At 40.2% G+C, this 59,058-nt stretch overlaps 6 protein-coding genes and 1 long non-coding RNA gene across 14 annotated transcripts; 4 read left to right on the plus strand and 3 right to left on the minus strand.

Annotated features, from left to right (window-relative positions):
• Positions 1–4,464: 4,464 nt before the first annotated feature.
• ecm1b (extracellular matrix protein 1b) lies at positions 4,465–9,925 on the plus strand. Its single transcript, XM_034102724.2, has 9 exons — positions 4,465–4,710; positions 5,886–5,942; positions 6,127–6,192; positions 6,288–6,568; positions 7,330–7,535; positions 8,249–8,522; positions 8,611–8,810; positions 9,096–9,183; positions 9,369–9,925. The coding sequence occupies exons 1-9, from the start codon at positions 4,641–4,643 to the stop codon at positions 9,540–9,542; spliced, it is 1,416 nt and encodes a 471-aa protein (XP_033958615.1). The 5' UTR covers positions 4,465–4,640; the 3' UTR covers positions 9,543–9,925.
• Positions 9,926–10,850: 925 nt separating this feature from the next.
• Positions 10,851–29,773, plus strand: pip5k1ab (phosphatidylinositol-4-phosphate 5-kinase, type I, alpha, b). 7 transcript variants are annotated; one of them, XR_004553653.1, is made up of 17 exons: positions 10,853–10,929; positions 14,040–14,078; positions 15,642–15,676; positions 15,854–15,937; positions 16,141–16,271; positions 16,712–16,829; positions 17,403–17,555; positions 17,720–18,019; positions 24,277–24,512; positions 24,610–24,693; positions 24,971–25,019; positions 25,271–25,355; positions 25,453–25,623; positions 26,264–26,396; positions 26,491–26,536; positions 26,620–26,719; positions 26,833–29,773. XR_004553653.1 is itself a non-coding variant. In XM_034102334.1 (17 exons), the coding sequence occupies exons 1-17, from the start codon at positions 10,884–10,886 to the stop codon at positions 26,833–26,835; spliced, it is 1,821 nt and encodes a 606-aa protein (XP_033958225.1). In that variant the 5' UTR covers positions 10,853–10,883; the 3' UTR covers positions 26,836–29,773. The 7 variants fall into 7 exon arrangements, 5 of the variants coding, with proteins under 5 accessions (XP_033958226.1, XP_033958225.1, XP_033958224.1 ...); XR_004553654.1 differs by having other exon boundaries at positions 26,836–29,773; XM_034102334.1 differs by having other exon boundaries at positions 26,483–26,536.
• Positions 29,774–29,853: 80 nt separating this feature from the next.
• Positions 29,854–31,181, minus strand: LOC117461283 (serum amyloid P-component-like). The gene is made up of 4 exons (XM_034103100.2): positions 31,077–31,181; positions 30,801–30,858; positions 30,542–30,644; positions 29,854–30,448 (listed from the first exon to the last, which is right to left on the minus strand). Exons 2-4 carry the CDS (start codon positions 30,856–30,858, stop codon positions 29,938–29,940), a joined length of 672 nt encoding a protein of 223 aa, XP_033958991.1. The 5' UTR covers positions 31,077–31,181; the 3' UTR covers positions 29,854–29,937.
• Positions 31,182–32,186: 1,005 nt separating this feature from the next.
• Positions 32,187–36,463, plus strand: LOC117460917 (26S proteasome non-ATPase regulatory subunit 4-like). Of its 2 annotated transcripts, XM_034102541.1 has the most exons (10): positions 32,187–32,254; positions 33,291–33,431; positions 33,521–33,635; positions 33,848–33,934; positions 34,050–34,118; positions 34,239–34,454; positions 34,665–34,773; positions 34,868–35,005; positions 35,869–35,924; positions 36,016–36,463. In XM_034102541.1, the coding sequence occupies exons 1-10, from the start codon at positions 32,229–32,231 to the stop codon at positions 36,184–36,186; spliced, it is 1,128 nt and encodes a 375-aa protein (XP_033958432.1). In that variant the 5' UTR covers positions 32,187–32,228; the 3' UTR covers positions 36,187–36,463. The 2 variants fall into 2 exon arrangements, with proteins under 2 accessions (XP_033958432.1, XP_033958433.1); XM_034102542.1 differs by lacking the exon at positions 33,848–33,934.
• Positions 36,464–37,043: 580 nt separating this feature from the next.
• Positions 37,044–44,532, plus strand: znf687a (zinc finger protein 687a). The gene is made up of 11 exons (XM_034102495.1): positions 37,044–37,129; positions 37,753–39,711; positions 40,305–40,557; positions 40,647–40,831; positions 40,943–41,127; positions 41,314–41,490; positions 41,583–41,745; positions 41,855–42,088; positions 42,179–42,291; positions 42,577–42,679; positions 42,767–44,532. The coding sequence occupies exons 2-11, from the start codon at positions 37,774–37,776 to the stop codon at positions 43,391–43,393; spliced, it is 3,978 nt and encodes a 1,325-aa protein (XP_033958386.1). The 5' UTR covers positions 37,044–37,129; positions 37,753–37,773; the 3' UTR covers positions 43,394–44,532.
• A 65-nt stretch (positions 44,533–44,597) lies between these two features.
• On the minus strand, positions 44,598–47,591 carry otoa (otoancorin). Its single transcript, XM_034102496.1, has 7 exons — positions 47,469–47,591; positions 46,892–47,035; positions 46,670–46,812; positions 46,198–46,334; positions 45,801–45,898; positions 45,109–45,262; positions 44,598–44,997 (listed from the first exon to the last, which is right to left on the minus strand). Exons 1-7 carry the CDS (start codon positions 47,565–47,567, stop codon positions 44,915–44,917), a joined length of 858 nt encoding a protein of 285 aa, XP_033958387.1. The 5' UTR covers positions 47,568–47,591; the 3' UTR covers positions 44,598–44,914.
• A 156-nt stretch (positions 47,592–47,747) lies between these two features.
• Positions 47,748–48,191, minus strand: LOC139435496 (uncharacterized). The gene is made up of 3 exons (XR_011644739.1): positions 48,129–48,191; positions 47,959–48,049; positions 47,748–47,858 (listed from the first exon to the last, which is right to left on the minus strand). It is a non-coding gene; the product is annotated as an uncharacterized lncRNA (long non-coding RNA).
• Positions 48,192–59,058: the final 10,867 nt, after the last annotated feature.

Genomic DNA, 59,058 nt, shown 5'->3' on the forward strand with positions numbered 1-59,058 from the left:
TGGGTTGTCATAGACAAAAAACAGTTGCTAACGAAGTTGAAAGGAGGTGAATTAAAAGACTCTGAGTCAATTGAATGTCGTAATTATGACATTTTTCTTCAAAAAGTCAAAAACATTTCTTTGTCAAATGTACCTATTGTCACATTTTAAAGCTGCTGTTATCTTGTGTGTGTATGCTAAAATAGATAATTACTACAGCAACATGCAATGATTTTTGTTTTTATATTTCAGTTTGAAAAGACTGAGTAAGCAATTCTTATTGAGATATTCTCATTTTGAATAGAGGACAAGACCAGCACAAACTTTTTTTGATTTAATCTCGTGTGGATTCTAACATACTTGGCTTGTGCTGTTCTGGACCTGTAAAGTATAATTGAGCAATTCAAATAAACTATCTTATTTACTCCTCAAAGTGAAGGAAAATAGCCTACAAACTTTCAAACAGAAACAGTTTTCAGCAGCCTTAAATAAAGTTACATTTGTTGGATACAATTGCCTCAATACCACATGTTTCTTTTTCCAGTGTGAGAGAGACAGTATTGCAGCCCTGTGTGAGTCTGTTTTTGCTCTCTGACTTCTCAAGGGAATTTCGACTCGGGACAAATACTTCTGTACAGTTTCCGGCTCCCGTCCCTCAACGGCACCCTCCAAAATGTTGTGATATCTGCTGTTTATGGTGGGAAAGATCTGCTACCAGAGCAGCAAAGGCAAGATAATCTTTCCAGTTCAAGCTGTGACCTGTAGAGAGTAAACTGTGGAAACTCATTAAAGGACAGCTGCAGAGGAGGTTGTTCTAATTTGTTTAGTTTTTTGTTGTTGACGAGAACATAGCGGGAGGGACTGCGTAGAGCTCAGCCAGTCTTCCTGACTGGAATCTGTAATGTACGGTGGCCCTGAAGTGCAAGACACCACAGTATTTCAGAAAACACCACAGCATTTCAGAAAACACCACACCATTTCAGAAAACACCACACCATTTCAGAAAACACCACAGCATTTCAGAAAACACCACAGTATTTCAGAAAACACCACACCATTTCAGAAAACACCACAGTATTTCAGAAAACACCACAGTATTTCAGAAAACACCACAGTATTTCAGAAAACACCACACCATTTCAGAAAACACCACAGTATTTCAGAAAACACCACAGTATTTCAGAAAACACAACAGCATTTCAGAAAACACCACACCATTTCAGAAAACACCACAGCATTTCACATTGGACGGAAAGGGTATTCCCTTAAGCCCCTGTCACACTGTCCCGAAGTTGACACCCGATGGACACACGAATATGGAATTGTGAATTTCGCACGAAGATGGCGCCGAACCACACACGAAGGCAACATTTACATTACATTTAAGACATATAACTGCAACGAAAGTACCACAAACAATTATGTTACAGTACTATGATACTGTACTGATATCTTCAGACTTTTTTCTTTACTTTATATGTAGAAAATATTACGTTTTCTCCGTATGTTGTTTCCATAGCAACAACAACTTCCTGTCAACTCTCCTTCAAAATAATATATTATATCCTTTTCAGTTTCACAGAACACAAATTGGGTTATTTACATAATATGTTTACATGATTTTGTTGTGCAATAAAACAACTAGATGGACACACGATAAAGGAAATGTTCAAATTCGGCTCTGATCGTAGCAACATCGGGCTATTCGTGAGGGCATCTGAAGCCTTCGTATGACCGCCGGTGGAGTTTCTCAGGCTCCGGCAGCAACTTCGTGAGCGGAGGGAAAATCTTTGGCATGCCAAAAAATTGCCGAAGGACCTTGCGAAGGTTCATTTTCGTGTTGAATTCGTGTGTCAATGTTGCCCTTCGTAAGGCCATCGTGAGGGCATGTTGTTATCATCGGTGTCATCGGGCATTCGCCCCGATCGGAGTGAGGGCGAATACCCGATGGCACCGATGATAACACGAAGATGACACGATTCGACAAGATGCCCTCACGAGTGCCTTACGAAGTTGCCGCTCACGAAGTTGCTGCCGGAGCCTGAGAAACTCCACAGACGGTCATACGATGGCTTAAGATGCCCTCACGAATGGAGCGATGTTGTTACGATCAGAGCCGAATTTGAACATTTCCTTTATCGTGTGTCCATCGGGTGTCAATTTCGGGACAGTGTGACAGGGGCTTTAGGGAGAACACTTCTTGTTTGTGATTGGACAGAGCCAGCCAGAGAAGCACTACTGTGATTGGTTGTTTTTGCTGCCAGTCAAGAAATGACGCTTCGTGATTGGTCAACACCCGACAGCGAAATATGTCCCAACCAGAGCCCTAGAGATACTAATCTACTATAAATACTAAGAGATACTTATCTCTCTAGGGCTCTGGTCCCAACCAAGCGGAAAACTCTGGGGAAGAGCCGGGACGCTAATACGGAAGTGTCTCAAACTGCAGTTATATGTTTAACTTTTGTCCAGTTTCTGAACAGATATGAGTAGCTGTGAGCTCTGAGTGTGTGCTAACAGCTAACAGCTGATGTGTTGGGCCAATCACGAAGTGTCATTTCTTGACTGGCAGCAACAACAACCAATCACAGCAGTGCTGGCTGGCTCTGTCCATTCACAAACAAGAAGTGTTCTCCCTAAGGAATACCCTTTCCGTCCAATGTGAAATGCTGTGGCGTTTTCTGAAATGCTGTGGCGTTTTGTGAAATGCTGTGGCGTTTTGTGAAATGCTGTTGTGTTTTCTGAAATGCTGTGGTGTCTTGCACTTCAGGGCCACCGTAGTAAGGTCACAATAACCCTGGACTCAAACTCTGTGTGAGTGAGAAAGAAGAGTTTAAGGCCTTTGATATCTCTCTCTCAAAAAGCAAACAATGACTCAAAAACAGGGTTGGTGGGATGGACAAAATACAGCCCTAGCTATACATTATTAAATGCTTTTAAATCGTATCCTTTATTCATCCTGTTGAATATTTTGACATTCGCAAAATAAATATGGATTTTATGTCTAAAGTTTGAGGTGGAAGATTGTAATTGTTACAACATGAAAAGCCTGTGTTACAATCATTAGGTGTAGAGTTTAAAAGACATACATTTTTGAATTGTGGAAAATGTAGGCTCCTGTTTTTTTTCTTCCGTGGCCTTTGTTGGGGAAATATTTTACAAGGCCCATAACTTTGACCCATGTCATACTGTCCTGACTGAGCACACACACCTGTAACCTTGGCTGATGTGCTCTCAGTGTTTTGTCTCCCTGTTCCTGCCTGTTGGTGTCAGCTGATAGAGGTGTTATGATTCTATCTTGTTATGCACAATGTTCTCTCTGGACTAAATACATGGGTCTAGGCCGGGTCTAGTTCTTCAGAATTGACGTGGCAACTCTGCCGTGAAGTCAGAACCTCTGACTCTTTGATTTGTTTTGTGAATTCTCCGGCCGAAGCTCCAAATAAACCCATCAGCGTTTGCCATCAAAGCTCCAGCTCTTCCCGTGTCTCCTTTGAGTCTGTGACTCCTCCTGCATTGCTACACAGAAGTTCCCCCCGCAGCCTTTACTTGAATTATTATTTAAGGATTTGAGGCTTTGATTATAATTATATTTTTTAATCTTACTGTGCAATTAAAAAATGCCAACACACCCTTTAAGGTATCGCACTCAGACAGAAAATGGTGATCTAAAGTACTCCCTACAATGTAGGGAGTACTTTTATACTTTTATGGCCTACAATCATTGAATATTTCTGATATTTCTATAAAATAAAAAAATAATATAAAATATTAGAATTAGTTCATTCATTGTCAATAGCCTGAGGATAATTAGCTGGGCCTTATGGCAGGGCAATACGTCTTACACATTGGCTAACAGCCAGTGTTAAAAAAAATCATTAACACAGTGCTCATCAGAGTTTGGAGAAGTACTTAAAATAAAAGTACCAGAGTGTAGGAATAGTCTGTTAAAAGTAAGTCCTGGTCCTGCAATCAAAATCAAAAAGCAAATAAGTATTAGCATCAAAATATACTTAACGTAGTAGCCTACTAAAAAGTACTCATCATGCTGATTGGCCCATTTCAGAAGAATATATTACATGTTTTTATTATAATAATGCATTGATGTGTTCATCAAAGCTGCAGCTATATTAAATAAATGTATACTGCAGGGTATGTGAATTTACTCCAGGTGTAATTAAAGTCTGATTTAAGAGTTGATTACATTTCACATCATTAATCCAAACCTGCAAAGTAACTAAAGTTATTAAATACATGTAGTGGAGTAGCTACACCATTTACCTCTACATCGTAGTTGGGTAGAGTACAAAGTAGCAACAAATACTCAAGTTAAGTAGGCCTCCAAATTAGTTCATGTTACTTCACATCACGTCCAACAAGACGTACCCATGATTTGAACGGAGCACCTATGAGTCATGTTGTAAAAACTTCCTTCCTTCCCTCTTTTCTTCCTCACCCGTCTCGCCCCCCTGAAACCCCACAACTATAACATCTGTTTGCACGGTTGCGCGTTTACGGTCTGACAGACAGCAGGGCAGTCTCTGTTCAACCAATTACCGGCCGGTGTGTGTGTGTCTCTGGGCGGCCTTACTCTCTCTCTGCGCGAGGACAGAAAAACAGTATCTGCGGGACAAACCGTTCACGACACTATACTCTGCGCCATGGGGTCTCCTGCGGCTCTAGCCTGCTGCACAGCATTGGTCTTGGTGTTACTGAGCTCAGCATCCGAGGGTTGGTAGCCTACTGTTATTTTCCCGTTTCTTCTTCTTCTTCTTCTTCTTCTTCTTCTTCTTCTTCTTCTTCTTCTTCTTCTTCTTCTTCTTCTTCTTCTTCTTCTTCTTCTTCTTCTTCTTCTTCTTCTTCTTCTTCTTTTTGTTGTTGTTATTGTTTTCATGACAGAAATTGCTTCTTGACTCCATTTTTGTTCGTCTAAACTGCTCTGCGTTCATTTCGCAGACCAGCTGACATTAATCCTCCTGTCGCAATAAGGACTTGTATATCACAGTAGCCTACACGCAGAGGTGGGAAAAGTACTCAGACCTTGTACTTGAGTGAAAGTACCAGTGTGTAGGAATACTCGGTTATAGTCAAAGTCCTGCAATCAAACATATTATTAAAGTAAAATAATGCAAACGTTTTTTAGCATAAAAATATACTTAAAGTACCAAAAGTAAAATAAGCCATTATGCAGATTGGTCCATTTCAGAATAATATTGTATGTTTTGATAATTATTGATGCATTAAACTGTTATAAAAGCTTGTAAAGGTGCAGCTATAGTTTTAATGACTGTGCATACTGCAGGGTAGTTTGTGAATTTACTCCAGGTGTAATAAAGTCTAATTTAAGTGTTGATTATATTTCACATCATTAATCAAAATCTGTAAAGTATAACTCCTATTAAATAAATGTAGTGGAGTAAAAGTACACCATTTAACTCTGAGTCTTAGTGGAGTATAAGTACAAAGTAGCATACAATGGAAATACTCAAGTAAAGTACAAGTACCTAAAAATTGTACTTAAGTACAGTACTTGAGTAAATGTACTTACTTCCCACCAGTAAAACTTAGGCCAAGCACTTTAGTGCAATTTGAATATTATAAATGGTAATCCTTCTTTATTCAGTGTCAATATTAAATGATGAGTCACTGACTAAATAAAGTGTTGTAATTAACATTACTCATCACATTGTCAATGATTGAGTACATTTCTCTGATGTTACATACAAAAGTTTACTTTAGTAACATTTGAAAGACTTGAAAGACCATTGAATATAATGGTCACCACTGGTTCTCAGTATAATTTGTGCAATAACGGTTGCATAACTTTTAATGGCTTTCTGCCTCTTTCTCTTTCCCTCTCTCCCTTTCCCTCTTTCTCTCCTTCTCTTTGTGTTTACAATTTCCAGAAGGGAAAGCCGTCGAGCAACGCGAGGTCACCTTCGACATTGACGAATTCATGCAAGGTGCGAGTTCACAATACTAGTGCAGTATCTAATCAAAATAATCTTAGATGTTCAGAGCGGGATTTTAAAACATAAATTATATACCACATCATTATTTCTGTCCCCCTGGTGCCCTAATATGGGTTGACACTGGCAAATATATATATTTTGTAAATCCTTGTTTTAAAATCGTGTTGTCTTTCAGAAATGCAACGACCCCATTCCGGAAATACCTGGAAGGTCCAGGAGCTAGGCTTGACATCTAGAGGAGGTTCGTATTTATTTTCCTCCCTTAACTTTTAATTGAATTCACCTGTCGCTGTATTTGTATCAAATAACAGTATGATTCCTGTCTTTTCCTCTAAGGTCGACCAAGTTTTGGGCCCCGTTCCGCTGGTGGCCCTCCACGGCTGGAATATCCTGTTGACTTCCCCCTCGGCCAACCGACTTTCGACAATATCCAAGCCATCTGTATCAATGGAGACCATCGTCCCCGCTACCCAGACTCGTACTTTCCTGTCGGTGGTTATGGGAAGTTGAAGCGAATGGCCAGTTCTGTCAACGAGTTAGAGTACCTCTTAAATGCATGCTGCGGGAGCAACCACACGTGGGGGACAGAGGTGACGCTGTGTTGCACCTCAATGGCGGTGAGTCACCTACAGCAAATTCAGCAATTTCTTCAACTCAGTATAAAAGTGACATTATAGGATATCCTGCATCTTTTAACTTTAAGTGTGCTACAATTTTTGTACTCCACCTTGTTGATAATGTTTTTGCATTATCTTGTCATTAGACTCAAGATATTGGGATCAACCGAAGCTTGATCCCAATTCGTGTTAATTTATAATTAAAAAACAAGATCATTTTAATGTTATCCACTTAATACTTTATGTTGAGGAATGCTCTCATAAATATGATCTTAATTGCCAACTTCAGTAACTTTATATTTATATTACCTTAGTTCCTGAAGCTTTGTTTTATCATTTCTATAGCGTATGGTACTCCAAACACATTTTTGTGCGTGTTTTTGTTCTACCCTGGACATAAAAAGGGCAAAACACATTCTTCACATTGCTGAGATGATGATACTTGCTTTTTGGAACAAAGATAAAGGCCTTAGGTGTTATATGCAGCCCAGCCTGGCATAACAGACAGGCCTTGGCATGAGAACCAGAGGATCGGTCTGAAGGCCAAGCAACAAACATGCTTCCAATTCTTTAGTGAAAAAAGCCTTTTCTTAATCTTTTCGCCTAATATTTGTTTTTGAGATTTGTGTAATTGTGTCTTAAAAGATACTCTATATATTGCAGCTGGCCCATTCACTTAAAATACAGTCGCATGCAGACTTCATGTCACTATTAAAAGACAAATGCAGAACGAACTGTCTGTGGTTTTGTTCCAACTACAGTGGAAGTTCGCAATCAATTCCTACTGTGAGGAGGACTCAAGCATAAAGGATCGTCAATCTGAATGCTGCAAGCCGAGGGGCAGCGACAGGCTAAACTGCTTCCATAACGAAGCTCCGAACCCAAACTACACGGCGACACAGGAGCTGCCGGTGCCACAGATTCCCTCCACTGAAACCTTTGACTTTACCCCCACGGATTGTCCGCGGTATGAATTGAATTTGATAAAATAACCACCAGTAAACAGTTGATTTTGAATGTTAACAAGTTAAACCTTCTTAAAGATCATTTATGCTTCTATGCATAGGATCAAATCAGAAATCAGTTTCAGCTTTTACAATGTTGTGAAAACATTTCTCAATATTTTCTAAATAATTTATATCCCATGAAAAGACACACATTTTGACACATTTCTGTCTATTAAACTATTTAAATAACTTTTACTAAATAGGCTTTTTATATGCCAAAACACATCAAATTGTTTTATAATAGGCCTACTATGAGGATGGATTTTACTGCTCTGTAAAGTTATGTTTACGGCAATCATTTTACATTGTACACTTGCCGGTATAGTTCATTGACCAATGCAGGGCTTTGTCCGAGAATGCTTCATTGTGATCTAGCAGTTGAGCTAGGTTTTATTGTTTTTGCTGAACAAGCCTCTGTCTATTTAGCCTGAGCCATCTGTATAAAACCCAAGCTGCATCAGTGGACTGGTCCCATTCTTATGAATGACAGGGTGGCTATTTTACTACAAGGCTTAACTCACTCTGAAAGCAGTTTTGTTTGAGTCTTTTTATGGAATTTCAATACAAATGAATTGTTACATTGCAAAACACACTTAGTTTGGATAAATAGATCCTAGAGGTACAGTAGAAGGAAGTCAGGTTTCACTCTGACCATATGCCTCATACTTTACAGGAAAATACAGAGTCCGTACGTTCCCAGAGGACAAAGAAATGTTATACAATCTCCTAAAAAAGACTTCTACTTTCCTCCCGGACGACCCTCTGCTGACAACATTGAATCACTGTGTCGCGACCAGAAGCTACGCCCACTTTACAAAGTCAATTGCCTTCGAAATTCAGGCTATGAATTGATGTCCCATCAGGCAAAGACCATTAATCGTGTAGAGAAGGGATTCAAACAGTGCTGCAAAAAGAAGCAGGGTGTGCTCGAGTGTGCTGACCAGAAGGTAAACCAAAAAACCTACAAACATAAATATTTTCCTTAATTTAGTAATGTTCCTGCCTTCTCATGACCTTTCTCTATTTGTGTTTAAGTGGCGTGAGGAGCTTAGCAAGTTTTGCTTGAACAAGAACGGTGAACCAGTGGATTTCGAGTGTTGTTTTGACAACGTGGAAGATAGCCGATACACCTGTTTCAAAAACCTTTCTCCTGACCCATATTATAATCTGACCTCCGCTGCTAAAGAGCTCTCCCTTCACAACATCTGTGACACTCACAAGATCATCAAGAAGAAGTAAGAACATACTTCCTACATCTGGCCTTGGATCTGATATTATCTTTGTCTTCTTTATCATCCTCTTTCATGGTGCTTTTTTTTGGTGGCAATGGTAGTTCCTTTCTTTCCGTTTCTTTTGATGCTTTTGGTCATTTCTTGTCAAAGAAAATACATTTGTACCAAGCAGCCTCATATGCTAAAATATATTTTATGTTGAAATGTGCTAATACCACCTATCTACAGTATGTTTTGGTGTGTCTGCATTATGTACAGAAACAAAATAATAGCTTCATTGTGTTTTAGGTTCCCTGTTGGTTTTCCTCTCGAGAGCTTTGTGAACCAATGCTGCCCCCTTTCTGAAGAAGAGAGGGTCCTTTGTTTTGCGCAGGAGGTGAGTCAAACAAGGAAGGGTGTCGGTACAAAATCTAGCAACAAAAAAATCAGATGACAAAGCCTGAGCAGTGAAAATGTAAATAAAACATTTGAAAACAAAAGTTTAGGAGCTATTAAACAAAATGTCAGATTTTCAATTGGCTTTTTCTCATTTGTCTGATCTTGTACTCTCCATCAAAACAGCTCATCGCAGTATCAAAGCAATGTTGGAATTCTCCTCCATCTCTCCATGACTGTTGCAGCATGTCTTCACACGAGCGGCCGCAGTGTATCTCCAAAATTATTGTGAATGCCATCACCAAAGCAACCAAAGCCTCCAGTGAAAAGAAAAAGTGCCCTCTCCCCTATATACTCTGATGACCTTTGGCTGCTGATCCTATGGCACTGGGCCATTCAGGGAAACATCAAGCTAGCAGCAGAGATGACCTCTGATCATAAACAGGAAATATTTGAGGTCTGTAAGGGAATGTGGACCACATTCTAGCTTCTGCCAGTTTTCTTTTCATCTTTTTATCTGAGTTCAAATTAGAAGCTTTGTTATCACAAGAATACATTTAAAAAGAAACATACAACAGTGTTTAATTCTTGTTTTACTGTACAACTATTTTCTATGGCTACGCTTTACATATTTGATTATGGATGCATTTTATTGATTGATTTGGAACTGCAAAATCAGTTCTCATCCTTGTTTTGTGAAGATCATATCTACAACAGTTCTAATAAAAACGTATTGAAATGTACCATTTGTGTGGTCTACTGTCTTCTTACATGCAAGGTTAGGTTGTGTGAGTCCTTCGTCTTGCCTTACTTGTAAATGTCTGCCTGGCTACACTAGATTTAAATTGGCAGTAATGACAACCCTTGTCAATTTAATAGTTTGAACTGCTGTTCACCTGTTACAAACCCCTGTAAAAGTAATCTAGTTATGTTTAGTTCAATTATATTTTACTTTGTCACTAATGACACACACAAACATAAGAGAAGAACTTGAAAAGACTTAAGATATAAAGAAACAAACATTAAATAACATGTGACTCAAAGAAGGTGTTGAGGCATGATAAACACAAAATCAGCCCTTTATGAATGTAACAAATATTTCAACAACATTGCACATATTTAGTTAATTTGGAAACTATGTCTGATATACTCTCAGTAGTTGAATTATACTAAAGTACCAAGAGTAAACGTAGCTACTCATTATGAAGATGACCCATTTGGCCCATTTCAGAATATGTTTTGTTGATAATTATTGAGGTATTGATCAAGCTAGGTAGATATTGTTTAAACTAATTGTGAGTTTAAATCAGGTAGCCTATGTCTAAAGTATTGAGTGTTAATCCTATTGTTTAACATTTATCTCGACTTGCAAAGTAACTAAAGGTACTGCATAAATGTAGTGGAGTACAATATTTACCTCTGAATTGTATAGTGGAATAGAAGTAGCATAAATGGAAATATTCGAGTAAAGTACCTCAAAATTGCTGTCAAGTACAGTACTTGAGAGTAAATGTACTTAGTTAGTGAACCCCAAGGTTATTCTAAACTTTTAAACTTGAGGTACATGAATATGAAGTAGAGTAAAAGTGAAAGTGAAGCGGTTCCTCTTTGGTCAGCTGGCGGCGCTGTGGCGCAGCTGCGAGCCGAGCATCAGAGCCCTCTGTCGGCTCTACAGTCTGGGATGAGAACAGGCAGACCGTAATGGCGACTGCTGGGACGGCAGACTCGGGATCAACAGCCCCGACAGGTATCTAATGTATAAATACTTCTCCTTTTGTCGTCTTCAAACGAACATAAAAACATAACCGTGTGTCATTTTATAGCGATATTAACCGTGGGACTCGGGGGACTGTGGCTTTCTCACGTCCCGGTTAGCCACTTAGCCAGTTAGCATCGAGGCTCTCACCCTAACAAATGAAACAAGCAATGTGTAGCCTGTTAAACTGCCTTGTAGATAAACCCCAGTCTGGTGCTAATAAGCTTTAACCAGCGAGCGGATAGTATTTATATAGAATTGTCTATTAGGATGCATTACAAAATAATTCCCTGGACCACGTTGGCTCAAGTGGTCTGTTTTGTTATCAAGTCGGTGATTTGTTAACGCTGTTTGAATGCTAATGAGTTAGCTGGAGGCAGGAGGATAATTGCGAGGTTTATTACATTTATTTTGTAAATGTGTGAGAAGCTGCACATTTGAATAGGGTCTGTCCATCCATGGGAAACTACCCTATTATAGCCCGTTACACCCCTCCCTTTCCTCTGTCTGTCCGGGTCTGTGATATACAGATAATTGATCCCAAATTGGGAAATCCTTTTGTTATAGCAGCAGTATGTTCAGGCATTCACATATACAAATATTCAAAAGGTGGATTAAACTACAAACATGATAAAATAAACAGCAAATATTAACATATCTACAGTAGAAAATATATTTATCACAAATGATACACAATATAACATTTCTGGATACATTTAAATGTTCTATACAAGGCCAACAATACTGCAGCAACAGAAATATAGATGTTTACTACAGGAGCAGAGTAGCAACAGATCCATTTGTCATTTAGTTCACTCAACACCAGCCCCCTGTCAGTTAGCGTTAGTGTCCAAAGATTCACAGTGATATATTATCGAAAAAATAAATATTGATCTTATTGATTTCCTACAAGTTTGTCATGCTAACCCAGATAATGAACAGTCATGTCCCTGTTAAGTGTATGAAATGTTTGTCCATCTCTCTTGATTTCAGATTTTTGTATGATGAATCGCTCATGAATTGGTCTTTTTCAGTGACCACAAAGAAACAGATGGGTCTTATTCTCTAGACAGGACAGATGATGAGGAGGTTGCATCTTGCTAATCCATTTAGTTTAGTGTGTCACTTATTAGCTTTCCTGTCTAGAGAGGAGTTGCTTTTGCTGTGGTAACCACCCAGTCTGAATCAGTGAATAAAAATAGTGCCTTCAAATTGCTCTTGTGGCTCCCACATGGCTGAGAGCATAGACATTCACAAATACAAGACACAGCAATCTGTGAAATACACACTCGCAGATATTTTTGAGTGACAGTAACATAATGTAATATCCAGTGCATGAGCCTTGATTTGCCTTGTTTCCTCATCAGGGCAAGATCCTGTAGATTCATGTTGCTATGATAAGAAGACAATTATGTTAGAAAACTGTGCGTGTCCCATATTATTGCTTTGTGTATGCTGCGGGCTACATGTGAACAAGGCTGGCAGGGAGTTCTTTAGTATACAGAGAGGAACAGATGGTTTGCCTATTGTCGTAAGGCCTGTAACTGAAGAGCTAAAGACATTCTTAAGTAATTGGGTTGAGTTGGGGTGGGTAATTACTAGCCTGAATCTTATGCTCAGTGTCGGTTTTTATCAGTGTCTGACTGCAACTAAAATGTATTTTCATTAATGTAATGATTATAATCTAGTTTAATTGTTTCTTTGGTATATCAAAAAACAAAACAAACATGTGTTAAATGTCCATCACTAGGGATGCTCCGATCACCAATTTCGGGGCCGATCGCCGGAATCAGTATCGGCCGATACCGATCACCGATCCGATCAAGTGGGCGGGGCCTAAATGGAAGATTTAAACATCACTTTAAATCTTCCATTTAAAGTGATGTTTAAAACTCAGTTAATGGGCTCATTCACTGGAGCTTCCACAAACAACAATCAACTTAATTATTACATTCAAACGATGTACATTATTCAAGTTTACATTCACTTTGGATAATAACAAGGGAGAAATGAGCGGAAGCGCTCTCTTTTCCTCTCTCCCCCCTCTCTCCCCCTCTCTCTCTCCTGACAGCCTGTCAGTATCTCATGCAGCTCACTGATCCAGTAATGAGTGACCCGACAGTGAAGAATAAATATATTTATAATAACTAGTTTAGCTTGTTCCAGAGGTAGATACAATAGCTAATTATCTAACTCTTGTGTGTTTCGCTCCGCTCACCGGTCCGTCTCAGCGGGCGGAGCTGCAGGATTTCGGCTTCACACACGTTGCATTCCGCTATTTTACTGTCTTTTTCGGACACCTTGAAATACTGCCAGACCGGTGAAGCCATTTTGGCGAGCTTGTTTTGTCGCGCACAGAGAAAAGTGTCATGTATTTTACGTCATGCGATCGGCATGTTTAGAGAGAACCGATCGATCAGTGGAGAGTGAGTATCGGCCGATCTCGATCGGTGACCGATCGATCGGAGCATCCCTATCCATCACAGTTTTGAAAAAGGCCAACTGGTTTATATAAAGAGCCCATTCTGTTAAATATAAGGTAATGCAGAAAAATGTAGGGCATGTTCATATTTTAGAGGCTGAAAACAGTACTTCTTTTTACATATAAAGGTACTTTTACAATGAATTTGTTATAAAAGAGTTGGTTATTATTTTTCTATTGATCTACTAATTGATTACTGCAGTGTGTGTTATTACCAGGGCCAGTTTCATATTAACTCTTGAAAACATTGCAATGTGATAAAGTTAGGATAGTTGATGGTTATGTATATTCCTAATACATTTTGCTGCTAATTATTCTAAATGAATGAATCAATAAGCTATTCTGTGTAAAAGATGGGTGGAAAAATAATTGAAATACTCATTATGATTTTCCATATCATTTTCCAACTATTAGTCCAATACCCAAATATATTACTTATCAAATTGAAGACAAATAAAACCAGAAGGTTTCGGGCACTAATATTCGTATTAAATTGAGTAATCATTCCAGCTTTACATGGTACATTTCCTCGTACCTAAACACAGTCAGTACATGTGTTGTTCAGTGCAGCTCCTTTTCTGGGTTAAGCTTTTAAGGCTGCCTCTGTCCTGCTCCACAGATATTAGGACTCAGTTCTGGAGGAGAGCATTTCAGCGAGGTACTCGCGGCATGGGTGTGCGTGATCAGAAACTGCACGAGTAGTGATGAAGATATAGTGTGTTGTTGTGTTACATAATGAGAGTTGGGAATGTGTGCAGAATGATGCTCATTGTTTCCCGGTGCATTGCAGTGTGTCCCTCCTCGTTAACTGAGAAGACGTGCATGGCATTCAATGAGTGCCTTATTATTAACACACCCACCTTTCCTGGGTTGTAGTGTCCACTTACTGTGCATCTCCTGGATTGATGCTGGGTGTAGATGCATTTTCACACACAGGAAAGGTTGTTTAATCTACCCAACATCCTCTGTATATATTGACCTGTGGCACTGCAGCATTGAAGTACATGTTGCCATTGGTTACAGGCTAGAGGTGCTTGCAGAGTGGGTGAGAAGTAGGTTTAGACGGCAAGTTTACGTAAGGACATAGGAAATCATGTATTTCTTTGTTACTACTGGGCATATCTTACAAAACTGATATGTGCTGTGATTGTTACCATGCTTACCCAGGAGGATAGGTTTATTTGTTTGGGGCATGTTTTAATTTAACTTCCTATCTTTGGTAATCAAATCCTTACATTTTGCTTCTTGATGTCTATAACTCTCAATATGTGTGTATACTGTACCTTAAAGATACTAATCCTCTGCTAATGCTTATCAGTACGCTCAATGGCTCAATTCAACAAACAATAGTTACGACGGCATTAATCAAAATAAGAAATGCAAAGTTAAAGTCAGAAGCAAAGTAGGCTGTTGCAGAAAGAGCTAGGAATGGCAGATGTTTTGAAAGGAGGCTGTGACTGTAGATATACCTCTTCAGGGAGCAGATGAATCTGGAGCAGCCAGCTCAGGGGAGAAGTAGTTCCAGTTAACAGAGCGGAGGTATCGAGGGCAGCAGTTAGTGACTGCTTCCACATTTAGGCCTGGGCTCATCATTGGCCTCAATTAGTCAGCAGAGGATTTCTTAAAACAGTCTTTAACAAACTCTTTTTAAAAAGGTGCCAACTCAACCTTTGACAATTATTTCACGCATCACATTTACGCTGACCATTGTGGTTGGCATTTACAAGAGTTTCGATAAAGAGATAGTTAGCAACCTTCAAGAAAAGCAACTCCAATGTTCTGCACTTTAAAATAAAATGTCAGGAGTCTGAGTTTGAAGAAAGCATAGATAACTGCTTCAGTTCACTGTCGGAAAGGACTGGAGAGGTAATGTAGGACTGGAGAGGTAATGTAAAGAGGTATAAAAGAGCATCAAATAAAAAGGTGGCAAAGTAACGTTTTACTTCTTCCTGTGTCCACAGCAGTACAGTGCTTTGCTTCTGTGCGTCATTCTGATTCTCCAAACTGGGGGCGTGCAAACCTCCATTTACTCTAGATGATACACTGACTATGGACTGAGTATTTCATACAACCCCACAAAACAACCTAACTTTCCCTTTAGGTTGAGTCTAAACAAGGGGACTAGCCGCCCCTAAAGGTTTTACTGCGTTTTCACATTTTGTTCTCAAGTGTTTGTGTCTTTGTCCCATTGTAACTCCTAATTGAACCTTTTTGTCCTTAGGGACCAGTGGCTTCCGAAAAATGGCCCCTTCAGAGGTATGGATGTCAAAGAATGTGTTAATAATTTGCGTCTCTATTATGTACCAATCCGAAGTCAAGTAAATGTTGATCCAGCAAACCCATCTACATATTAGATTCAGCTCGATCTTCTGTGTTCACTAACACACTCACCAGACTATATTTAAATGTTTTCCTCTCTGCCCCTCTCATCAGTTGCCTGGCACAACTCAGAGTATGAAGAAGACCATCGGACACCGGGGGGTGGAGACCACCACCGGAGAGACCACCTATAAAAAGGTCAGAACAGGGTGGGGGTTGGTCACACCAGTGGGTTGTTTTTTTACATGTAGCAGAGTTGAAAAGTGTAAAAGGTGGTCATACTTTAAAATTAGTTTGGGACTTTCTCTCATTAGATGTACCAAGAATAGTGACGAGTGAGTCATGGTGGAACATTTAGTTTGTTCGGGGGTTTACTATCTTTTCCTCTCTGACCGCTCTAGACTACGTCATCTGCCCTGAAAGGTGCCATCCAGTTGGGCATCACTCACACCGTTGGCAGCTTAAGCCAGAAGGCGGAGAGGGACGTTCTCATGCAGGACTTTGTGGTGGTCGAAAGCATCTTCTTCCCCAGGTTGATAACAGAAGTTGTTGTTGAATAACCTTTGACATTAACAGTGAACAATTAGATGTTAATAATGAGTATTGATGTGGTAATATCATGTTTATTGACTTTAAAATCATCACTTAAATTACATTTTGTAAACTTTTGTAAAGTTATTGTTACGGACTCCGTCTCCTACTCCGTGCACCCATATTTTAAGTGAAGTTTATTTCCAAAAGAGAGCATCTTTCAGTTGAAATCCAGTATAATCTAAGATAAAGATACATTTAATTTAGCTTTACTTGTATTTGTTTGTATTAAAAAGCTTTACTAGTGTTTGTTTGTATTTAAAATGTTCTATTGTTATTATATCATTATTTTGGCGGGGAAAATCATTCACTGAATATTTTGTGAATGTTTCATTGTGAATGTGTGTTTAATGGCTCTCTCCCTCTTTGATGTGTTTTCAGTGAAGGCAGTAACCTGACTCCTGCTCATCACTACAGTGACTTTCGCTTTAAGACCTATGCTCCAATTGCCTTTCGTTATTTCAGGGAACTCTTTGGCATTCGACCAGATGACTACCTGGTCAGTACTTGCACAAACACACACTTCCAAGTTTACAGGAACTGCCCTCCTGATAGCTTTAGTCACTGTCCTTGTATTCAGTGGTTTTAACCTGTGCCCCTTGTTGAAGACAAATTATGAGACTCTGTTCCAATGAGAGATAATAAACCTTAACATATCTTTTCAAAGCTGAATGTTTTAACCAATCAAAAACAAGACAACCAAAAACTGCAGACTGTTTCTACAATCATTTGTGTGTGGACACTGTGGTCACTTTTATTTTAATCATATTTCGTGCTTTCATGTTTTTGTCACAACTAAATAATTTTTCTACTAGCTGTTTTTTTATATAAACAATTTAACACACAATCAATTTATGGCCCTGTAGTTGAACAATTACCTTGGAAACCTGTGAGAGGTCTATCGTACTGTAGTTTATATCAAGTCCCCTGTTGTTTTATAAAATACTTTTCTCTTGGTGACTCCCCATTTGGTTCAGAAAACCACTGTTTTAGTTAGATAAGATTTTTGGAAATGCCAACGTGTTTGCCTTGTTTCAATTGGACACTGATGCAGACTCCTCTTCCTCTGTAGTATTCTCTGTGTAATGATGGTCTGATCGAGCTGTCTAACCCCGGAGCCAGCGGATCCCTCTTCTATGTCTCCAGTGATGACGAGTTCATCATCAAGACTGTTCAACACAAAGAGGCAGAGTTCCTACAGAAACTCCTGCCTGGATACTTCATGGTGAGCCTGACGAATGCATACAACAGGAAGTGGGAGGCTGTTCCATATGAGAGATTTCAGTAACTGTGAGAGTATGAGGCTTAAATGAGAGCAAGCGCTAATGATGTCTCTCTAAAATATAAGTGTGCCATATATCTATTTTTCATTATCCTCTTTCCTTACAGAACATTAACCAAAACAAGCGCACCTTGCTACCCAAGTTCTACGGGCTGTATTGCGTTCAGGCAGGAGGGAAAAACATTCGTATTGTTGTGATGAACAATCTTCTTCCTCGGATCATCCCCATGCACCTTAAATACGACCTGAAGGGCTCCACCTATAAGAGGCGAGCGTCCCCTAAAGAGAGGGAGAAGGCCGTTCCCATTCACAAAGACCTGGACTTCATCCAGGACTTGCCGGACGGGCTAATGCTGGAAGCCGACAATTTCAATGCCATGTGCAAGACTATACAGAGGGACTGCCTGGTGAGTCACAGACTGGTTTTTAATTGGTCGATTCATTTTTCTCAAGCTTTTAAGCCTACATGGGAGTACAGGACACATCTGTTACATTATAACAGTGATGCCCCCCCGCTTTTTTAACGCTGATTTGGGTGACTTGTGTAATTCGTGGAAACCGAAGAGTTTTCGTTTTTGTCCTTCAGTCTGACTGACGGACAACTTCTCACTTCAAAAAAGAAGAAGAAATCTAGACTGCAAAATAATTAAACAAGCGAGCGCCTGTTTGTCCTGGCCAAGGACAGGTTCATTGAACACAACACGAGCGTAACGTGTCTTCACGTGGTACAGTTGCAAGAAAAAGTATGTGAACCCTTTGGAATTACCTGGATTTCTGCATAAGTTGGTCATAACATGTGTTCTGATCTTCATCTAAGTCACAACAATAGACAAACACAGTCTGCTTAAACTAATACCACACAAACAATTATATGTTTTCATGTTTTTATTGAACACACCATGTAAACATTCACAGTGCAGGGTGGAACCCCTAGGCTAAAGACTTCTTCAAGAGCTAATTGGAGTCAGGAGTCAGCCAACCTGGAGTCCAATCAATGAGACGAGATTGGAGGTGTTGGTTGAAGCTGCCCTGCCCTATAAAAAATACACACCAGTTTTGAATTTGCTATTCTTAAGAAGCATTCCCAGATGTGAACCATGCCTCGCACAAAAGAGCTCTCAGAAGACCTACGATTAAGAATTGTTGACTTGCATACATCTGGAAAGGGTTACAAAAGTATCTCTGAAAGCCTTGATGTTCATCGGTAAGACAAGTTGTCTATAAATGGAGAAAGTTCAGCACTGTTGCTACTCTCCCTAGGAGTGGCCGTCCTGTAAAGATGACTGCAAGAGCACAGCGCAGAATGCTCAATGAGGGGAAGAAGAATCCTAGAGTGTCAGCTAGAGACTTAAAGAAATCTCTGGCACATGCTAATGCTAACATCTCTGTTGACGAATCTACGATACGTAAAACACTGAACAAGAATGGAGTTCATGGGAGGACACCACGGAGGAAGCCACTGCTGTCCAGAGAAAACATTGCTGCACGTTTGAAGTTTGCAAAAGAGCACCTGGATGTTCCACAGCACTACTGGCAAAATATTCTGTGGACAGATGAAACCAAAGCTGAGTTGTTTGGAAGGAACACACAACGCTATGTGTGGAGAATCCAAAGGGTTCACTTGCAACTGTATATGTCTCGTCTGAAAGGAGTGCTGACGGAGAGCACCTGAACGTCGCTGCAGCTCTTCAAATATTGCAGTACCCATAAGGAGCCGGACACACCGCAGTGTTTGCGTGGCTGTGTCTTTAGTTGTAAGCACAGTGGCGATCCAGGGCCGTGGGAAGTAGGGGTGCTGAGGGTGCTGCAGCACCCCTTGGTGGACGGGTGCTGCAACATTGTAACAACATTCATAATTAAGTAAAGATAACACCCTTTTCACCCCGGTTACATTTCCCCCCCCCCCCCCCCCGTACGATGGGCGCTGTAAGTGATGAAAGTGGGGGATGTTAGCTTATCTGGCGCCCGCAGCTCAGAGAGAGAGAGAACCGGCGGGGAATGTTGTTAGCTTCTGCTGCGCTAACGGATATAAGAAGCTGTTTCTACAATAACGTGGAGGGAGAGCTCTCCTGTCAGACTGAGAGGCTCAGTGAGGTAAAGGACTCTTGAGTGTTTAGATAGTTCACTTTAGTCTAAGTTGTCTCAGTGGGTCTCAAATGTTTTGATCACAATTTATGTAAACAAATATTTCCAAGGCACTCCTTTATAATTATTAGGATAAATAAAAACAGGTTTGAAATCATTCCAATGTATACTATAGGACAGTAAACCAAAAATATCATTTAAAACTGGAGAGATTTAAAAATATGTAAAATAAATAAATGTTAACTGATAAAATAAGATCTAAATGATCCACAAAAATAAAACAAGTTAGCCTACATGTATTTGTTATTGGCTATGGTAGGTTATCGGTTATGTTCACATACTTATTTGATTATTAAAATGCAAACCGATCTTTTTCATATGGGTGTTTTTAGAGTTGTATCCAGTAATTGTGCGCTCAAAGTGCACCAGATTGAAGCATTTTACTTTAAAATGTTAAAATAAATCTTCCCGGGGGGGCACCCCCGGACCCCCCTAGAGGATGTGAAGTCCACCCCCCAATTAAAACATGTTCATGCAATACTAAATACATTTGAAGCCTTTTTATATAAGCTGTCCACCATGTCAATACGTTTCTCTGTTTGTAGTGTAGTGGTCTTTTGTAGAGGTTTTTCATTGCCAGCTAAAATCTTGCAAATTGGTCAAAACCGGCCCTGGTGTCATCCCCACAGCACCCCCCATTTGAAACATGTTCCCACGGCTATGTGGCGATCTGCTGTTATTAGCATCTGGTTAGCTAGCTATGCTAACGAATATAAAGAGCTTTTCTACAACCAGTTGGAAGAGAGGCTCAAATAACCTCAGCTCAGTGAGGTTAAGGCACACCTTGATATAATCATTATTCTAGTTATTAATGAGACATTAGAGACTAAATGAAAAACAGGTATAAAATACTATATGACAGTAACAAAAAAGTTGTTAAAAATAACAAGACTAGAGTTTGAAAGGGAGTGATTTGTAAAATATCCAAAAAGAAAAATCATCTTACAGTCCTGTTTCATGAAAGATGCATCCATAGATCTCCTCATTTTGCTCTCAAAGTGCACCAGATTGATGCTTTTAACTTCAATATTTAAAAAAATATGTGTCCATATCTTTCTGTTTTGGTGGTCATGCCACACCGTGCACGTGCGTGCATGCATGCGCGAGTCATGGTGAGATATCTGGATTGGTTGCTTTTTCTTTGCACAGCATGAAAGAAAGGCGAAATGAATGGGCTGTGATTTTATTTTTTTTAAGCAGAGGTTGAGTTCAATAATTTTTACGGCCCTCGGAGGATGTTGTAAAAATTGAAAGGAAAAAGGTTCCCCACCCCTGCTGTAAAAAATAATAAAAACCCTTGATTTATAACTTAACATCTCTGTCTCCTATTGATCTGAGTATATGATAAAGAATAGCCAGTAGGGATGCTCCGATCGCCAATTTTGGGGCCGGAATCAGTATCGGCCGATACCGTTCGCCGATCTGATCGAGTGGGCGGGGTCTAAATGGAAGATTTAAACATCACTTTAAATCTTCCTTTTAAAGTGATGTTTAAAACTCAGTAAATAGGGCTCATTCACTGGAGCTTCCACAAACAACAGTCAACTTAATTATTACATTCAAATGAAGTACATTATTCAAGTTTACATTAACTTTGGATAATAACACGGGAGAAATGAGCGGAAGCGCTCTCTTTTCCTCTCTCCCCCTCTCTCTCTTATGGGATCAGAACAGTCTCATAATACACACATGCACACAGAAGGATTCACACTTGTGTTTTTCAATGCACACACAAATGTGTTCCGTTTCATATACATGTAAATAAAATCCAAATACAGAAAAAAGTTTTACATATGTACTTTTGATCCTCACATATTTTTTTCCGTTTAAAACCTCTGAACCTGCAAACACAAATCGCTTTCTGTGCACGGATCGCTGTGCATTCGTGTGTGGGTTTTTTTAGACTCCCCTGACGGTCAGCCGATTCGTACTTGTAATTGTTTCTATCTATAGCCAATCAGATGTCTCCTTCGTTCTACGCCAATCACATGAGCCCCACGAGGGTAGATTTCTTGCGACCCGACAGTGAAGAATAAATATATGTATAACTAGTTTAGCTAGTTCCAGAGGTAGATAAAATGGCTAAGTGTGTAAGGTCTAACTCTTAGTGTGTGTGCTGATCCGCTCACTGGTCCGTCACAGCGGGCGGAGCTGCAGGATTTCTGCTTCACACACGTTGCATACCGCTATTTTACTGTCTTTTTCGGACACCTTAAAATACTGCCAGACCGGTGAAGCCATTTTGGCGAGCTCGTTTTGTCGCACACAGAGAAAAGTGTAGTGTATTTTACGTCATGCGATCGGCTCTCGTGATCGGCATGTTTAGAGAGCACCGATCGATCGGTAGAGAGTGAGTATCAGCCGATCTCGATCTGTGACCGATCGATCGGAACATCCCTAATAGCCAGTTAATTGAAGCATTATAGCGCAGGCCTTTGTCAGATGGTATATTACGCTGTTTTTTTTCTGCTTCGAATAGTTCTCTCTTTTTTCACCATACCTGTGTTTGCATCACTGTTATAAGTTTATTAAAGTACCTAATCAAACTCATGATATATACGCCAGCTGAATACATTATCATCTTGCCCTTACATAAACCATACTGCATTTTCTTCAAAATACCTGCATTTAATATGACTTAAAAATCCTAGTTTTAATTATCTTTTCAAAAATATTGAGATTTAAAACCAAAGTTAAAGGGGACCTATCATGCAAAATGCACTCGTTGATGTCTTTTATATATAAATATGTGTCCTCGGTATGTCAGGGAACTCACGCAGCATCAGAAAATAAAACCCTCTCTATTTTCCTCCGTACCCAAATCTCAAAAAACGGGGCTACAACGGAGCGGATCCAGATTTGACGTAATATCAGAAATGTAGGCTGGCTTTACACCCACGGCACGGTCCTATCAGAAAGTTGCTATCAGAAACAATGCCCGACTGTTTTGGACGTGATATGGTCGGTGCATTTTTACATTAGCATCGCTAACACTCAGAGCTAACCTGTACTGGAGAGCATGTGTGTGAAGAAGCAGGAAATAAAAAGGAACTCACCTTGTGGTATAACCGGCAAGAGAGAAAGCCTTTGAGCTCCATACTGTTTCAGAAATAATCCTTGTTAATCCATGATATGGCGTTTCATCACCGCAGTATCTGCCGGTAGCATCTCCCGCATGAGCTCAGCCCCCTCCTTTTTTTTTTTATCAATTTTTTTTTATTTTAAAGCTTTATACCCAAAATCAGCACTTTTGAAACAGGAAGTGATATAGATATATGAGGCATGGCTAGAATGGGTGATCTGTTTGGTATTTTGGGCAAAACACTTCATTGACATGTTTTTTATATTTTTTTATATATCTGAGACCTATGCCATTGCCTACAAATAGCATGATAGGTGACCATTAATTTGGGAATCAGATTTTTTATTTAAGTATATATATATTATTTTTTTTATTAATAATTTAGTGGTTATTTTTTGTTCTGTGAGGCACCAACAAGTAGAATGATTACATTTCTGTGATTTTCTAGACACAATAAGCAGCATGTTCAATAGAACATTTGTTTTTTTATGTTCAACTCAATGTTATTTACAGAGACATCTATACTTTCTCTCAAGGCAGTCATTCAGTCTCTTAGTGTCGAGCCCCTCCACCGCTGACATCCCCAACAGTCTAGTGTTGCAAAAATGACTCAAGCTTGCATGACATTGCAATCCAATACTTTGTTTACTTTGAGGGACGATTCCTTTTTAAAAGATGAAAGAGACAGGTGGCATTATTGTTCCAGATAATACAGGATGTCATTTTGTGATGTATAATGTGGGCTTGTCCGACTTGAGAAAGCCAAACAAGTTATAAAACAAAGGCTCATATCATTTATTCATCAAAATAACTTCCCATTAGAGCTTAATCTGTTTCTGTGGTTGCTTTGTGGTCACGGCTACTTAGCTTCTCATGCCCACTTAAATGTGTGTACCAGTGGTAGAAATCGCCTTCTCACTACACATTTATTGTTTACGATGGTTTCTCAATCGCCATGACCATATCTTTCAATTGGTTATTTTCATTGTGTGTACACTGCTGTGTTTATTGTTGCCGTTGGATTTGCTGTTAATGCTGTATGTTACTCACCTTAAGTTTGTTGTATAAATTGTTGTTCAAGTACATTTTTATTTTGTTCCAGCAATTTATACAGTACTTTATACATAAATTCTGACTGCTATTTTTCCTTTTTTCCCCTCTAATCTTATCAATATGGTTTACAGAAAACTAAAATAAAAAAAGGTATAAAAACATAACGCATTAATAAGTGATAGTAAAACTGGTTAAAAAAAACAAATATAAAAAGGATTAAGTTGCATTTTTTTCATAATAACGATGATTTGATTACGTCCAGCCCCAATAACTGCAGGGTTGACATGAGCATGTGGAGCGTTGCCTATGAGAGTGCACGTGTGAACATGAAAACAGCAGGACTGATTGATGGTCATGTTAATTGTATTTCTCTCTGTCTTGAAGCTCTTGCAGAGTTTCAAGATCATGGATTACAGTCTGTTGATGGGCATCCACAACATGGACCAGGCCAGTCGGGACCGGGAGCGTAGCGGGGGCAACTCTGGTGACAGTGGGGGGTCGGAGGGAGCAGTGACCCCAGATCAGCGCCGGCCACAAATTCAGAAAAGTCTTTACTGTACGGCCATGGAGTCCATTCAGGGGGAGGCCCGAGGGAAGGGTGCTTTGGATTCAGAGGACCAGTGAGTCTTATTGCTCAATGTGAACATATGTTTGATTATCATTTAATCTGTGACTGGGACATGACAATGATATGTTGTTGTTACTCTGTCTCTCCAGTATGGGCGGTATTCCATCTCGTAATAGTAAAGGAGAGAGGTTGCTGATCTACATCGGCATCATCGACATTCTGCAGTCCTACAGGTTTGTTCAGCAGCAAACAACTGTTTGCCTTGAAACCATACATTTGAGTAATCTCATCCTGATCATAGAATACAGTCCGTTTTCCTCTTTGTGTTTTGTTTGGGTAGCTGGGACAACCAACCAGGCAGTTTAGTGCTTATTAGTCCTGTGTGTGGCCTGGGAGACAATCCCTATGCTCTGAGTCCTGCACTGAAAGCTTTGAATTCATGAGAAAGCTTCATTCCTACATAACTCATTTAACTTCCAGTACATTGTTTAATTATGTCTTATTATTTAGGTTTATTAAGAAGTTGGAGCATTCCTGGAAGGCCTTGGTCCATGATGGGGTAAGAGCTTACACACTGAATGTTCTGGAGAGCTAAACAAAGCCTCATCTGGAACTGGAGCGGACACAGTTTTTATAATAGAAAATTGAGAAAACCAGACCCTTTTATAGATGTTATCTTGGGCTCAAAAAAAATTTGATTTCACTAATTTAATTGATTACTAAATGCCAGATTTATAGATAGTTGTTAATAAATGGATAATTCTGAACAGAAAGTATTAAATGGCTCTGCTTTTGTTTTTGATACTTTAGGACACAGTTTCAGTTCACAGACCTGGCTTCTATGCAGATCGTTTCCAGCAATTCATGTGCAACACAGTGTTCAAGAAAATTCCACGTAAGCATGAATATGCATGTATTCTGAAATCCCATGGGTGAATTGTCTTGGTTCCCTTAGTGACCATATGCTCTTTTATATCCTCCATCTTTACCAGTAAAACTTTCACCTTCTAAGAAGAGTCGTGGTGGGGGTCAGGGCGGCCTCCGGAGGGCCCCCACCCTGGGCGCTCCCCCCCTGCTCTCCAACGCTACGGGACAGTCAGCAGTCGACTCCAGACTGGTCTACCACAGCCACTTCAAGAGCACAGACTCAGAGGCTGACAGCGGTGAGACTGACACCTCACGAGCAGTGTGGACATTAGACATTATTCTACAACCGCTCTTACAAACAGCTCTCTTCTTAAACACACTTACAGTTTGAATAATGTTTCCTTTTTAAGGATTTGATCTTACATTTATTTTTGATTGTGTATTAAAAAAATCAATGCTGACTCAAGAGCATGCTAGGACACGATTGAGTGCTGTCGTTATTGTCCAATTCTACAGTTTTATGTAAAAAGATTTGAATTACATTATATATTTTTATTATTAAAATAATTGATTTAATTGTGCTATAACCCAAATACACAGTAAACTACACACTAGCATCCTTAACTTAATCCTTTCAAATGTATTTGAACTACTGTGTGTGCTCATGGCCCTTCAGTCTCTGCAGACATTTAAATATTCAATTGCAGAATTACTGTCGTAACTTTCTATTTATTTTGGCTTCTTTATAAAGACAGAGTTAAGAGCAATTATGTGGTTTAAGTACACATCATGAATCTGATGTAGACCTTTCTTAAGACCTTTTCCAAGAACACATTTTTGTTTAAACTTGAAGATTTTGGTGAATGAGGCAGATATATAATTGTGCTCTGATTGGAGAAACTGAGATTTGGTTTCTTAATGATACTTTGTTTACAGGCGTGCAGTTCGGCAGACCAGATCTTGTTCCGAGGACGCCTCCGCTCGGAGAAAACCCTGCGGACTACGAGGCCAACCTGTCCACCTCATCACTCGGCAGCACAGGACTTGCTTCCACCTCTCCACCACTACGGTAAAGCCTAGATCATTTATTACCTCTATTCTTACACCTCACCTTCACACTCTCTTAATGTATTTTGTGTTTACCTTTATCGGTAGGTCTGTAGGGGTCGAAGTGCACAAATCAGCCAACACAGACCTGGACCATCACAGGTACAGAAGGCACAGAATGATAAATGTTTTTTGTTTATTTATTGTCTGAGGTGTTTCATAATTAAATCTTATCTCTGTTCCAGTTTTGGGGACGAAGGGACTATGGATAATTCAGGCAACCTGTCTGGGAACGAAGATGTGATTTCACTCTCAGACATCGTCCCTGAGACCAACATCTGCTTTGTAAGTCTGAAAAATGGCATTATACTTGGTAATAAAAGATTATTTATAATTGTATCGTTGACGTGGTTATAGTTGTACATTTCTTGATATTGACATTCATTTCATTTTCCCAGTAGATAACAGACATCTGAGGATGACGTGTTTCTGAGCGAGGTGAGGTGGGTGGAAGATTAAAGAGAGTGAAAGTCATCCATCCTCCACGGACCCTCCATTGCACCTCAGTTCTTATCAACCGTACTGAGCATACAGGGATCGCTGGATGAAGCAGTGAGGTGCAGTGGAGGTTGTGACAATGAAATAGCAATGGTGGAAAGTTCAAGAAGAAGCCGGTGAGCGGTAGGTTTTACCCTTCCCAGCCTTCAGCCTCCCAAAGCCCAATTGACTTTGATTTACACCTGGAAGAAAAAGGTGTATGACCCTGAAATTGTCAGAATGACATTGTTTAAACAAAGATTTTCTATCATGCTCACAACATGAAGGAAGCTTCAATGACATCAAAAACTAAACGATTAGTTGTACATTGTTAAAAGCCCATGCCCCAGTCACCAGTGGATGGTGAAGGCAATTACATTTCCCATGAGGAGACAGTCGTGGTTCTTTGAGATGGCACCAACAGCCTTTCAGCAGGAACATGCACATCAAGGGCAAAGCCTGCATTTGTAGGAGTGAATATTTCCTGCAGAGTCTGGATTCACATTTCCATGGTTCACACCGAAGTGTTCCATTACCGCACATCCATGCCCCCTTTTATAAATCATCATGACCAGGTGCACTCTGAGCAATTAACACTCCTTTTTTGAATCAACATGTGCTGCTGTTGACTCTGTAAACATGAATGCATTTCTTTTAATCGATTGTCGATGTACATTATTTGTTTGAATTTGGATTTTGGATCGATAGGTTTGAACCTAAAGGGTCATTTTGTTTCACGTTTTGTTATAAGTTATTCTGCTGGAGGTGGTGGTGCTGCAGAGGTCCAGCTAGATCTTGCCACTGCTGAATGTACATTACAATGTTTTTCTTACATAGAATGTGTCTTATTAACATGGCAGACCACATTTGTACAACCCTGAAATCTCCCTCTCTGAAGTGACCATATGTGCTCATGCAGAGAGAATAGCTGCTGCAGAGAGAATACTGTAGCATTGCTGTTAAATGAAGTCATGGTATTGAGCTAGTAGAAGAGTCATAGTTCCCAGCTACTGTCCTCCATCTGTCTGTGCCTTTACATGTAGTCCCCTCCTGGACATGTAATATATAACTGACATTTCTTACAGGTTAGTGTTGGAAAAACCTGCCTTATCACTACAACTAAGGTCGTCAAACTGCCATTTGTATGTCTGGACCAACAAACAGGGCATCAAATAATTTCAGATTGTGTTGCAACCACTAGTGCAATCCCTCTTTTATTATGTGATAAGTCTAATTGCATTAGAGTGGTTAATCTAATCCTTTTTAAGTTAGAATGTCTTTTATTTTTCATTCCTGCTGGTTACAGAAATGACCCATGCCCACATCCACTTTTGGACCAATATTGATAACCATGTGTTTAACTAATATTAGTTGTTTTAATATGTAGTCTTACTCAGATTTGATGTGGCTGTTGATCTAAAAACATATGCTTTGTTTTCACTTAATATATTGTGTTTATGTTGTTGAGCTTTGTACCACCAAGAGATATTTCTGATACAGAAATGTGAATAGCTACATAGTTACTGTAGCACCACTCAAGATCTTAGACATCTCACTGAAGGAGTTACTGTGTGTGGTTGGTTGGCACATTTGGTCTGTGAAGCAGAGAGGGAGAAGGGGAAATGTGATTTGTGAATATAGAAGAAAAGAAAACTACTTTTTGTTCATCAATGCACAGTTGAAGATTTAGGACTGAGTCTTTTGTTGTTTAAGCCAGTCGCGGCACCAAAGAAAGGAGAAGGGGGAGTTCCTGCAAATGTTCAGGATCCAGTACCGTTATCTTGAAATCAGACGCTCCTCATTACCTGCATGGACTGATATTTTGTACATGGTAATAACACTGGGTCAACCTGTGTTTTAAGGATCTGTTATTACTGGAACTGGATATTTGTTTTTTTTTGCTAAATAACTTGTCTGATAAGATGTATATGACATACATGTATTGTTTATCAAAGATTTAGATTACTTTGTGGCCTGAGACATTTCAAGATGCAACCTCCACATTCCTGTTAAATTAAGTACAATTGTGGTAGCTCTTAGACACCATTATTTAACACCTTTACGTAGTAAGGATAATGTTCTTGAAATCAATCATGTTTCATATACTAAAAATGTAAGATATTGATTATTTCTAAAAGATCATTTTAAAATTGTATTCAGTTGGAGTCAAACGGCCAACAAAGAAAACACTCCGAAAATGTTTCTCACAGGAAATCCAGATTATGTTTTATCACACCTGGGTGTTGTCTTGACTGGCACTGTGTAATTGCTGGATGCAGTTATGTTCTCTACACCATGGCACAAGACGAACATGATCCTCCTTCCTAAAGGGCGGTGTACTCATTGTACACTACAGGTTATTTGAATGAATGCAATATGAACCACAATTTCTGCCACCTTTCAGCTCTAAGAAATATATTTATTGACATGGTTGATTGCTGCAGGCTGAAATGATAAAAGTTGTGTATTGTATCTTTTAGATTGTACGTATACTGACAGAAGGATGTCTAAAACTTTATAGCGTGTATTGCCTTTGAAGGGGGGCTATTTGACAATTTTATACTTCATGTTTAGATTGTGCTATGATGGATGTATTAGCTCCATGATTCTGGGTTGTTGATCGCCCGTGCTTTTTCTACATGAATGTTTCACACGGCGTGCGAGCCAACGTTGCTGGTTGTCCTATAATGCTTCAATTACTATATTTTTACTGTGTATAAAAATGTGTATATGTACATAGGAGTCACAGAAATGCCTTCTCATGCAATATGTGCTGCCTGTCCCTCCTGCCATGTTTCAGTTATGTGGTGGTGATGTTTTCATGTCTGATTTTAAAGGATTAAACATATTTTCTAAATCTTGGTTTTGGTCCCTTTCTTCATTATTCATAGTTGCTTTTGAAAATAGTGTGTGCAAAAAAAGAGAAAAGAGCACTGCCATCATGTAATTATCTGAAGATACTTTAATCTTCTTGAGAGAATCAAACATTTGTTTTACTTGTGATTTATTCACAGTTATACATCATGTTACATAACTTCAGATGTCAGTTCCATCAAAACCTGCCCTTTGACTTGAAAGTCCAGGGCTTTCCAGCTGAACACATTGCCTGGGCTGAAGTGCTTATCTTCCATATAGCGTCTGATCTCACAGGTGGGGATGACAGTGTCCCACATGTGGAAGTCAGTAATCATACCTATGAATGATTGCTTTGCATCGAAGCCTCCGCCATAGGTGTCCTGCTCTTGGCCCAGGATGGCGATGGGAGCTCCAGTGATGGCCCCAGTTTGGACAAATTTCTTGGTGGTCGCCTTGCCGTCCACCCACAGCTGAGCCAACCCAGTGGAGGAGTCCCAGGTAGCACACATAGAGTGCCAGGTGTTGGCATCAAGTTTCAGTGACGTGAAGTCTGCTTTCCCATCCCGAGCATTCAGCTCGATGTCACTCTCTGCATTACTTTTATAGATCAAAAAGTCATTGTTGAAAGTGGGTGTAGCCAAAGAGAAGATTCCATATGTCCTCCTGAGATCTGATTGATATCTGAAAAGATGTGTAGGCATTGAGAAAATCTGACAAACCGTTCTTCAAACTTAACCACAAATAATGAAGCTTTCTGATTACAACACCAGTTACCTGAGACAGGTGGTCACAGAGTTGAATCTGGTTTTAGGTGTCACGAGTACTACACGATTAGTGTTGGTCTCCTTTGGAAAGACAAACACTTTACCTGAAAGATCTGCACAGGTGGAAAACAAAATTATTTTTAGGGAAGGAGAGCAAACAAAATATCATTAACTAAAATGTTTAGAAACAAAAGTATTAAAGCTATCATAATCAAATGCTTCTCCATAGACAAACTTCTCCGCAATGTTGTCGGTCGAAGTTTACAAACCTTGGGGTGCTGCACAACATGTTCCAAAGATCACCATCAAAAGTATGAGTTTCTCCATCTGAGATTTCAACAAGTCAATGTTTTAGTATCAATGAAAATAATTAATCACCATTATCTGCGAGATCTAAGCAAGAACATAAAGACATATTTACCAACTAAAATAGGTTATTTTAAATTCTGACATCAAATCTAAGGATTAAATAGTTAATGACACATAAATAGTAAATTACCCAACTTGATTAATTAAATTAATTGAAAACTATAAGTTTTGTTTACCTTCTGGCTTGGCTGTGTACGCTTCTTGTCCGGGACTACCCCGTTTCAGGATGTCTCTCCTGCTTTTATTCTTCAGACATGATGTTGAGCAATGTTTACTATGAAGGACTTTGGACTATTTCCTAATCACAAAGTAAATCAAACTGAAAGGACATACCAGGACACTTGCATATCTATTTTTCATTACAGGGCACCTTATGCTCACATGTGCAACCCTTTATAAGTATTTGTATTTAAATTTGTATATTTTCCACATGTGTATATCTTTTTTAGATTTTATAAACTAAACCTTAACTTTTTTAAATTGTTTCTATTTCTGAAATATTTTGTACTGTTTATTTCTTGTGTCTTAATTTCTCTTATTGCCTTGTGTTTTTTATGCTGCTGCAACGCAAACATTTCCCAAATTGGGATCAATAAAGTATCTATCTATCTATCTATCTATCTATCTATCTATCTATCTATCTACAGTATCTGTCTACAGTATCTGTCTACAGTATCTGTCTATCTATCTATCTATCTATCTATCTATCTATCTATATCTATCTATCTATATCTATCATAATGCAATATGCATGCATGAATTTGTGTTTGTTTGTGTGCCTTAACTATTTGACAGTGCCCCTGTAGAAGTAGGCTATCCAATAATTATCATTGAGTAGGCATAGGCCTACATTATCTTTGAACATCCATCTGCTTTATTGAGAGTTCTTGTCACGTTACACATCCTATTGCAGCAGCATAAAAAACACAAGACAGTGCCCATTTTAATCTTCACACAACTGGTTCAAAGAAGATTAAAGGTCAGTGTTCCTAATCGAGCTATGATTCGAACCAATGATTTTATTTTTCTCCTGATTTTTTTTTGGACATATTTTGTAGCAATGTTTATTATGGAGTACTGTGGACTATTTCCCAACTATAAACTAAATCAAACAGCTTTGTATCAAGGGACATAGCCTACTGGGACACTCACATCATTTTTGCAGTAGTAAAGAAGGCCTTTTTTCATTACAGGGCACCTTCTGCTCACATGATTCAACCCAATGATTGCATTTTTATTATAAATCATCATTCAAGTTGTTTTTTTCATACGGAAAAACACCATTACCCATAAACCCACCCGATGACGTCGTAACCACAGACTTCAAGATGGTGCTTGAAAGTACTATGGTCTGGTAAGAAATTATAAAATGTTTTGAGTTAAATATTAAGACTGCTAACTTTATTTAAAAAAACGGTCGTTAACTAAATAAGCATGTTTTGATATAGTTTGCCTGAACTGTACAGGTTTGCTTGTTTTGTTTATGATTTAAGATGCTTAAGCTATTTCCTGAGTCACTATAACCTAGCCAACGTTAGCCAGTTGCAGCTTCCAGCACACAATCGTTATTTGACAAGTTATACATAAAAAACGCGAAAAAAATGTAGTGTCGCTACCTCAGGTTGATGTGACTCAACTGTAAATTAAATAGTGTGCTTCAAATTAAATAACATGGCTTTAAAGCGTTAGCATTAGCTAGCTAACAACAATACAACCTACTGTCTTGGTCATAACCATAGACTGGTCATAACATGCATCGCTCTGTTGTTTCAGTTTCTTTGTCCAACCATGCTGCCGTGTTATCCATCATAAATACATTCTGTCTGTCAATGTTGCATGCAGTTAAAGGCAAGACACAACATGAAATACCTTGTTTTATTAAACAATGTCAATACAACGTTTCATAGGCAGCAGTAGGCTACTGCAGAGCTTTTTGCATTGATTTCCATTCAATTAAATGACCCGTTGTGTTCACTCGGGCTATAACAATAAACGTATCCTTCATTTTTTAATATAATGTTGTTTTCTTCTCTTTAAATTCCAAAAAAGTGACAAATCATACTTCCCCAAATAATGTGTTCACAATGCTTGTCTTTGTCCAACATTAATCCAAGACTCTCAAATGTACAACGTACAGCTGCAAATCCTCACTTTTAGAGAAGCTGAAACTCTGGCTGAAACTATTGAATGGTTGTCATTTTCTGCTTTGCTAAATTAATTCATTGAAAACTGCTATTATAACGAACTGTTTCATTGTCTGCCCCTTAAAACACTTAAACAGTGTTCTTTTAGAGTCTTGTCGTTCTATTAATTGTGGTCTGTAATGTACAAATATTTGTCAAATCAATGGAATATCTTTAATAATGCTGCTTTTTTCTTTTCTTTTTTAGTGTGGACAACAGTGAGTATATGCGCAATGGAGACTTTCTGCCCACCAGACTACAGGCCCAGCAGGATGCAGTTAATATGGTTTGTCACTCTAAGACTCGCACCAACCCTGAAAACAACGTGGGCCTCATCACCATGGCAAAGTAAGAGGCACTGTGTTTTAAAATGAGCTTAGTGGCATTAACATATGTAACTGTGAAATTAATTACAAAAGTGTTATTTCCCCATTCAGCAACTGTGAGGTGCTGACTACGCTGACACCAGACACAGGCAGGATACTGTCAAAGCTACATGCTGTGCAGCCTATCGGGAACATTAGCTTCTGCACCGGCATCAGGGTGGCACATGTGAGTTTGTGAACTTCATAACACACTGCGTTCATCCTGAACCGAAAAAGTAGCTAAAAAAGATGTGCAAGGTGAAATGTAGGAATATATGCATAAATATAATGCAACCATCATTATATAATAACACCTGTGCTTTTCTTGCATCAAATGGAAACATTTCTGTGTTGAAAAATATATGTTACAGTTAATGTTTTGAATGGTTCTCTCTTTAGTTGGCGCTGAAGCACAGACAGGGCAAAAACCACAAGATGCGCATTATTGCTTTTATTGGCAGCCCGGTGGAGGACAATGACAAAGATGTGAGCGGCATTCTGACATTAGTCAACATGTTACGCATGCTTTGATACTGACAACCAGGCAGAAGACTTTTACAGAATATGTATCTGTCACTTACGTATTTTTATTTTCTTGTAGATGGTCAAAATGGCAAAGCGTCTAAAGAAGGAAAAGGTCAATGTGGATATCATTAACTTTGGAGAGGAGGTATTTTTTCATGAATATTTGACCCACACTCAATCATAATATAATGTGCTGTATTGTTCTTGCTTTCTCTGATACCTTGTCTAGTCCTCATGCTAACTTTCTTCTTTCTCACCGATGTAGGAGATGAACACAGAGAAGCTGACGTCCTTCATAAACACACTGAATGGCAAAGAGGGAGCCGGCTCCCACCTGGTCACAGTGCCTCCAGGGCCCAGTCTGGCTGATGCCCTGCTGTCCTCACCCATCCTGGCTGGAGGGAGGGGGGCTGCGTTGGGCCTGGGCGCCGGAGACTTTGAGTTTGGAGTGGATCCCAGTGCAGACCCGGAGCTGGCCTTGGTAAGAGAACAGGGAAAGATGCTGTTGTGTTTATTGTAATCCAACTCTTCTTGCATTTTGTGTCTAAAATCCTTAGGACTAGTCATCCCTTTTGCTGTTTTCTTTACAACTGCCTTCAACACCAACATTTTGTTCTTTCTTCATTGTATATTTGTGTGTTGTAATGCTACTTGTTTTGTATTAGACTGTTTCTTCCTCTCTTATCGTCAGGCTTTGAGGGTGTCTATGGAGGAGCAGAGACAACGACAGGATGATGAAGCTCGCAGAGTCGCTGTCGCATCCGCTGCTGAAGCTGGCATTGCCTCTCCTGCTGCTGATGGTGTGAACATTCTGCCAATATTACTTCAGAAGAGACATTTTACCTCGAGCGGGAGTCTGTTCACACAGTGTGTTTTCCCCTCTTTCTGTTCCAGAGTCTGAGGATGCCCTGTTGAAAATGTCTGTTCCCCAAACAGAATCATCCACACCAGCTATCCCAGACTTCAGCCGCATGACAGAGGACGAACAGATCGCCTACGCTCTGCAGATGTCCATGCAGGGAAAAGGAGCAGGTTAATCATAGATTTCTAGTTTTCTCTAAAACAAGCTGAGACTTAGTACCAGAGGCGCTAGACTTTTTCGCTGCCCGTCGGCCTTTACACAACTCTGACGAGGGGGGGGGGGGGGAGAAGCATGCTTGTGAACTGTCAACGGGGGGGGGGGGGGGACAGTTCACATGCACCGTGTTATGCATGCAGAAAAACTCAGACATTTAAATGATTTGTACGGCACAGTTAGGTTTGGAAACGGTATAATTTCCTTTTTGGAGGGCATGCATAACACCGGAGCCTCGCTGCGGGGAAACTTTGGCGCTGTTCCGAGGTTTGTTCTAATCTGTCAAAATGACGGACTGCTTTCAGATTTGTCCGTCATTGTTAAAAAAAATCCGTCATAGACGGAAAATATTCGGTTAACGCGACCTCTGCTTAGTACGCATCACATCCACAATATAATACAATGTTTAAGGCAGTTTGGAGGAAGAATCAGTTGTTGTAGCTGGTGTCCTGTATATATTTTACATGTGTACTTTGTATTTTCTTATCTAAAATAAGCCACAGCCAAATAAATATTACCTTGACTTGCTGACATTACAGTGATTGGTTTGTCTGGAGTGGCCCTGGCCAGGTGGATACTTTGGAGACTAGAAAAACATATTTCACATGTGATAAATGACTAAAACAGTTTGTACTGGTCTTGGGTCCACATTTACAAATGTGAATGCAATGTGTGTACTCACTGAAGCATTACAGAACAATACTTTTAGTTATAACCAGATATTAGACGCAGTTTGAAATGTTCCGATTTTTGAATTGCAGTTCATTAAAAAGCCCAGACCAAAAATGACCGCAACATTTCTGTTTCATTTATCTTGCAGAGTTTGGTGCTGAGGACATGGACACAGGAGCTGACATGGACTCCAGTAAGGCTACGGTAAGGACAAGTCTTTGTTTATTCTCATTTGTCATTTTCATCAGTTGGAAGTGTGTGACAACAGATCAAATGTGTAATTTTCTGTGTCCAGGATGAAGAGGACTACGATGTAATGCAGGATCCTGAGTTCCTTCAGAGCGTCCTGGAAAACCTTCCTGGCGTAGACCCTAATAACGAGGCCATCCGAAACGCCATGGGCTCTCTGGCATCTCAGACACGCTCCAAATCTGACACCAAGAAGGATGGGGAAAAGAAGAAATGAACATCCAAAGAGACAACCTTAATATATATAAAAAAAACAGAAGATTGCATGGCATGTGTCATTACCAGTGCTCTCCTCAGTACAGGAACCATTTAGTTACATTTCTGTTTATATAGCTCTGTTAACTGTACACATATTCACCTTTTTTCAACTTTGAGTTAAAGGACTGCTGTGATTTCATTGTTTTGTGTCAAGCAGATAGGCTTACTTTTGAATATTTTGTAATATAAGCACTGAGTAAATGAGCAGATTTCCTCAATAAATGTACAGAATACAATGGGGCATTTCATCTGATGCAGAACATTTATTAACTAATGCACAATACCCAAAAATATCAAGGTAAAGACGCCACTGGTATATAACACAGCTAGCAACCAGTTACACATGCATTTAAAGATGAAAGATGGGAATAATGAATATGACTGGGTGTTTACGAGTGTCAATACGAGATGCATAAACCGCTGAGGGATGTAAGCATGAAAAAAAACGTCATGTTACTTACGGAAGCTACTACTACTAATAATAATTTATATATATTTGTTTTTCTAGAAAAAAAAAATATGGTCATAGATAATCATCTTTACTTATCATATTTCGAAAACAGTTATATTATAAATCAATACACATAATATGATACAAATATATTCTTATAAAATGGGCCATTCTCAAACATTGGAATATACTTTTGAATGCACAACTTTTATCTGTATTTAAAAAAAAAAATGTTTTGTAAAGATCACTGCAGTAACTATTATTACATATTACTGAGATTGAGCTTGAAATGCCTGGTAACAATTACAAATGCTTTTGCATCTTCAATTTTGTAAACAACACGTGAACATGTGGGAGGCGCCTCACCTGGGAAGTCTCTGTCGCACGATCTGGTGACGTCGAACTAATGCGTCCAAGAGGAAAGTCAGGAACCAACTTCGCCAACTAGCAGGTAATTCGCATCAAATGCAATACGTGCTAATGCTAGCTTTATCTGCAGCACAATACACATTAAACATAGCGTAAGAGAAGCACGTTAGTTGAGTTACACTGATGCAGCTAAAGGTAGTTTTTGACGACGTGTAGAAAGTTGGCTGGTTGACGTTAGCTGCTAACATGTAGCATGTCGTTAGCAGCAGGACCCACTTGTTGCAACATGACAGTGAAGTTTGACACTTCAATCGGCAACTTTCTTGTTTCTTTAGACATGTTTACTTTCATTACTTAAGTCTGGTAAACAAAATAACATACACAAACATGTTTCTAATGATACCACCTGTCAAAAAAGTAATTTTGGTATTTTTGCTGCGTCCAGTGTTAGTACAACAGTTTATAAAGGATTATATGTCAAATGAGTTCAGCTTAAACGTATGCAGCCGACAATGCAACATATCCTTTAAAATACTTGACAGGGTGCGTTTTACTGCACATTGCAGGACGTGTATTACTAGTGTAGTATTTAAGCAGTGAATATTTTCTTAAGTAAAGGATATGCATCCTTCTTTCTTCATGTCAACGTTTTTAGATTGAACTGACATAATATGAGTTGCTCTGACTGATGTGTTGCCCTTATAGGTTTTGAGCCTTGTGCTGGCAATGGGGGACATGAAGACCCCAGACTTTGACGATTTGCTAGCAGCTTTTGACATTCCTGACATCGATGCCAAAGAAGCCATTCAATCCAGTCCAGAGGACGAGCGAGATGAGGTGGGAACTAATGCAGAGGAGAGAGAGAGCAGGTCTCCTTCCTGCTTTCCCCGCCCTCCTGCCTCACATAGTGAACCTCCTGTGGTCAGTGTTATTGTGAAGAACACAGTACGGTCCGAGTCTTTTGAAGAGGAGGAGAAGTCTGTCAGGGACAGAACAGACAATCCCTCAAACAGTGGCTTAAACTCTCAGGTTCAGGTCAAGGTGGGGGACATCACCTCACAGCTTGGCCTCAAAAAGTCTGCTGAAGCCCCTGTGGAGCCCCAGGCTGCCAATGGCTTTGAAGGATCTGTCCCCAGGGATCAAGGACAGTCCACCACAGAGCCATGGCTCCCTCATTCCCCATTGAGGTCTGCACTGAATTCGAATGAGGGTGAAAGTGATAAAAAAGCTGAGGTTGGATCGGTTCATCACAAGACTGATGTCATGCACCGTTTGAAGCCCCTCCTCTTCTCCCAGTCTTCGACTAGTGCTGGTCCTAACTCCTCAACTCCTCCCTACCCACACTTAGTCAGCCCTCCGCACTCTCCTCAAAAGGATGAAATGAGTAAACCATCATCCTCTCCTTTACCGCAAAACGGTGGTATTAAGGCTGCAATTAGACATGTTATGCAGTCAGATGATGATGACTCAGAGCCAGATTTAGGAAGTCCACTTGTGATCCAGGAGAGCCCAGAATCTGTCATGTCCTCCCCCCCCAAATTTAGACACAGAGCAAGACTACGGTCTGAGACCATTGGGTCTCCTGATACTGCTGCCTGTCTTGTTTCACATCCTCGCCCGCCGCCTTCTCTTGCCCCTGCAAATCCTAAACCCCAACACAAGGGGAAGGGTAAACCTACCACTCACCAATCTCCCTCCACCGCTCCTCAACTACAGAGCCTCCCCTCTCTCACCTCTAGCTCTGCATCAGTCCAAGAGGAGACATACCCAGAGCATGTGATCGATGATAGGGACTCACCTGAGAGCCCACCGCCCAGTGAGATGGGTCTGGTTGTCTCCAAGAAAAGCAGCAGTTCTGAATCGGCCATAACCGCAGCGAACCACAAGGACTCCAGTCTCCAAGAGGAGCTCATGGAAACTGAGTGCAGAGAAGAGGACAGGCAGGGTGACGCTGAGGGGCAGAGCGACAAGATGGCTGGAGATGAAGACAATTTAAATGAGGAGAGCTGTGGTGCTGGCACTGAGGATCCTGTGTCTTCAGAAACAGTTTCATCTCCATCGCGTCCCCTCAAAGTTAAAATCAAAATGCCTAAAGGCAGCATCACAAGGACCGTGACTGGTGTTACCCCTAAGAGAAGGGGAAGAGCAACCACCAAGAATGTGAGCAGTTCAAAACCTTCGCCAGAACCTAAAAACACAAGATCTAAGAAGGAGTTATCACAGCAACCTCAGCTGCCTGCGATGACGATGCTGCAGAATGCCTGTGCCGCAACGCTGGAAGGTGCCCGTCTGGTCAAAGACAAAACCGTGCTGGACACCAAGCCTAAACTTTCCACAACAGCTGTGAGCATCACTAAAGCTTCCACCCTGCCCTCCGTCTCCACTCCCAGAGTCAGCCCGGGTGGGATCAACCCTCGCAGCCTGGGTCAGAAAACCCCCAACAGTGGGATGACACTTTCTTCACCTTCACCTCTGCTTACGCCCCAAAGTAGCAGCAGACCAGCCTCCATAGTGAACAGCACTGGGGCGATCATTTCCAAAACTCAGACCAACCTGGTGGAAGCGTTCAACAAGATCCTCAACAACAAGAACCTGCTGCCCAGTTATAAACCAGACCTGAGCTCGCCTCTTCCTGCAGAGTGGGGCCTTCCTCTTCCTGCACAGGTGAACTGTCACTGTTTAGACAGCTGTTGGATACATGATCATTTATGATATTATACTGAATGCTTTGGGTTTTTAGACTAGCGCTCTGAACAAACAAGTGATTTAAAAATGCAACATTGAGCTTTGGCTTGGTTTGACTTTCTATGGACAAAACAATAACAATTTAACTGAAAATGTATAGTTTAACTCTTAATCAAAAGAATCCTTAGTCGCAGCTCTAGTTGTGTTAACTGCAACTAGGTACCCCTGCCACAAACCCATACATAGATTATTAGGTAGAACCAGCTGCTTTGGCACTTAAAGTTAAATCTGATAATGACAAGCAGCCAAATTGTATCCGTTAGATGATAACTTGTTTTAAGAAAAAGTATATATGCAGGAAGAGGATGTGTGTGTGGTATAACTCATCTGATATTGCATTATGAACAGTGTCATGTGTAAAACATTTTCAATAGAACATTCCTCTTCCAGAAGGAGTCATTGGTTTTGATACCATAATCATGACATCATGACAATCTCACAGCACTTTTTTTACATGGCTTTATTTCCAATGAAGTGATTATCAAAGAAGATGAATGTCTGATCCCCTGCAGGGTTACCGCTGTTTGGAGTGTGGAGATGCCTTTGCCCTGGAGCAGAGTTTAGCGCGGCACTACGACCGGCGCTCGCTGAGGATCGAGGTGACCTGTAACCACTGTGCCAAGCGGCTAGCCTTCTACAACAAGTGCAGCCTGCTTTTCCACGCCAGAGAGCACAAGGAGAAAGGCCTGATCATGCAGTGTTCACACCTGGTGATGAAACCCGTTCCTGTGGAGCAGATGATTGGCCAGCAGGAACCCACAGCTGGTTGGTCAACGTTATCGCTGTCTCAGAATATATTTTCATTTGCCTGTATGCAATCTCTATTATTAGGTCTCTTTTGTCTTCCTCTTCAGGGCCGTCACCATTAAAAGGCCAGGCCACTCCAAACACAAAGCCCCAGCCACATCAAACGGTATCCAAGAAGAAAGCAGAGGCATTGCAGTTCATCAGTAACAAATGTCCTGAGTGCCAGGCTCAGTTTAGCAGCAAAGAAGAGGTGGCCGAGCATTTCCAAGAAATCAAACCAGCACAAACCTCTGTGAGTCTTTTGAGCGGGAGGAAAAAGAGAACATACATAAACTGTGTTGATCAATGGTATGAGAGTGAACCAACTCCATTTGTTGGCCTTTCTTCTTCTGTTGTTCTCCAGCCTTGCACAGAGTGTTCTCCTCCCATGCTGCTGCCCAACAGCTGCAGCGCCGCGGCTCATCAGCGCATCCACCAAGGCTGCCCCCCCCACGTCTGCCCTGACTGTGGGGGCACGGCCAAGCAGCCGCTGTTTCAAACACACCTTGACCAGATCTGTTTACATTTTGCACGCCGCATCGGATACAGGTGTGACATCATTGTTAGAGCCATCAATTCTGTCTCTTTTCTCTGCCATTGTTTGTGACCATTTACTATGTAAACAATTGGCCAAGTTTGATACTATCTGATGCATATTGTTTAGCTAAGGATGGATTCACGTCATGTGCCACAACATTTTCAATACATTTAAATAAACTCTTTCTCTCTCTGCAGATGTTCCAGTTGCCTGGTGGTGTTTGGAGGACTCAACTCAGTGAAGGCTCACATCCAACAGGCTCATTGTGATATGTTCCACAAATGCCCCAGCTGTCCCATGGCTTTCAAATCTGAGCCCAGCACACAAAACCACATCAACGCCCAACATCCAACCCTCACCGAAGGACAGACCATGTATATATACACACTCGCATATACACAAAGATGTGCTAATGAAAACAAATGTTTCCTTTTCAATAATCAACCTGGTTTTTATCCTTTCACAGGTCAATCTATAAATGTGTCATGTGTGACACAGTTTTCACCAACAAGTCCCTGCTTTACGTCCATTTTGACACGCATTTAACCAATCAGAAGGTCCATGTGTTCAAATGCCCTGAGTGCACCAAGCTGTTTTCTCAGAGGAAATCCCTTCTGGACCATTACAAGGTATATGCATGATTTTATAGGCATCAATGAAATAGTATCAATTAAGTTACAAATAAAGTCAAATATATCCCCCTCGTAATGTCATTCTCTTTTCGTTCCTGTTCCTCAGACTCATAACACTCCACCATTAAAACAAGAGCTGCCTTCACCTCCAGCCCCCTCCTCTTGTTCCCGGCCGTCAGTGAAGATGGAGAGCTCAGATGGAGAGGAATGGATGGATGAAGATAAAGAAGAGACTGCAGAAAAGGTGAAGACCCCCACAGGATGGAAGTGTGCGCCTTGCCATTCCCGCTTCACCGACCGGCAAGACTACATTTCCCATATGGCTGAGCAACATAGCAAGGTCTGGATGCATCCCCTGCTGTTTAAGATGTCAAAAGAAAAGGTTTTTAGAGCTATAAATGAATATGCCATATGTTGTTGTGTTGTGTAGAATCTGAAGAAGTTTCCTTGCAACAAGTGTGAGAGCTCCTTCACCACCACCTCCAGCATGAGACGACACCTCAGAGACAAACACAAAGCCGGGAGTCGTAGCTTTCGCTGCAAGTGAGTCGCACACATTCTGCAGAGTAAAAAACAGTATGTTGTTGAAGTGGAAAGACCGTACCAAGTACAAGTTAATCATTGCAAAAAAGCCAAGATATGTTCTTTGTTTTTGGTAAACTGTTGTAAAGCCTTGGACTTTTAAACAATTGCTTGGTAACAATCCAGGTGTAACTGTGATTCCTAATATATAAGTAAACTAACAATATGAAACCTACTCAGATCTTCACTGCCCTTACTCAATCATAAAAGTACATTGTTATATTTAAGTGGTGTGTGTGTTTGTAGGTTTTGTATTGAGAGTAAGAAAACCTTCAGCAGCAGAGCGTTGTTGGAGAGGCATGTTCAGCTGAGACACAGTGCGGAGCCCGGCAGCCAGGACACACTGATGGTGAGTCACTCTTTATGTTAACAAGTCAAACAGGGAACACTTGAACAAGATGTAAACGGTAGTATTGGTGATTTCCTCCGGTCACAGGGGGGCACAGACGAGGCGGACAGTTCCTCAGAGCAGGAGGGCAGTGTGGGGGCCGGCCGCAGAGCGAGAGGAGCTGTGAGGATGGAGCAGGACGAAGAGTCCACAGATGGGGTGACTCCAGTGAAGAAGTCGCGGTCGTCCTCCTCTGCTCCGGCCCCCTACTCCCACCCCGAGTCTGGATTCCGCTGCGCCCCCTGCGGCTTCACCGCGGCGGACCAGGCTGTGTTCCTGCAGCACATTAGCAAGCACCGGCGAGGGGGGGCGGAGGGGGGAGGGGGCAGTCAGCAGTGTTTACAGTGTGGCGCCTGCTTCACATCCCTCTCCTCCCTGTCGCGCCACCGCTTCATCTCCCACAAAGTGAGAGAAGCTGAGCAGCAGTCCCTCGGTGCCCACCCAGCCCCCCCCCCAGGTAACAGCAGGAGCCACGATGATAAGAGCTCCCTGGATGGTTCTGCCCCAGCGTCCCCCTCCTCTCAATCCTCCAACGCTCTGGGGAGGGAGGAGGAGGGCACGCTGGCCTGTAGGGTTTGCGGCAAACATTTTGAAAAGGCAACGGATCTGAATACTCATTTCAGAACTCACGGTATGGCTTTTATCAACGCAAGGAACTCTGGAAAAACTCCGTAACACGGCAAATACGTGAGGAAGAGCATTGTGGGTATGTGATCGCAAGTGCCTTAATTACTGTCATCTCCACTCACTTCTGCACGAACCAAAGAACAGTGGTAGAACTGAGGCTGTCCTCTGTATGTGAACAGTTTGTAAAACAATCACGTGTGATTTTCACTGGTGGAGATTGAACTCTACTTGTGACCCTCAGGATCTAATGCTGCCTTTGTGTGTTCATCGATGATACTGCTCACATGGAAGCCTCTTCCTGGTCCGTAAACAGATAGTCTGACTGCTGTGACCGCATCACATAATAATGTGCCAGCGATGGTTGTTTTATTTCATGTTGATGGACAGCAATTGAATGTGTCTGTCTTGATTTCAATGGTTCTCATCCTCTTGAGGAGACATTTCAAACCTGTGTAATTCTCTGTGAAGTCCTTCTTGGCAGCAGTTTAGTGTCTGTTAACTCGGTTACAATTAATGTTTATATTCTCTCATTGCCAGCCATTTTCAGAAACATACATGTTAGGTTGTTTGTTGGTTCCCACCTCTAAACGGAGCCTTTAGCTTCCATACATTTCTGTGTATATGAAAACTAGATTACAGGGACTTGCTTAAAGTAGTTAACCATCACATTTCCTTTTTGAGTTTCTTTATGTACGGTGTTTCCTTGCTGAGCTGCAATAGAGGGACACTAACACAAAGAGGAATATTGTTGAATTACTATGACATATTTTGGAGTGGAATTTACTATTAAACATTTAACTATTAACATTAAAGGAGGTATTCCTTCTTGGTTGTGGGACGCATGTGTCTAAATGTAGTTTTATGAGATTACTGTCAACAAAAGATCCGATGTGTGTCATTATGTTTATTCCTTGTGCTTTGCAAAGAAATGTTGAACATGAAGATCATGCCCATGTTTATTTTTATTTAGTCTTTCGCACTGCAAAAAGAGAAATCATTGTTGTGTTTCTTAAATAATTACCCCTCCAATGTTCTGCAGCCTTCACTGACCCGTTTGCTTGTGTTTACTTCCTCAGGAGACTATCCAATGCTTTTACACACCATGTTGCATTTAATGTTTTTGCATTGATACAACTATTTTTAAGTGTTTCTAAAAAAATTAAATAAATGTCACATGATCTCTTTAATTTTCTTTTTCATTGTCTTTAAATGCCATTTCAACTATACCCCAGAACGTATGTTACTATTCTTTATTGATATATTCACTTGTCATTCTGACAGTACAAAGACATTCTACAACGAGATCACCTGAGTGACACACATTAAATATGACCTTTCATCCTATTAAAATATACTTTCTTATAGAGATATCGAGACAGAATATTTAAAAGCAATAATAAAGATTCCTCACAGTTAAATATATCCTGAGTATGTTATTGTTTAGTACAGCCTGCATCAGAACATCTAAAAGAAGCCATCGTCCTCACAATAAGGGGGACATGTCCCTCTAACATAAAGAGGCTGCATGTTGGTGGGAGGAGCTCCTGCTGGTGGTGCAGCTCTCAGTTCTCACAGCAACAGCAAACCCATGAGGAGGAACAGCAGCGGCACCATGAAGGCTGAGATCCCCTCGGCGCTCATTGATGGAGCTCCTGAAACACAGCGACATGACGATGGATGCAATGAACTCCGCACTGTGAGTGATGGACATTTACATAAACCATGCTATGTCAATTTTCAGCAGTGTCCATGTTTGTTTTCACCTGAATGGTCAGTTCTTTGCTCTTGGTCAGTTGACCCGGTCGCGGCTCTTTCAACAGCGGCCAGCTGCTCGTCTGTCATCTCCGCTTGCTGTCCACTGGTTACCATGGCAGCGTTGTCAGGTCCAAGAGACAACAGCTGATCAACATTGAGACTCTGGGGGTAAACAGAATCAATATCTCCTTTATTGGCCAGTATGAGTTTTTTCAATTACACTCAATGTACACAAAGTGGACATAACAAATATTACAAATGCAGACAAGAACAAAAGAGTGCAGTATCAGCACCACAGGAAGACAATCCCTCAAGTAAAATCATTTATAAATACCTTGCTAGAAGAAATAGTGTAGCATTGTTATGTAAGTATAAGTCAGCAAAAATGAAATAAAAACACTCAATGTACTTGTTATGACAAATGCCGTCTTTCATGGGGTGATACTGTACATGTATACCTTGTATTATGACTGATGCATTCATGTATTTTAGGACTATTTTAATTTTTTAACAGATTTACTTGCAGAAATGTAAAGTTGATGGAGTTGGTTGATTTTGAAATGTTTTGAGGCAGAAGTATTAAGCGTTATATAATGGGAATATATACGTTAAAACAAAAATACCTAAAGTAAAGTACTTGTGTAGATTTGACTTCCAGCTGATATACACTTGATAATTATAGTGACCATGAGTGACTCACAGCAAAGATGCGTGGTGGTATGAGCGCGATGCAGGGCTTGCTGATGAATGAGAAGACTGACGAGTTTAAAGAAGCAAACTCAGTTGCGTCCAGCCCCGCTGAGGAAGACACAAACAGAAGTTGCTGAGCACAAAACGAGAACCAAAACTAGTTTCTGCAGTAGATTCAAGATTCAAAGGTTTTAATGTCAAATGCTCATAAGCTACAGTGTAGAAATGGCAATGAAAATGTTATGACCAGAGCTCCTCCAACGATGCAACATATATAATAAAATACAATAACAAATAGTGTAAGAAGTCTTAATAGTCAGTAGGCAACAGTTAAAAGCACTTCTGATGAATACGACAGTGGGGTTACGTTTCCTAGAGACAACTGAAAGTAGAGGGGATTATCTAACCGACGATGTTGCCCAGCTCAGATACTTGTGCTTCATCCCAGCTGTTAGGATTTCCAAATGCAGACACAGCGAGACGTTTCAACTCCTGTGATTTACTGTAGGAGCAGGCAACACTTCCCACTGAGCCCACAGCGTCCCTGCGACACACAAACAAACATTAGAAACTAGTCCGAGTTCTTAATTCTGCTCTTGACCAGGTGATACATACTTTGTAAACTTAAATTAAAGTATTGATAATAGTTACATTTTCTACCAAACTAATTCAGCATTTATTTAAATAAAAATAATGAGGCCAGATAATAATAATAATAATAATAATAATAATAATAATAGGGGATAGTCATCAGAGACATAGATAGTGGAAGTTAAGGGGATATGTTTAGCTGCATACGATAAAGACAGAGTTGTTATCTTTTTCCTCCTTCTCTTGAACAATTGAAAATGACTAGTTAGTTCTGTCTGGTGCACTAACTTGAAGGCGTCGATGTTCAGCTGTCTGATCTCAGTGGAGTCGAGGCCACAGATGAACCGGCTCAGCATCACCATGTCTGCTGCTTTCAGCTGCTTCACCGTCAGGTTGTTATATTTTGAAGCACCCTTCCACACCGACTCCATCTATTGAGACCATAAGTCTGGATTAGTGAACGCCACGATGATCAGTAAATGAGTATATGAAGCGGCTTCTATACTTCACCTGGGACTCATTCCAGCCACAGTTGGCAGTTTCCTCCAGAGTGTCCAATGGGAAAGGGAGCGTCTCGAGGTCTTCACTGGAGAATCCCCGAGTTAAACATCCCAACTGCTTCACCTCACTCTCAGTTATCTCTGGAACCAAGTTCTGTGAACAACACACACACACACACACACACACACACACACACACACACACACACACACACACACACACACACACACACACACACACACACACACACACACACACACACACACACACACACACACACACACACACACACACACACACACACACACTCACACACACACACACACACACACACACACACACACATGTGTTACACCTTTACCCAGAGAGTGATAGTGCTGAGCAAAGGTTTATGATCCCTATTTTGAAGGACTTCTGTACTTGGATTATTCTGGATGTTGAAGTTTTAAATCTTATGTAGATCAAGTAGGAGTTGTTTAAAAGGAAGACACCAGATTTATGACTGCAGAGGGAGTTTGAGCATTTGCTTAGTTTAACTGAGTTACTGTAGACGGTGGTAATTCCTTTTGGTCTATAAGCACTGTACCTTATCTATTTTGCTTTTGAGCACGGCCAGTTGATCTGCGTTGTAGTCAGGGACATCTCCAAGAGTTTCTACAGTAGCAAGGAAGGTTTGGTCTGACATCCCATCCAGCTGTTCGACTGACCAGTAGACGTTATTCATTCCCAGTTCTTCAATCATCTCCGCAGTGACTTGTTCGGCTATGAGAGACAAGAAAGAAACAAATAGAGGTTGAGGAAAGGAGCAGTCAGTAGAAGAATGCACCAAACACCTGTGTGTGACGTCCTCACCTGCTCTCTTTTTACGTGCTGCATTTGATGCGGTTGTGGTGAGATCAAAGATTTTCTTTCCCAGGGCTTTGGAGGTGTGTTTGAGTTTCGACTTCAAGAAATAGAGAACATCCTTCAACCAAGGCTGCCCAATAGAGAGAGAAATAGAGAGAGAACATAGGTCAGAAGGCGTCATGAGAATTACTTTCACAAATAATAGTGAGGAGGAGAAGGCCCAAGAACACCTTATTGGGCAGAGTAGATATCTTATGGTCATCCAAAAGGACCAAAGCACCAAGTTCTTCCATAGTCTCAGGTGACCAATTAGATGGATCCCTGCAGGAGATTTAAAACATGCATCATCCAAAAAGCTTTTTTTGCAATAATTTAGGCTTTCACAGGGATTATTTCTTACCCAAAAGTCTCGTTGACCAGCTGAACCAAATCTGCCACGTGGCGACGGGGAATTTGCTGACAGGAAGCCATGGCACGGAGGCTGGATTTGAGGACTTCAGGGGCCATGAGGGGGCCTCTCATGACTTTCAGTTGGGCAGGCGAAAGCTCACACAAAAAAGGTCCAAGCCTGGACACGTCCTCCTCGGTCAACATAGATAAGTCTGTCCCCTGCAGAGACACAGCAAATATCTCAGATCATTGTTGCGCAAACTGGACTCGAGTGATAATGTGTGTGGGGAACCGGCAGGTGACAATTCAAAGAGAAAACCTGAACAATAAATAAGCAGAGAAACATAATGAGTGCTTCTCACTTTAAGCCTTGTTGGCTTTATGATGTGGTCTTCACAGTCAGACCTCAACTCAAAAATACCAATCAAACTTTTGAGACCAGTGTGTTACACTGACATCACCATCAAAACACCAAATGAGGAAATGTCTTTTGTACTGGACAAAGTATGCTAAGGAGCCATTTATGTTGCTCTCTTGAGTGTTTAGGCTTTTCCTTTAAGGTGTCTGTATCCTTGTTGTGTGTAGTACATTAGCCAGGCAACGCAGAGCTCTCTCGGTGAATGCGGGGCGAGATAAGGAACGTTGAGGTAATGAGCTCAGGTCGGCCTCTTCTATCTTGTCGAGTAAGGTGGGACACACAGAGTCAGGCAAATCCTCCACCTTCGAAGGCCTGGAAGGAAAAGATAGAGAGATAGAGACCAGTAACATTTCATTACTTACTCCTTCAAACAAAGTGAAATAAATAAAAGACTGTTTATTTACGCCAGCTGAAGGAGTAAGCATGTGGAGATGTTTTTCATCTCCTCCTCAGTAATGGTTTTGAAGTAGTCAGCTCTCTCTCTCTCCAAAGAAGCAAACAGCTTTCGGGCAGCGCATCCTGCCTGGAAACAGATATTCGTAATCCATTGGTATGCTCCATACATGTTTTATTCACATATCTGTGTACATTGTATGACGTAAATACATACCTGGCGTTTGGAGAGCCACTGCGGATCCTCTGTTACAGCCTGACCCATGTCCCCAGTATCACTGTCTGATACGGCGTCGATCATCTCACAGGTTATTCCCTGCATCACTGAGCGCAGCTTCTTAACTCTGTCAAGTGAATGTAAGTCATTGCAAACACTGTTACAAGAACACACAGATCAAATAACCAAGTAATATGTCTTTGTAAAGGTTTTCTTATAATATTTTTATTGTGGATACTCAGAAGTGATGATTTAAGTCAAGGGTCATTTGTTTCCAACATGAAGACAGTGTTTTCTGCTAATGTAAGAACCAATATTTCAATATATAATGATAACGACATTTATGATTATCGAAGATTTGAGAGGATTATAGTTGTTACTTGTTTATTTTAATATTTAATGTTACTTCAATGTTACAAGACCTACCAGGTGTTTAAATACTTGAATGTCCTTGAAAGCCTCTCAGTAGAAACCCATGTTAGCTTTGTCAGATGTTCATATAGCAAGCTTTTGTATTGCATTGTATTACATATGGTTTGTTCACAGCTGTTTATATCTCACCTATACCAAAACTTATTTCCATGAAGTATCTTCTTTGCCAGGAAAGCTGCCTAAAGAACAGGAAAAAAGAAAACAAAAGTTCACAACAAATTCACCATATTTTTTGTAAATACATCCAACTAACTTCATAAGTGATACCTTTATGAAAGCTATTGTACTCCAGCTTAGTTAATTAATCAGGAACAGTTACATGGAAGAAGCCAGATAATTCAGAGTGTGTTAAAAATATAAAAACATAATAAAATGTGATAACAATTGTGTGCTTTTGGAGCAAGGAGGTATGCAGGGGCTTCACCTGTGAGCGACTCCATGTTTTGTCCCCCACTTGATCCAAAGAGACGATGTTTGCTTCAGCTAGCGTGCTTAGAGGAAGACTGCCGAGCAAACGGCCGGACAGCTTCTGCACCAGCAGTGAGGGAGCCACGTCTCCAAGCAGCTGAAGGCAAACACTCAATTACTTTTCATAATATATCAACAGTATTTATAAATGGTATTAGACGGAGATGGGAAGTAACTAAGTACATTAATTATGTACTTAATTACAATTTTGAGATACTTGTTCTTTACTTGAGTATTTCCATTGTATGCTACTTTGTACTTCTACTCCACTACAATTATTTTGTACATTTAGTTACAGATTTGGATGGCCTACCCTGCAGCATACAGAGTGATTAAAACTAGCTGCACCTTTACCAGCTTTGATAAACACTTTAGTGCATCAATAATTATAATCAAAACATATCATATATATTATTCTGAAATGTACCAATCGGCATACTGAGTACTTTTACTTTTCGTACTTTAAGTATATTTTGAAGCCAATACTTTTGTACTTTATGTGAGTAACATTTTGAATGCAGGAGTATTCCTAGTACACTCTGGTACTTTTACTTTTACTTAAGTATAAGGTCTGAGTACTTCTCCCACCTCTTATTACAGTTAACAAGACATATGCTTTTTTTTATTTGACATTACAATTTAAGATTTTTTTCATTTAAACATTTACATTTTCCTCCACAGGCAGTACTCATCAGATTCAGAGTTTGTCTTAATCAAATGTAAATGTAGCTTTATTTCCTGCTTCTCCTTCCTCACCTCCTGCAGTATGGCCATCCGCTGCCCCTTCCTCATCCTCTGGGCGATGTTCTTCATCCCCTCTGTGTCGTTCAGGATCTCCTTGACATGCTTAAATGCACAACTTGGCAAACCTTCTGCAACTGACTTTAAGGCCAACAGATCCTGACCGGACATACTTTTGTTGCACTAAGACAAAGCAGAAGGAGATCATGAGATACTAAATTAAAAACAAACATCCTGAATATGACAACATAACAAACATCCCAAAAAATACCAATCCTGTTAGGAGAGCTGCAGTCTGGCAACATCATATGATTTTACCTGACACACACACACACACACACACACACACACACACACACACACACACACACACACACACACACACACACACACACACACACACACACACACACACACACACACACACACACACACACACACACACACACACACACACACACACACACACACACAGTTACCCCACTATGCTAGGCAGGTGTTACTTTTTTATATATATGGTCATGCCAATAAAGCTCATTTGAATGAAGAGACTATCTTCCAGCAGCAGGCAGGCTCACCTTCTTGTCCTGCAGTTTCTTTCCTATGGCGCGCATCTGGGCCCGTGTCCATTGGACGCTGGATCCCAGATTTTTGATGATGTCTTTGAGATCTGCTTTAGAAATCTTAGAAAGATCTAAGGGAGTCAAGAAGGCAAGACTCTTGCCCAACTTTTGTAGTCCTCTAATGTCGGTTGCATTTGAAAAAACTGCCTTGACAAGACGCTTCTTCATCTGGAGTCAGGGGAGGACAAGAGAAACAAAAAGTATTAAAGAGATTACTCTTACTTGAAATGTTACCATTGTCCCATCTGGGGGGGGGGGGTCATTAATAACCCCCTCAGTAATTAGGAGCGGGGTATACCTGCTTGATTTTGGGGTTGCCGTCGTCACAGCTGTTGAGCTCAGAGAGGAGTTTTTGGCTGAGGTCAGGATCCAAATCTGGAGCATTGGAAACATGACAGGCCAGTATGCCGAGCCTGATGAGATAAAGAGCAAAAAAGTAGTGATTAATCCAACCTTGAAATCAGCCCTCTATAATGTCAGCTACTTTAATTTGTATAGCAAATAATTATGATACATGTATTGTTCTCTCTGTCATATTGAGTGTCTGTCTGTTATAATGATATCTCTCTTGTCTGTTAAAACATTCCTTCCTTACAAAACTCCAAAAGCTCCCTCATTCAGAGTAATCACTGAGTAGGAATCAATGACAAATGTCCATCTGCCCTCTTCAGTTTCACCACATGATAGAGTTTCTATCTTTCAGGATTTACCTTTGTAACTTTGTTTTTTTAGGCACTAAATAAATACATTCTATGACTTTGGTTCGACGCTAATCGACACACATTCATGCATGAATACACACTTGTCCACATTCTTAGAAAACTCATTTGTCCCGAAGCATTCTTGAAATCTTTTGAGAAACTTCCTTCCCAGGCTGGGATTCATGTTGCTGACCATGTTCGTGGCTTCTTTAAACTTGTGTGAGTTGAAGAATTCACACAGCTAGAAGAGAAAGTGAAGGAAAACGAATCAGCAAAGATACAAATAAAAAATGGGTTAATTGGCTTTTCTTCTTTGCAGAACCCCCACCTCTTTCTTGGGAGCAGAATCAACATCCTTTGGTGCTAACTTGGCGATGTAAGGTCCCATCATGTTCAATGTGTCCGAGTCCAGCCATTTTCTTTTAGGGTTGCAGCGCTCCATCGAACCTGCAGATGAAATGAGGCAATCGTAAGTCACATTCAACAAAGGTACTGGAAAGAGGTCATGTTCTGTGATTTGCATGATTTTCCATGATGTCCTTTCCAGTTTTATTATTAGTTGTTCAATGACACGATTCTCCACCTGCTTTGTATGATTTGCATATAAGAGGCTTGTCCAGCTCCCACTCTAACACACCCTATTGTTGTCATCCTTTCTTGTATTTCAGATGCTTGGTTCGCCTTGCTTTTTATTCTCTATACCTCCATCTTTCTTCCCCTCTGATTGTGTTTCCCTCGTTGCTGCCACTTCTACTTTATTAGGTACTACCCTCTGTCCCTTTCACTTCGTGCCACCTATATTTTCTTACTTCTCTGCCCTCTTTCTTTCCTCTTTCTATTTAACATAAGAGTGACATTTTCTCCACTTCTTAGTGAATAGATTGTATTGAAATGTTTGACTAAGATTATTGTGAAAAAGGGTTACTGAATGCAATGGCTTTATCTCTTTTCTTACTTGATCTTTGATCAGCTGCTGGCCTTGTTGTACAGTTGAAGTACTTCTCCATGATCTGCTCTTTCTCCCATTTTACCACCTGAGTTGTTTGGTCTTCAGACATGCCAACAAATGTCTCCTTCAGCATGTCCAACCTGGAACAAATGACCAATTTTGCACTTTTAAGAAAAGTTGACGAGAGACAGTGGAGAAGGCAGATGCATAAATCCAAACTCACAACTTTTTCAGGTTTTGGCGCCCTCCTACATCACTAGGAAGTTTCATTCCTAGAGCAGGTTTGGAGGCCCCCAACAGCATGTCATATTCCTCTGACGTCATGTTCTCACTCTGTTTGGTCAACATCTCCCAGGAGATAGCGGCCACCATCGCTTGCATGTGACATGAAGATGCCATCTGAGGGAATAAGAGAGATGGTAGGATTCATTAGACTACCATAGAGCTGCACTTGTTAATGCATCATGTTTTATTTTTTACAAGATCTTGGCATTAGTGGGGAATACTGACGGAGGAGTTCCACATCTGCTTGATTGTGGCTAGAAGACATTTCTTGTTTGTCTAAAATGAGAGAAACAAAGAGTTGAACAACACATACACAAAATGATGAATACAATTACTCATCAACCGTCAAGATAGCAATTTTAAAGATTAAAATAAACAATAACAGTAATCCTTTTTGTTGTCTGAATACATCTTTTGTGGTTTAAGTGATCCTATGTTTGTTTATTCGTATTATATGTTGTCCATGGTTTATTCACACCATTACATCCACTTGTGGGTCTTTGTTGGAAGAGCCTGAAACCATGCTTTCCAGGTCCGCCTTTGCCGAGTCACTGAGAGAAATGAGGGTTACAAAAGAAAATGTGGTGAGTAAAAAACAGTTTAAAATACTTGGTTTTGTGTTTTACTGCTGATTAATGTCTGTCATTACTTTGCTTCATATACATCCTGCACAGTCAACCATAGTCTTCCACTTTTCACCACTAATAAAGCAGTTTGGGTTGAACACCTTGGTTAGGATGGTTTCAACAACAATAGATTGTTGATTATTCAGATTATTTTGTAGCCAAATAGTTTGAAAAAATAAAAAGGCAGCTCAGCATTTGAACAGGTCCAGGAAATGAACCGAACACACAGCAGGGACACACACAGACACACAGAATTACCAATTCTCGAAGAGAGTTATCGGCACCATCTTAGGCTCCGGATACCCTGTAAAACAGCATCCCCCATAATAATATGTTGCACAGCTAAAACACATCAGGACTCGGCCAGTGTTGAGTATTTGCCATGTATTCGCTTTGACTCGGGTTACAGAGGGCACTTTACATGCAAACATACACTGCCTTTGTTCAGTGAATCAGCATTGTCTAATGTTACACACATGCGCACACACACACACACACACACACACACACACACACACACACACACACACACACACACACACACACACACACACACACACACACACACACACACACACACACACACACACACACACACACACACACACACGTTCATTTAACAATTATAGTGTATTGAGCGTTCCCTCACCATTTTTCAGGCACTTCTGCATCTGATGAAACAAAGACAGACACAACACCCTCAAATGTTAAAGGTTAGAAATGATTAACTGTATACAGTAGTTCAACAAAACAAAGTATGAGATTACTAAAACAATGTGAAAACAGGAAGCAGCAACATGATACTGGCTGTGATTGAGTGTAAGCTTTATATATAAGGCACAAAGTGTGTTCATGAAGCTGAAAGGCCTGCAATACAAGTGATGTGTTGGCCATATTACAAAACAAATGTTCTCTCTGTGACAAAACCGAAATAACCTTTTTTTTATCATACTTTTTCTAAACTTGATGATTTTTTAAATAAAAAGATTTTGAGATAAAACGCTTTCTACCAAAGTAATTCAAATATGTTTTGTATGGCAACAAATGGGTTAAAAAACAATGAGAACGCATTCACATTCAAATATTCAAACCAAATCAGAAGAGCCACTTTGCTTGCCCTTATATGTTCGTAATAACTTTAACTCACTGTCCTATTTTATTTAAGAATGACTCTTTTGACTAAAGCTTGTCACAGTCTTAATGTGATGATGAAATATTCTCTTTTTAAGAAGAAAAAACGGTGACTATAACGATAATGTGTTGGACTTGATGAAGAGAGAAATGACTTACCAGTTTCCTGGAAATGTCTTCAGGATTCCCATCTGGTGGCTTAGCTGAAAATGTAGTAATAAATAGTTATATAAAAACACAAGTTTTTTTGTACACATAAATAAAATGCATGCCTGTGGCCATGCACCTGGAGAAGTTGCAGGTGATGGTGTTGATGCTTACCCAAGGCTGCACACGCCAAGATGAGAAGAAAGCAACATGTTCCTCCTTTAGGAGCCATGGTGAAAAGACCTGCCAGCCTGTCTGTTGAACGCAAGTAAACAATTCAATGAGAGCATTAATAGGAACAAATATTAAAAGGGAATTGTTTAAACTCCTTGTACTTTGTGGTGATACATTTTTTCCCCTAAACAGTAGGTTAATGGGTTTTGTAATTATGTCTCTCTTTGTTATGGAACCTGTCTCCATGACTCCCCCTCCAGTTTTCTGATTTCCTCCTTTGAGGATTTGTGATGTAGTTACCACTTGTGTTTCTCCTCCTCAGGGAAGCTTATTGGACTTCAGAGAATGGCATGCTGTGAAAAACATGTTTGGTAATTTACAAGATGTTCCTCTATTTCTCCCCTCTTACTCGATCACTTCTGCTGCACTCACTTAAACATTATGTTCCTCATTTCTCTTTCTCACGCATTGGTGATAACTATCACGCATTTGCATGATGATACTTTCCCTTGATTTGAATTCTCATTAAATGTGCCAAATGATGACAAGGCATTGTTAGAGTTAACAAATATTACACTAAAGATTGTAATGCAATATTATTATTTTGCTTGGTAATCATACATAAATCTTTCATCAAGGATTAAAAAATAACTATTAAAACATACAAAAATAAGTGTAGTATACATGTAAATGTAACAGAAATGTCACAGCTTCAACGTAATAAGTGCAATCCAGGGTTAACGTATATATTTAATATTCTATCTGTCACATACTTATGGATATATAATACCTTGCTTTATATCATTGTTAATTTGTAAATTCAACATGTATATTTTCTACTTTCTTGTTTTTTAATGTGTATTGTATATTCCATGTCTTTTTATGCTGCTGCAACACAAACATTTCCCAAATTGGGATCAATAAAGTAATATCTTATCTTATACAGACTTCTTGCATTATTTTTCATTTGTATTTTATGATATATGTTGCATCGTTGGAGGAGCTCGGGTCATAAGATTTTCATTGCCATTTCTACACTGTAGCTTATGTGCATATGACATTAAAACCTTTGAGTTATGTCTCTCAAAGGAAACGAAAATCGAAATTCATAAATATATACATTTGTTTTTACTTACCAAATCTATGTCAGCTCCCAGGCAGATTTCAGAATCAACAAAAAAAACAAGATTTAGAGAAAAGTGAGAGATGTTCCTCGTCCTCTCTATCCTGTCTGATGTGGGTTGGCTCAATGGTTACCTGTCCTCAACTGGGGCAAAGCAGGTGCGTGCTTTTAAGACATGCTCTGTGTGTGTGTGCACGTGCCTCTCATGAGAGAGAGAAACAGAAAAGCATTATGCATTATTCATGAAGTGAGCACACCGTTATAGCTACATTGCAGCTCCTATTTTAATGTTTTAAAAAACAGAACAAATCAGACACTACAAGCTGACAATAGATCACATAGGATTGAGTTGAGATCAGATGCACATTTGTACATTTATTTTGGAGGTTGTATGATTGGATGTTCTGATAATTCGTCAGATTAAACATTATTTTAAATGAAAGCAGGAAAAGATGGACACACTTATAAAACCACAAACAACAACCATATAAAGAGTTTAAATGAAACAAAGGAAAGGTAACCACACGGTAAAGGCTTTATTTACACAATCCATAAAGCAAGTGGGCAAACACAAATTCCTGAATACAGAGCCGTGACAACCGAAACCGAGCACATTTGAATATTAAGGTCGTTGTAGAAGTAGGATTAGGTGAAACGGTGGAGTTGAATAGAACACACACACATTTATCTGAAAGAAAAATTCCATAAAGTGTTCACTTCTTTAATCTTTCTGCAATCTATAACTTTTCCTTTTCCTTACTTTCAATGGCACAAACATGAACATATGTTTAAAAAATTAACAAGAGATGTACAAACACAAGAGAAAGACTTTAAGACAGATTTCAAAATTAGAAAGACGAAAACTGCAGCATCATCATGAAATATTTAGGTGAAATAAATCAGTGTTGACTGGCCCATATCCAGATCAATGCGGACTATAACAGCTGTGTGCCCACAACGCAGGCCACAGATAGTTCTGGTGAAATAGTTGTTGAAAGCAGTAAACACAAAATGCAGCCTTGATATTTCCCTTCCTAATCATATTGGTGATGTGGCCAACAGCACAGTGTAACGTATGTGTGAGACCCACAGGACATCCTCTCCTCATTAACCTTTTAATCAATGCAGTTAGCATCTTCCCCATCTGGTGGCTTCCTGCATGTGGATGATGGGGAATCGGACAATAACGCTATCAAGTGGACTGACGTAAATGTATTTCTGTCTTTGCCATACATGTGTTGCTCTGAACAGAGAAGGCACAAAGGGGAAGCACTGTGACTGTTGGGTGTGTTTCACTCCATGTTTCCTTCCATTTTGGAGCCGATTAACACATGAAGGTCTGGATTGATGAAGTGATCTGGCATGAAAACATTGACAGGTATTAGGGGTTTAAAATGAGCATGTATATCTTGACAGTATTGTTAATTTGGATTGTGATAACCATGGCAGCAACTATTCCTGGGGTACATTTAAGGCTAACATCACAAGGCTAACAACATCTCATATTTTTCTACAGTGCTTTTTAGTCCATTCCTCATAATTTCTCCTCAGCCATATTCCTATTCCTTCAAATTACATTTGAATTTCAACCCATTAGATGCACTTTTTGATGCACACCAAGTCGTTTTGACGTATTTGTGTGGGTAAACACACGGGCCCTTTCTCATTTCATCAAATCCCCCTCCTCGATTCCTCCGGTAGTGACCCGGAAATGAATTTCAGCGCGCCATGTTGAAGGACATCTCACTTCTCTAAAAATGCACTTCGAGGACCGAGGATCGAGCGTCGAGGAGGCTCTCTGGAGGAGCTATAACCGAGGATACACTGATGGGTCCTCCACGGCTCCTTCGTGGATGCATTTCCGGGAACAGAGATGTGACGCACGGCCGGACTTATCTCAGCCAATGACAGCTCTGCATGCATCCCCTGGATATTATTTTATGAACTGCTTTCATCGCGAAGTGATGTTTACAGTGAGAACAGCTGTGAGGTCCGTGCAGAAAGCAGAGCAGTGTGTATAATATATCACTCAGTATAACAGGCCTACTCTTTTTATTTGCTTTAGTTTAGTAGATATCTACAAAGAGTCGATATTTAAAAAATTCTAAAACCATTTAGTGCTTCACATAATAAAATACACAATGGCTGTAGCCTGTTTTAGGAACTGTATATGTGTGTGTGTGTGTGTGTGTGTGTGTGTGTGTGTGTGTGTGTGTGTGTGTGTGTGTGTGTGTGTGTGTGTGTGTGTGTGTGTGTGTGTGTGTGTGTGTGTGTGTGTGTGTGTGTGTGTGTGTGTGTTGAACAGTGCGTAGATGCAGCGGACAGACAGGTCTCCGTTGGTTTGGTGTCCTCTGCTTACTTTTAATACTTGTAAATAAAACTTTTGGCTCGTAATTTATTTTCCTCATTGTAGCGACCAGAGAGAGGGGGGGATATATCCAGTCTCCGATAGTGTTACGTTATTATGAGAGTGCTCTGTTTGATTCTGAAATTGTATATATTTATATAAATA

The sequence above is a fragment of the Pseudochaenichthys georgianus genome, chromosome 16 (assembly GCF_902827115.2).
Source record: "Pseudochaenichthys georgianus chromosome 16, fPseGeo1.2, whole genome shotgun sequence".
Classification (NCBI taxonomy): Eukaryota; Metazoa; Chordata; class Actinopteri; order Perciformes; family Channichthyidae; genus Pseudochaenichthys; species Pseudochaenichthys georgianus.

Coding starts and splice junctions, on each gene's coding strand:
- ecm1b (XM_034102724.2), top strand. CDS start 4,641: ATGGGGTCTCCTGCGGCTCTAGCCTGCTGCACAGCATTGGTCTTGGTG. Junction 6,193..6,287: donor AGGCTTGACATCTAGAGGAG/GTTCGTATTTAT, acceptor TTTTCCTCTAAG/GTCGACCAAGTTTTGGGCCC. Junction 6,569..7,329: donor TGTGTTGCACCTCAATGGCG/GTGAGTCACCTA, acceptor TTCCAACTACAG/TGGAAGTTCGCAATCAATTC.
- pip5k1ab (XM_034102333.1), top strand. CDS start 10,884: ATGGCGACTGCTGGGACGGCAGACTCGGGATCAACAGCCCCGACAG. Junction 10,930..14,039: donor GGGATCAACAGCCCCGACAG/GTATCTAATGTA, acceptor CCTGCTCCACAG/ATATTAGGACTCAGTTCTGG. Junction 16,272..16,711: donor GAAAGCATCTTCTTCCCCAG/GTTGATAACAGA, acceptor ATGTGTTTTCAG/TGAAGGCAGTAACCTGACTC.
- LOC117461283 (XM_034103100.2), bottom strand. CDS start 30,858: ATGGAGAAACTCATACTTTTGATGGTGATCTTTGGAACATGTTGTGCA. Junction 30,645..30,800: donor ATGTTGTGCAGCACCCCAAG/GTTTGTAAACTT, acceptor CCACCTGTGCAG/ATCTTTCAGGTAAAGTGTTT. Junction 30,449..30,541: donor TCTGTGACCACCTGTCTCAG/GTAACTGGTGTT, acceptor ACATCTTTTCAG/ATATCAATCAGATCTCAGGA.
- LOC117460917 (XM_034102541.1), top strand. CDS start 32,229: ATGGTGCTTGAAAGTACTATGGTCTG. Junction 33,935..34,049: donor TGGAGGACAATGACAAAGAT/GTGAGCGGCATT, acceptor ATTTTCTTGTAG/ATGGTCAAAATGGCAAAGCG. Junction 34,774..34,867: donor TGCCTCTCCTGCTGCTGATG/GTGTGAACATTC, acceptor TTTCTGTTCCAG/AGTCTGAGGATGCCCTGTTG.
- znf687a (XM_034102495.1), top strand. CDS start 37,774: ATGGGGGACATGAAGACCCCAGACTTTGACGATTTGCTAGCAGCTTTT. Junction 39,712..40,304: donor GCCTTCCTCTTCCTGCACAG/GTGAACTGTCAC, acceptor GATCCCCTGCAG/GGTTACCGCTGTTTGGAGTG. Junction 40,558..40,646: donor CCAGCAGGAACCCACAGCTG/GTTGGTCAACGT, acceptor CTTCCTCTTCAG/GGCCGTCACCATTAAAAGGC.
- otoa (XM_034102496.1), bottom strand. CDS start 47,567: ATGTCAGACCAAACCTTCCTTGCTACTGTAGAAACTCTTGGAGATGTC. Junction 45,263..45,800: donor TACCACCACGCATCTTTGCT/GTGAGTCACTCA, acceptor GTTTACCCCCAG/AGTCTCAATGTTGATCAGCT. Junction 44,998..45,108: donor GCAAAGAACTGACCATTCAG/GTGAAAACAAAC, acceptor GCTGTGTTTCAG/GAGCTCCATCAATGAGCGCC.